General features: G+C 47.9%; 1 protein-coding gene and 1 pseudogene across 1 annotated transcript; both read right to left on the bottom strand.

Annotated features, from left to right (window-relative positions):
• Window positions 1–641: 641 nt before the first annotated feature.
• Window positions 642–55500, bottom strand: LOC137535433 (zinc finger protein 850-like; annotated as a pseudogene).
• Window positions 5576–15145, bottom strand: LOC137535855 (golgin subfamily A member 6-like protein 24). The gene is made up of 4 exons (XM_068257738.1): window positions 15088–15145; window positions 10774–11418; window positions 5636–5723; window positions 5576–5594 (listed from the first exon to the last, which is right to left on the bottom strand). Exons 1-4 carry the CDS (start codon window positions 15143–15145, stop codon window positions 5576–5578), a joined length of 810 nt encoding a protein of 269 aa, XP_068113839.1.
• Window positions 55501–59291: the final 3791 nt, after the last annotated feature.

The raw sequence follows: 59291 nt of genomic DNA, 5'->3' as shown, positions 1-59291 counted from the left end.
CAGTGCTGCACAGTGTAAATAGACGGCGATCACGCCATCTAACAGTCTCCCGAGCCGCAATAGCCGCTCAGGGACTGAAGAGGGGGCGGAGCTCCGCCCTCTGAGCATGAGATGCACAGCCTGCGCGCGATCTCATGCAAATTACAGCCCCAGGACTTTATGCCAATTGGCGTTAGGCGGTCCTGGGGCTGCCGCCGCGGCCACGCCCATCGGCGTGACGCAGGCGGAAAGAGGTTAAGCAAGGTCCAGTTAGAAAGCGATTCAAAGTTTTTTTTTCCTTGAGTTCATTCATAAAGGTTGTATGGGGGAGTTATATTGCATAGACAAGTACAAAAATGTAAAAAGTTTAAACAAAACTAAACAGTTTTTCTTTATAATACGTATTATACAAATTAATACATTTACATAGGATGGGTCAAAAAACTGAAATTGGGGAAAAAGGTCTATTGCTAAGTCTATCTAAAGAATTGAATTACAGGCAGCAGAGATTACATGTAATTATCAGAAAGAAGGTAGAATTGTTAATATTTTAAGTTACATTTTTTAAACGATTAAAAAAAATGAATGAAAAGAATAGAAAAAAAAACTTTTATTACTGCAGCAAACAGGAAACATATTCTTGCATCCTGTAATTGTTTGGTATACAAAAACAGTATTTGCATCACAAATAAAATTGTTAAAACATTTAAAATTAAGAAATTCTCAGCAAGGTCGACTAAAGGGAGAAAGTGAATATCCTAAGCCTTGGAAATATGTGAGTGATTGGCAATGTGAGTGCTATATAAACATTGGTTTATAGAAGTGAAAATGATTATAATAAATTATAATGACTTCTATAACAGGGGATGTAATATGTGTTGAGACTTTTGAAGTAAACAAATATTTGACAGATGTGACTGTTGGCAAGGGCCCTGCCAGTTGTAGAATTACATTTTTGTCAATCTATTTGGTGTCAGTATCAAATCAATAACCAAACTATTGAGCAATCATATATAGTAACACATATAAAATGTTGAAAATATAATCAGAAATAAATATACAAAGTACTAGGTGGTATTGGGCAATACGCGTCTGTTGAGAATCAGAGGCATTGGAGTTTGCCCATCACCCCTATTCTTTAGATAAGTTCCACATTTTGAGGGTAAGGAGGAGTCACCCGAGCTGCTGCTATATCAAATTACAGAGTCCTAGATTGGTATATATGTGATATCTGGGAACAAGCGGTGCTGGCGGTCTGCAATACTACACAGAAGTGGCACGGGGGTCCCCTCCCTACCCTATACATAGGGGGACTGTAGGAGGCCTGGCTGGGGGGATATTCAGCATGAAATGTAATGAATGAGGGGTGCATCTCTCTGCACATGCCCAGATCTCTGGTGACCAGCAGCCATTCTCTCTCCTCCACTGCTAATTCTCCCTATACCTTCCCACCGGGCTGACAGAATAATACAAATACCCACAATGCCTCTGGCTAAGCTAGCTTCCTGCTACACGGCAACAGCACCCATAAGAGCTGGGGTACAAACGCCATCTATAGGGCCACAAGTAGGGATCTATTTATTTAGAAAAGAGGGCTACATTTCTTATTTGGACTTTGTAAAGGATTGCAGAGATGCCGCCGCGCGGTCTGGCGCCGGGGCGGCTGTCTTCGCGTTCAGACCGGCGGTTTCCGCACAGCAGCATGTGTCTGGTGTATCTGAGCCTTCTAGTGCACACAGATGAAGAGCTGCGCGCGCACGCGCGCGCTGGGAGGCAGGACCTTTATGCCAAGAGAAGAGGGATCAGCTGATCAGCTGATCCCAGCGCAGATTGTCATTGGCTGAATAGCGCTGGGGAGTGCTGCACTATATATGGATCTCGCTGGTCAGTCTCGGGTTGTCTGCCGTTGCGAATACATAGGTGTTAGCACTCAGACCATAGTCAGATCCCACAGTGTGTTAAAACCAGGTGGACCTGGGAATTCACACTTATCCAGATTACGCTTGTGTTACTTTAGACCAGTTCCAGGGTGTTGAGACCACGGACCTCACACCCAAGCTTAGGGATACTGTGTCATTACTGTGTTATACTTTAGACCAGTTCCAGGGTGTTGAGACCACGGACCTCACACTCTAGACTAGGCCTCTGTTTGATATCTGTTATGACCTATTACTCTCTTGACCTCTCTCCTGCTTTCTGATTCGCTACCTTTGCATATCTGACTACCTGTTGCCAACCCTGCCTGTACCTGGTTACCGAATCAGCCTTCTGTCTCTGTACCTTATCTGCTCGTGTGTTGCTGACCTGGCCTGGCCGACCCTGCTGGCTGTCACTCACTCCTTGGGTGTTCAGTCTGTCTGTACTACCTGTGACACCACCATGTTAGGTGCCAGGTAGCTGCAGAGACTCCCTGCTCTTTAGAGGAGCCTCTCTGCAGCCCAGTCAGTGACTCTAGCCCTCAGAGGTCCTTTGACTGTAGTATAGTCTGATTCCCAGCAATACAAGGAATCATTTACTCTAAGGGTATCTCTAGCCCCTCACTAGGAGATACTCCTCATACAGCCAAGGGCCACCTGCTCCTCAGGTGGTCCTTGCTCATCGGTTATTGTGTCTCTCGCTCCACGGGAGACAATCTACTGTTGCACCAAAACACTTACACTTTATCAGGGGTCCAGAGGTTAGTTATACTTGTATTATTGGTGATTCTGCAGATCATCAATAATCAGGTATATATCTGTATTGTTGGTGATACTGCAGATCACCAATAATCAGATTCTCTCTGTGTGCTGACACCAATCGTTACAGACTTCAATTGCATTGCCTTTATTCACAGTTCCAACCCTCTGTAGAAACTCAGCCAATGATACATACAAAAAATAAAAGGTTCACATATTTTTTATGAATGTAAAAAAATTACAGAGAGGGAAATCTCCTTTCCTCAGTTCATTCTGGATAAATGGGATCTTCTAATATTCCCACATCTGCTGCTCACATTAGGTACATAACAATTGTATACAGAGCTTTCTTGGAGTCTCACCTTCTTGTTTTTAATTTAAGGGGGTTAATTTCTGACTCTGAAATGTACAAAGCAGCCATATCAGTGTGACATAAAATCTGGCTCAGTCAGCTCCCAACAAAAACAAATAATTCACTTTTCAGCACTCTTGTTATCAGGGGTGTTTTATAAGACATATAACAAGTTTTTTGGCTTCTATTTACTCTTCAGGAGAGCTGTGGCTGCATGCAGCTGCAGAACCTGCTTCATTAGCATAGATATTAACCCTGGTTTATTAACCCTTCCAATAAGAAATATTAAAAGTGGATACATGCAAGTTCTAACTAGGCTTATTATATGTGCCCATATTTATCTCACTATGGGCTTGATTCACAAAGTGGTGCTAACTGTTTGCACCTAAAACCTTACGCGCGCACTGCACAGAGCGCAGGACGCTCCGCGCGAAGTGCCCATTAAAGCCTATGGGACTTAGCGCGCAATCTGATTGAGAAAACCGGTGCTAATCTACTTAGCACCCTGGTTAGCGAGCCTAAAGACTTTAGAGGTGCTAAGTAGGTTAGCACCGCTTTGTGACTCAAGCCGTATGTCACCTCAGTTCAGGGACTTTAAAGCTCTATAAACCAATACACTGAGTAGCATGTAAGAAGCCTCTGTGTATACTGTGTAATAATGCTTCTTTGTGCAAAAAAAAAAAAAAAAAAAAAAAAAGACAAAGTTTATCAGAACACTTTTGGCCAAGACATTTCCCACACTCAGCACCTGAAAATAGGGCTTTTCTCAGTGTGAGATCTCTCATGTGTGACGAGGTTTGATTTATGCTGAAAGCATTCCCCTTACTCAGCACATGAGTAGGGCTTCTCACCAGTGTGGGATTTTTCATGACTAACAAGCTGTTGTTTCTGTGCAAAGCATTTCCCACACTCAGCACATGTATAAGGCTTTTCACCAGTGTGAGATCTTTCATGTGAGATAAGATGTGATTTCTGTGCAAAACATTTCCCACACTCAGCACATGAAAAAGGTTTTTCACCAGTGTGAGATCGCTCATGTATGACAAGCTGTGATTTATTTAGAAAACATTTCCCACACTCAGCACATGAATAGGGATTCTCACCAGTGTGGGATTTTTCATGACTAACAAGCTGTTGTTTCTGTGCAAAACATTTCCCACACTCAGCACATGTATAAGGCTTTTCACCAGTGTGGAATCTGTCATGTGAGATAAGGCTTGATTTCCGTGCAAAACATTTCCCACACTCAGCACACATATAAGGCTTTTCACCAGTGTGAATTCTTTCATGTGAGATAAGATATGATTTCTGTGCAAAACATTTCCCACACTCAGCACATGAATAAGGTTTTTCACCAGTGTGAGATCGCTCATGTATGACAAGCAGTGATTTATTTAGAAAACATTTCCCACACTCAGCACATGAATAGGGATTCTCACCAGTGTGGGATCTTTCATGTAAGATAAGGCTTGATTTCTGTGCAAAACATTTCCCACACTCAGCACATGTATAAGGCTTTTCACCAGTGTGAGATCGCTCATGTGTGACAAGCTGTGATTTCTTTAGAAAACATTTCCCACACTCAGAACACGCATAGGGCTTTCCACCTGTGTGGGATCTTTCATGACTAACAAGCTGTGATTTCTGTACAAAACATTTCCCACACTCAGCACATGAGTAAGGCTTTTCACCAGTGTGGGATCTTTCATGTAAGATAAGGCGTGATTTCAGTGCAAAACATTTCCCACACTCAGCACATGTATAAGGCTTTTCACCAGTGTGAGATCTTTCATGTGAAATAAGATGTGATTTCTCTGCAAAACATTTCCCACACTCAGCACATAAATAAGGTTTTTCACCAGTGTGAGATCGTTCATGTCTTACAAGGATTGATTTATGCCCAAAACATTTCCCACACTCAGCACATGAGTAAGGCTTTGCACCACTGTGAGATCTCTCATGTTGGACAAGATTTGATTTACACCCAAAACATTTCCCACATTCAGCACATGAATAGGGCTTCTCACCAGTGTGAGATCTCTCATGTTTGACAAGGTTTGCGCTACTCGCAACACATTTCCCACACTCAGCACATCTATAGGGCTTCTCACCAGTGTGGGATCTTTTATGAGTGAGAAGATAAGATTTCTGTGCAAAACATTTTCCACATGCAACACATGAATAGGGCTTTTCACCAGTGTGGGATCTTTCATGAGTGATAAGGCTTGATTTCTGTGAAAAACATTTCCCACACTCAGCACATGTATAAGGTTTTTCACCAGTGTGAGATCGCTCATGTTTTACAAGGACTGATTTATACAGAAAACATTTCCCACACTCAGCACATGAATAGGGCTTCTCACCAGTGTGTGATCTCTGATGTATGACAAGATGTGATTTATGTACAAAACATTTCCCACATTCAGCACATGAATAAGGCTTCTCACCAGTGTGTGATCGGTCATGTATGACAAGATGTGATTTACAAACAAAACATTTCCCACATGTGGAACAGGAATAAGTTCCTCCAGCACGGGGAGAGCTGTGCTGGGTATGAGGCCCCTCAGGGTTAGACAGGTGAGGGGAGTCTGGGGGGATATCTGGCGTAACCAGGATATCTCTAGGAGACTCATGTCCAGTGACATCACCATCCGTTGTACAGTCTGTGGATACAGAGAGACGAGTCTCTGAGAGGTTCCTGATGCCGGGACTCCGCCCTGCAAATAGAGAAACATCATCACTTCCTGTTAGAGAATTTTCAGGGGAGGAGCAATTATCATTAGGGAGGGTCAGTGAGCTGCTGAGAATTCCAAGTTGATGCACAGTTTTTGGAAATGGACCGAATGCAGCAGCTGCATAACTTTGCATATATTTTTTTGTAACAGGTACATTTTTATTGTATTTTTGGTTTTTGCACACAAAATACAACATAACAAAACATTTCAACATACCATAACAAGAACACAATGGTAAGCCAATACATTCTTAGAAGAAAAAAAAGAGGAGAAAACAAGATAGTAGCTCCCCCATGTGAAGAGACACATGAAGGGGCGAAGAAAAAGAAGAAGAGAAGAAAGTATCATTATCACTGTTACATGTTATACACGTCAGAATATATCCATCTTACACACAGTCTCAGCACTATGGATCATATTTCATGGATTATTGTCTTATATAGAATAGAGAATCTTCATTCATCCATTGTCACTGGTTATATAACTGAAATTATCAACTTGTGCAATATCAAGAGTCTCTGTGAATACTGATTATTCTAGATACCTTCCGATAGATCCCATCCCCCTACTGGAGCTTATCGAGCATATATCTCTTTTCATTGAAGAGTAAATCATTCTGTCAGAGCTTATAATCACTCATTGAGCAGGCATGGGTGCTGTAAGTGTAGTAGTACACGGCAATCTGAGATTATGTATAGTTTTTTGTAAAAGATTTCCTCAGGCAACATGTAACAAAGTACCTCACCTGGTATAAATTTGTAAATGTCTGTCAATACAGTCCTACAATTCTTGTCGCACCATCCAGACCAAATACAGTCAAATTTATTGGGACAGCTCTAACCTTTATATATCATTTTACATAGTGGGAGGAAAGCGTAAATATCATTGCTTGTTTATGCTAACCTTACCTGCCTTTCGCAAATTTACCTAATCTTACCATTTTAGGTTCAAATTTGAAAGGAGCATAGAGACTCAGGCAGGCAGCACACTTGTCATGATTTGTCTGCAGCACAAGTGGCCGTGCGTCTTACAGAACACCCCCAGCTTACACCCTTCTAGAGACTCAGGCAGGGAGTGTACTTGTCATGATTAATCTGCAGCACAAGTGGCCGTGCGCCTTACAGAACACCCCCAGCTTACACCCTTCTAGAGACTCGGGCAGGGAGCACACTTGTCATGATTTGTCTGCAGCACAAGTGGCCGTGCGCCTTACAGAACACCCCCCAGCTTACACCCTTCTAGACACTCAGGCAGAGGGCACACTTGTCATGATTTGTCTGCAGCACAAGTGGCCATGCGTCTTACAGAACACCGCCCAGCTTACACCCTTCTAGAGACTCAGGCAGGGAGCACACTTGTCATGATTTGTCTGCAGCACAAGTGGCCGTGCGTCTTACAGAACACCCCCAAGCTTACACCCCTCTAGAGACTCAGGCAGGGAGCACACTTGTCATGATTAATCTGCAGCACAAGTGGCCGTGCGCCTTACAGAACACCCCCCAGCTTACACCCTTCTAGAGACTCAGGCAGAGGGCACACTTGTCATGATTTGTCTGCAGCACAAATAGCCGTGCGTCTTACAGAACACCCCCCAGCTTACACCCTTCTAGAGACTCAGGCAGGAAGCACACTTGTCATGATTTGTCTGCAGCACAAGTGGCCGTGCGTCTTACAGAACACCCCCCTGCTTACACCCTTCTAGAGACTCAGGCAGGAAGCACACTTGTCATGATTTGTCTGCAGCACAAGTGGCCGTGTGTCTTACAGAACACCCCCAGCTTACACCCCTCTAGAGACTCAGGCAGGGAGCACACTTGTCATGATTAGTCTGCAGCACAAGTGGCCGTGCATCTTACAGACCCCTCCCCCCCCCAGCTTACACCCTTCTAGAGACTCAGGCAGGGAGCACACTTGTCATGATTTGTCTGCAGCACAAGTGGCCGCGCATCTTACAGAACCCCCCCCCCCCCCCAGCTTACACCCTTCTAGAGACTCAGGCAGGGGGCACACTTGTCATGATTTGTCTGCAGCACAAGTAGCCGTGCATCTTACAGACCCCTCCCCAGCTTACACCCTTCTAGAGACTCAGGCAGGGAGCACACTTGTCATGATTTGTCTGCAGCACAAGTGGCCGTGCGTCTTACAGAACACCCCCCAGCTTACACCCTTCTAGAGACTCAGGCAGGGGGCACACTTGTCATGATTTGTCTGCAGCACAAGTGGCTGTGCGTCTTACAGAACATCCCCCAGCTTACACCCCTCTAGAGACTCAGGCAAGGAGCACACTTGTCATGATTAGTCTGCAGCACAAGTGGCCGTGCATCTTACAGACCCCTCCCCCCCCCCCCAGCTTACACCCTTCTAGAGACTCATGCAGGGAGCACACTTGTCATGATTTGTCTGCAGCACAAGTGGCCGTGCATCTTACAGAACACCCCCCAGCTTACACCCTTCTAGAGACTCAGGCAGGGAGCACACTTGTCATGATTTGTCTGCAGCACAGGTGGCCGTGCATCTTACAGAACATCCCCCAGCTTACACCCCTCTAGAGACTCAGGCAGGGAGCACACTTGTCATGATTTGTCTGCAGCACAAGTGGCCGTGCATCTTACAGAACACCCCCCAGCTTACACCCTTCTAGAGACTCAGGCAGGGAGCACACTTGTCATGATTTGTCTGCAGCACAAGTAGCCGTGCATCTTACAGAACACCCCCAGCTTACACCCCTCTAGAGACTCAGGCAGGGAGCACACTTGTCATGCTTTGTCTGCAGCACAAGTGGCCGTGCATCTTACAGAACACCCCCCCCCCCCCCCCCCCAGCTTACACCCTTCTAGAGACTCAGGCAGGGAGCACACTTGTCATGATTTGTCTGCAGCACAAGTGGCCGTGTGTCTTACAGAACTCCCCCCAGCTTACACCCTTCTAGAGACTCAGGCAGAGAGCACACTTGTCATGATTTGTCTGCAGCACAAGTGGCCGTGCATCTTACAGAACACCCCCAGCTTACACCCTTCTAGAGAATCAGGCAGGGAGCACACTTGTCATGATTTGTCTGCAGCATAAGTGGCCGTGCATCTTACAGAACATCCCCCCCCCCCGCCTTACACCCTTCTAGAGACTCAGGCAGGGAGCACACTTGTCATGATTTGTCTGCAGCACAAGTGGCCGTGCATCTTACAGAACACCCCCAGCTTACACCCTTCTAGAGAATCAGGCAGGGAGCAAACTTGTCATGATTTGTCTGCAGCACAAGTGGCCGTGCATCTTACAGAACACCCCCCAGCTTACACCCGTCTAGAGACTCAGGCAGGGAGCACACTTGTCATGATTTGTCTGCAGCACAAGTGGCCATGCATCTTACAGAACACCCCACAGCTTACAGCCTTCTAGAGACTCAGGCAGGGAGCACACTTGCCATGATTTGTCTGCAGCACAAGTGGCCATGCATCTTACAGAACACCCCCAGCTTACACCCTTCTAGAGACTCAGGCAGGGAGCACACTTATCATGATTTGTCTGCAGCACAAGTGGCCGTGCGTCTTACAGAACACACCCCCCCCCCCCCCCCCCAGCTTACACCCTTCTAGAGACTCAGGCAGGGAGCACACTTGTCATGATTTGTCTGCAGCACAAGTGGCCGTGCATCTTACAGAACACCCCCAGCTTACACCCTTCTAGAGACTCAGGCAGGGAGCACACTTGTCATGATTTGTCTGCAGCACAAGTGGCCGTGCATCTTACAGAACACCCCACAGCTTACACCCTTCTAGAGAATCAGGCAGGGAGCACACTTGTCATGATTTGTCAGCAGCACAAGTGGCCGTGCGTCTTACAGAACTCCCCCCAGCTTACACCCTTCTAGAGACTCAGGCAGGGAGCACACTTGTCATGATTTCTCTGCAGCACAAGCGGCTGTGCATATTACAGAACACCCCCCAGCTTACACCCTTCTAGAGACTCAGGCAGGGAGCACACTTGTCATGATTTCTCTGCAGCACAAGCGGCCGTGCATATTACAGAACACCCCCCAGCTTACACCCTTCTAGAGACTCAGGCAGGGAGCACACTTGTCATGATTTTGTGGGGTTTGCGGAGTTCTGTCATCGCATTTCCTGTGTTCATTTGTAATTTTGGGATACATTGGAATCAGGAATGTGCGCATTGTGCATAAAAAAGCAGATCCATAATCATGGGAAATATGCGAATGACTTGCAATTCCGGAGTGGGCCATTGCATATAATGGATAGTGCGGAAGTGCGTGTTCTGCTATGTGCAGCACAAGGCACATGATTCAGATAAGCGTGCTCCCTGCCTCAAGCTGGCTATCCTGCCTAATAAAGTGCCAGGTTTCTGTGTCTGTCTGCGTCCGTGGTGGTCAGGCCTCAGAATCGCGCACACAGTCACTGCAAATTTGCCATGATTTTTGCTGCAATTTCTTAAAATCACCGACTCTGACACACTTACGATTCTGAGACTGCAGAGGAATAGAATAGAGATAAAGCCCCACCCACACATTAGATTAAAGTCAGCTGAGGTATCTGAAAATCTGGCGTGTGTACAGCTGCTCCAGACCAGCATTCATCACCCAACCAGCGATCTGCCAGACTGACCAACTCAGCCTAGAGACAGCTGATACCTTTGTTGTGATCCCGCCCACCATGTGATGTCACATTGGTGCCGCTTCCTCAGCCCTATGCCCCCTGTGTTGCAACAGAACACGCTGTCAGCCTCTAGGCTGTCTTAATGCTCCCCATTGAGTGGCATCATTCTACCTTGTGTCCAGGTCGTAGGAGGGCACCAAGCACTGGGAGGGGGGTGGGGCAGAGGTGATGAGCTGAGGGGGGATATGGGGAGGGGGGGACACAGGAGTGGATTCTAGCACCCATTATTGTAACAGGTCTAATATAGGGGAAAAGGGGCCAGAGGACACCGAGAGCTGAGGAGGGATGTACAGAGAGGGGACAGGGGAGTGGATTCTATATTTATTTAGCTTTATAAGCAATTTGTATATCTAATGTTTATCACTCACCAATGCTCATCCTTGTAAAACTGTCTTCCTCCTTAGATGTCACCATCAGGTTCCCCTCCTCCATAGACTGCGGATCACTCCTCACATTCGTCTCTTCTTCTTCCTCTTTCTTTATCCTCATCATGTCACCCTCCTCCACAGACTGCTGATCACTCCTCACATTCGTCTCTTCTTCTTCCTCTTTAATTGTCTGCATCATGTCACCCTCCTCCATAGACTGCTGATCACTCCTCACATTCGTCTCTTCTTCTTCCTCTTTAATTGTCCCCATCATGTCACCCTCCTCCATAGACTGCTGATCAATCCTCACATACGGCTCTTCTTCTTCCTCTTTACATGTCCTCATCATGTCTCCCTCCTCCATAGACTGCTGATCACTCCTCACATATGTCTCTTCTTCTTCCTCTTTAATTGTCCCCATCATGTCACCCTCCACCATAGACTGCTGATCACTCCTCACATTCGTCCCTTTTTCTTCCTCTTTACATGTCCTCATCATGTCTCCCTCCTCCATAGACTGCTGATCACTCCTCACATATGTCTCTTCTTCTTCCTCTTTAATTGTTCTCATCATGTCACCGCCCTCCATAGACTGCTGATCACTCCTCACGTAAGTCTCTTGTTTTTTGAGCTCACACATTAGTTCTGGAAAGAATAACAAATTATAGCAGTAATATATTAACAAGCTGGCTATCCTGCCTAATAAAGTGCACAGAAAAGCACATATTTTGCTAGGGGGTTATAATATCCCATAAGCTCTGGTGTCTGCACATTCAGTGCCACAGTCCTCTCTTCCAGTGTGCCTTGCTCTGCCCAATACATAACAAGTATGTGCACCCCGACCTCTGCTCTGCCCAATATATAACAAGTATGTCCACCCCGACCTCTGCTCTGCCCAATATATAACAAGTATGTCCACCCCTACCTCTGCTCTGCCCGATATATATAACAAGTATGCCCACCCCAACCTCTGCTCTGCCCAATATATAACAAGTATGTCCACCCCGACCTCTGCTGTGCCCAATATATAACAAGTATGTCCACCCCGACCTCTGCTCTGCCCAATATATAACAAGTATGTCCACCCCGACCTCTGCTCTGCCCGATATATAACAAGTATGCCCACCCCAACCTCTGCTCTGCCCAATATATAACAAGTATGCCCACCCCAACCTCTGCTCTGCCCAATATATAACAAGTATGTCCATGCTGACCTCTGCTCTGTCCAATATATAACAAGTATGTCCACCCTGACCTCTGCTCTGCCCAATATATAACAAGTATGTCCACCCCGACCTCTGCTCTGCCCAATATATAACAAGTATGTCTACCCCGACCTCTGCTCTGCCCAATATATAACAAGTATGTCAACCCCGACCTCTGCTCTGCCCAATATATAACAAGTATGTCCACCCTGACCTCTGCTCTGCCCAATATATAACAAGTATGTCAACCCCGACCTCTGCTCTGCCCAATATATAACAAGTATGTCTACCCCGACCTCTGCTCTGCCCAATATATAACAAGTATGTCAACCCCGACCTCTGCTCTGCCCAATATATAACAAGTATGTCAACCCCGACCTCTGCTCTGCCCAATATATAACAAGTATGTCCACCCCAACCTCTGCTCTGCCCAATATATAACAAGTATGTCAACCCCGACCTCTGCTCTGCCCAATATATAACAAGTATGTCAACCCCGACCTCTGCCCTGCCCAATATACAAGTATATCCACCCTGACCTCTGCTCTGCCCAATATATAACAAGAAGGTGCACCCCGACCTCTGCTCTGCCCAATATATAACAATTATGTCCACCCAGACCTCTGCTCTGCCCAATATATAACAAGTATGTCCAGCCCAACCTCTGCTCTGCTCAATATATAACAAGTATGTCCACCCTGACCTCTGCTCTGCCCAATATATAACAAGTATGTCCACCCCGACTTCTGCTCTGCCCAATATATAAGAAGTATGTCCACCCCGACCTCTGCTCTGCCCAATATATAACAAGTATGTCCACCCCGACCTCTGCTCTGCTCAATATATAACAAGTATGTCCACCCCGACCTCTGCTCTGCCCGATATATAACAAGTATGTTTGCCCCGACCTCTGCTCTGCCCAATATATAACAAGTATGTTCCCCCGACCTCTGCTCTGCCCAATATACAAGTATGTCTACCCCGACATCTGCTCTGCCCAATATATAACAAGAATGTGCACCCCGACCTCTGCTCTGCCCAATATATAACAAGTATGTCTACCCCGACCTCTGCTCTGCCCAATATATAACAAGTATGTCCACCCCGACCTCTGCTCTGTCCAATATATAACAAGAATGTGCACCCCGACCTCTGCTCTACCCAATATATAACAAGTATGTCCACTCTGACCTCTGCTCTGCCCAATATATAACAAGTATGTCCACCCGACCTCTGCCCTGCCCAATATATAACAAGTATGTCCACCCTGACCTCTGCTCTGTCCAATATATAACAAGAATGTGCACCCCGACCTCTGCTCTGTCCAATATATAACAAGTATGTCTACCCGACCTCTGCCCTGCCCAATATATAACAAGTATGTCCACCCTGACCTCTGCTCTGTCCAATATATAACAAGAATGTGCACCCCGACCTCTGCTCTGCCCAATATATAACAAGTATGTCCACTCCGACCTCTGCTCTGCCCAATATATAACAAGTATGTCCACCCGACCTCTGCCCTACCCAATATATAACAAGTATGTCCACCCTGACCTCTGCTCTGTCCAATATATAACAAGAATGTGCACCCCGACCCCTGCTCTGCCCAATATATAACATGTATGTCTACCCGGACCTCTGCTCTGCCCAATATATAACAAGTATGTCCACCCGACCTCTGCCCTGCCCAATATATAACAAGTATGTCCACCCCCACCTCTGCTGTGCCCAATATATAACAAGTATGTCTACCCCGACCTCTGTTCTGCCCAATATATAACAAGTATGTATGCCCCGACCTCTGCTCTGCCCAATATATAACAAGTATGACCACCCCGACCTCTGCTCTGCCCAATATATAACAAGTATGTCCACCCCGACCTCTGCTCTGCCCAATATATAACAAGTATGTCTACCCCGACCTCTGCTCTGCCCAATATATAACAAGTATGTCCACCCCGACCTCTGCTCTGCCCAATATATAACAAGTATGACCACCCCAACCTCTGCTCTGCCCAATATATAACAAGTATGTCCACCCCGACCTCTGCTCTGCCCAATATATAACAAGTATGTCCACCCCGACCTCTGCTCTGCCCAATATATAACAAGTATGTCCACCCCGACCTCTGCTCTGCCCAATATATAACAAGTATGTCCACCCCGACCTCTGCCCTGCCCAATAAATAACAAGTGTGTCCACCCACCTCTGCTCTGCCCAATATATAACAAGTATGTCCACCCCGACCTCTGCTCTGCCCAATACATAACAAGTATGTCCACCCCGACTTCTGCTCTGCCCAATATATAAGAAGTATGTCCACCCCGAACTCTGCTCTGCTCAATATATAACAATTATGTCCACCCCAACCTCTGCTCTGTCCAATATATAACAATTATGTCCACCCCGACCTCTGCTCTGCTCAATATATAACAAGTATGTCCACCCCGACCTCTGCTCTGCCCAATATATAACAAGAATATCCACCCCGACCTCTGCTCTGCCCAATATATAACAAGTATGTCCACCCCGACCTCTGCCCTGCCCAATATCTAACAAATATGTCCACCCTGACCTCTGCTCTGCCCAATATATAACAAGTATGTCCACCCCCAGCTCTGCTCTGCCCAATATATAACAAGTATGTCCACCCCGAGCTCTGCTCAGCCCAATATAAACAAGTATGTCCACCCCGACCTCTGCTCTGCCCAATATATAACAACTATGTCCACCCCAACCTCTGCACTGCCCAATATATAACAAGTATGTCCACCCCGACCTCTGCTCTGCCCAATATATAACAAGTATGTCCACCCCCAGCTCTGCTCTGCCCAATATATAACAAGTATGTCCACCCCGAGCTCTGCTCCGCCCAATATAAACAAGTATGTCCACCCCGACCTCTGCTCTGCCCAATATATAACAACTATGTCCACCCCGACCTCTGCTCTGCCCAATATATAACAAGTATGTCCTCCCCGACCTCTGCTCTGCCCAATATATGACAAGTATGTCCACCCCGACCTCTGCTCTGCCCAATATATAACAAGTATGTCCACCCTGACCTCTGCTCTGCCTAATATATAACAACAATCACACAATTACCTCTTCCAGCCGAGTGTTTTCTCCATTTCCTACAACTTCTCTTCCTGCTGTGGTACATCACTTCCTGTGTGTACGATCGCCATCTAGTGTTAAATAAACTAACTGCAGTTTCTGTTTATTTATTTATTGCATTTATAAAGCGCCAAAATATTACACAGCACTGGACATTAGTTAAGGTTTCAGACAATAATTAGGGTCGACATAAAGCAATAGGCATAGCCCCCAACCGTCCCGGATTGGTCGGAATTCTCCCGATTTGGGGGGGGCCCTCCCGCTGTCCCGGGCCCCCCCTCTTGAATCCCGGCCAGCTGGGCAGAAATGAGGTGTAAAACTGATCGAGGCTCCAGCCGCGGGAGCTTCACTACTTCCTCCCTCCCTCTCTCTGAATACCCCCCTATGTATGTCTGTGTCCCCCCTCCCTGTAGGCAGAGTGAGCGCAGCGGAGCGGGCAGTCGGGTCCCCTTACCGCTGATGCACGCGCACTGTCTCTGGCATCGGACCTCCATGTGCTTCCTGTTTACTATGACGTCACAGGAAGCACATGGAGGTCCGATGCCAGAGACAGTGCGCGTGCATCAGCGGTAAGAGGACCCGACTGCCCGCTCCGCTGCGCTCACTCTGCCTACAGGGAGGGGGGACACAGACATACATAGGGGGGTATTCAGAGAGAGGGAGGGAGGGAGGAAGCAGTGAAGCTCCCGCGGCATCCCTCATTACCGCGGCTGGAGCCTCGATCAGTTTTACACCTCATTTCTGTCCAGCCAACCTTCCCCCCCCCCCCCAACCTAAAGTGGCACCCTCCTCCGCACCCACGGGCATTCCCCCCTACCACCCTCCTCCCCAGGTGTCAGTGCACCTTGGCCCCTGCCCCCTTCCCAGGCACCGTGTCCCAGGCACCCAGTCCCTGTCCCCTGTCCCTGCACCCAGGCACCTGCACCTGGCACCCTGTACCCTTACCCAGGCACCCAGTCCCTGTCCCTTCACCAGGCACCCTGCACCCATCCCCAGGCACCCTGTACCCTTTCCCAGGCACCCTGCACCCATCCCCAGGCACCCTGCCCCCTGCACCCTTTCCCAGGCACCCTGCACCCTTCCCCACGAACCCTGCACCCTTACCCAGGCACCCTGGCCTCTACACCCTTCCCCAGGCACCCAGTCCCTGCCCCAGGCACCCAGTCCCTGCCCCAGGCACCCAGTCCCTGCCCCAGGCACCCAGTCCCTGCAACCTGCTCCAGGCACCCTACCCCTGGCCCCTGCAACCTTCCCCAGGCACCCTACCCCTGGCCCCTGCCCTAGGCACCCTGCACCCTTCCCCAGACACCCTGCCCCCTGTCCCAGTCACCCTGCTCCAGGCACCCTGCACCCTTCCCCAGGCACCCAGTCCCTGTCCCAGGCACCCAGTCCCTGCCCCCTGAGCGTCACCCTCCCTGCCTCTGAGTGTCACCCTCCTCTCTGCCCACTGGCACTCTCCTCTCTGCCCACTCGCACCCGCCTCCTCTCCATTCACACCCTCCTCCTTCCCACTGGCACTTTCCACCCCCACCCACTGGCACCCTCCTTTCCACCCAGTGTCACCCTCTCCCACCCACTGGCACCCTCCCCCGCAAACTCTCTTGCAAAAGCAGGGGTGTGGCTTAAGGCCGCACAAGGGGCGTGGCTTAAGTGTCCCTCTTTCACATCTTCAAATGTTGGGAGGTATGCAATAGGACAATACAGGATGCAAGCAAACCAGATCACGTAGCACAGTATGAGTGCAAGGTAATGCTTAGGCTGTCATTCATAAAGCATTACTGCATGCGGTAATGCTGAAAACAGCAGACTTTCCCGAGCACTTAGCAAAATGTCTATTCATAAAAGCTGTTTCCGCATGAAAAGCTACAATTACCGAGCAGGGAGATGAATTACCGCCTTGTGAGGTGAACACCTCCAGCACATGTCGTAAAAGGTAATTAAATGTCAATTCATAAAGATTAGAGCGGGCTGGTATTGACACTGCGAATACCACCTGCTGTGAGTAGGTGATAACACTGATAACAGTGTGATAAGAGAGGTGGACTGTGTAAAAAGCCAGCAGCAGAGTGATCTGAACAAACAAGGCTTCCCCTGAAGTTTTTAACCTCTTGGGTACCTGTTTCAGATGTAATTTCACATTAGAAAGCCTGCATGTGTAAACTTGTTCTAAGCTGTAGTAGTTATATTGTTTATAAAGACTAATAGACAGATACAAAGCAGATTCAGGGCAAGGAGAGGCAGTTTAACCATACATGCACATCTAAAGGGAAATTGGGTTGGGGATGCCCCTTTTATTGCTGTCTCTGCGGTACAGAAATGTAACAAATCAGCCAGCCGCTTTAACGCTGACAGCTTACATTCCTCATACCGACAGCTCAGTTTGGGAAAATACCACATTTCTACTGCAGCTGTGAAAATGTTTATGCATTAGCACACACAAGTCTAAAATACCGAATGCGGAATTTTCCATCCCAGATTTTTTTTATCGCACTGCTTTTATGAATGATAGCCATAGTCACTGGATGGGAGCATGGAGATTAAGCAAGTCGAGTTCACTGAGATCCAAAGGATGTGTGTACAGTAATGGAGGTGTGCGATCAGGTAGGAGACATAAGGAGGACGACCCTGCCCATAGGCTTACAATCTAGAGGGAGAGGTAGGGACACGAAAGGTAGGGGACCAGAGTTCAGCTGTGGGGCTTAGAGCTCCAATGAGGGGGAAGGGGGAGTGAAAAGGTGAGTTTTGAGGGCCTTCTTGAAGATGTTGCAAGAGGGGGAAACCCTACTGGTGGGAGGTATGGAGTTCCATAGTGTTGGAGCAGCTCTTGAGAAGTCTTGCAGGCATGCATGGTATTGAGTGATGCATGGAGCAGTCAGGCGAAGTTCATTGGAGGAGCCAATAATTGTTGTTTTAACTATTATTATTATTATTCCCCAAGCTGGAGACGGAGAGCTGCCATTTGGATGCCATACACACACACACATACATACATACATACAAACAATTGCATACATACAAAAGCGCACTTATATCCCAGTCCCAGTAAATAGGTATGAACAAGCAGAAGGAAAGTGAAGACGAGAGCTGCCATTTAAATGCTATACACACGCATGCATACACAAGCATACATACACATGCATACACACACATGCACACGTATATCCCAGTCATGAATCTGTGAATAGGTATGAACAAGCAGAAGGAATGAGAAGACAAGAACAATGTTACATAAAGCTAAGAATGTGATGCTGGAAATGTAAATTTGTCACCAGATCACAACAAAACCATCTTAGGCAATCTCTGCTTATCTGGGAAGGATGCACATAAAGCTGTATTCCTCATTAAGTCCCAATGGACTCCTACTTTGTACCCCATGGATCCCTTTCCCTTCAGCTGTGAGTAGTTTGCTGGTAATGTCTCCTCCTCCAATATCCTGCCTGATGTGGTGTAAACCACCTTTCAGGGAACTCTTATGTGTAAACAATGCATGTGCTGCTATTGTTGTGACTGACTTTCCTTGTTCCAAGTCCCTTTTCTGCTAGATTCACTGTCGATACACGTTTTTATAAGCAAGCCATTCACTGATTTCTCGTTTGCCCAACATATTGTTTCCCGCATGGGCTATTCCAACATGATAATTACAGATGTCTTACAATTGATCTAGTCTCTGATTTTGAATATTCTTTGATTGACAGTTGTCAGGCTTGGTAACTTATCTGTCCACAGCTCAGCTGCTATGCCCCAATCTAACTCCACCTTCTTCACTCTATGTGGTGCGTCCCCGCTTGAACGGGAGGTGAGGAATAACATCTGTCCAACTTTGTTTACACCCAGGCATGGTAGGTGCAAAGTATAAGAAATGAACTTAGACAAATAACTCCCCAAAGCTAAACAGGAGATGGAAAGGAAGTCCAGTAACAGCCCAGGTCATGCACAGGCAATCAGATTAAACGAGGCACAAGGGGTAAGGCACAGTCAGGTCACTAGGCAATCCAAAGGTCAATTCAGGTGGCAGACAAGGGAGGTCAGAAGCAAGAATGGTCGATAACAGGCCTAGGTCAAATCCAGAGTATCAATAATTATATCAGAGAGCACCCAGCAACTAGCCACAGCTAACACTATCACAGGCAATGACAGAGCACACTCAGCAGGTTTAAATACACTAAGCATCCAATCACTGGCCGGCCACATGCATTCAGAACCAATCACAGACCAGCAACATTCCTGTCTGTCAGCTGACAGGAGAGATCAGCTGACACACACATACAGTGCTGCAAGCCTGTCAGCTGACTGGAGTGTCAGCTGACACAACAACAACAAAGACAGAGCCAGCTACGCTATCTCTGCCGCCGTCTAAGGTGGTAATGCAGGCAAGAGGAGCACAACAGCCATCCAGCAATATGCGTGTGTCGATTCACAGCAGGCGCATCAACAACAGGGAACGACTGGTGAGACCCGGAAGTAGAGGCCTCGGCTTGATCTCCAGCAGAACAGTGCGCAACAGGGAGGTTCCTAACAACAGTACTCCTGACCTCACTGGTAGTTTGCATATATGTACATATGTATAAGATGAACAAGTCCTCGATGTTCCGGTACCACCCTACAATTTGGTGGTCTCTTGGCACCAAACATCGTCCTGCTCCCACCACCCAAGGTACAGATTTACCACTGAGGGGGCACAACTTTGGTGGTGAATCTGTCCCTTGGGTGGTGGGAGCGCGAGGTTGTTTAATGCTAGTTGTTGGCATGGAAAAGAAGAAATGATTTTAATGTTTTAATTGGTTTTACGTTTTGGAATATGTTCCCTCAATAAATTTGGAATATAATAGGCTACCTATCAGGTGTTATTAGTATTTTGTGAGCTGAACATGGAAGCTTTGTTTTCTTCTTTTTGTTATCATTCCTGTTTCTCCATGGGAGCCATTATTGTTTTGGTTTCTTTGCTCTGATCTTTTGTATTATTGTGGTGGCAGCCAGTGTCTGGGGTAACTGAAGCAGCATGAATTGGCATATTTCTGGAATCAGTCTGTGAAATCAGAGGTGGCAGGCTGGTAGTTACTAACCCACCTCTCATTCAGTTTTGAAAAGAAAGTGAGGTGATTGCCATTATCTGGTGACAGACGTGGTTGATTCCCTGTGACCACACCAGCAGCAGCACTGAAGGGTCTGCAGACAGATCACTGGATGCCGGGCAAGAAAGAACTTGAATGGCATTCTGGGCCAATTGTGGGCAGATGCCAAGCCCATTCCCCCAAAACTGTATGGGGTCACCACTGCCCGGACATGCCTCACCATTACCACCGCCCACAACAAAGGAACCCAGATAATCATGTGCCATTCATTTAAGCCATTGTCAGTTGATATGGCCCAGTGATTCAGGTGTCTCAGATGATCACAGTAGATTTATCCAGGCAACCATAAGATCCCCCTGCCTGGGGCAATAGCAGGAGATGTATGGCCTGGTGCTAGTAGAGCTGGTAGTAGAGGAGGAGGTGGTGGGTGTGGCCTGGTGCTGGTAGTAGAGGAGGTGGTGGGTGTGTCCTGGTGCTGGTAGTAGAGGAGGAGGTGGTGGGTGTGGCCTGGTGCTGGTAAAACTGGTGGTACAGGGCGTGGTGGGTGTGGCCTGGTACTAGTAGAGCTGGTCGTAGAGGAGGAGGTGGTGGGTATTGCCTGGTGCTGGTAGTAGAGGAGGAGGTGTTGGTGGGTGTGGCCTGGTGCTAGTAGAGCTGGTAGTAGAGGAGGAGGTGGTGGGTTTGGCCTGGTGCTGGTAAGCTGGTAATAGAGGAGGAGGTGATGGGTGTGGGCTGGTGCTGGTAGAAAAGGAGGGGTTGGTGGGTATGATCTGGTGCTGGTAATAGAGGGGGTGGTAGGTGTGGCCTGGTGGTGGTAGAGCTGGTAGTAGAGGAAGAGGTGGTGGGTGTGGGCTGGTGCTGGAGGTAGAAGGTTGGTGGGTGTGATCTAGTACTGGTACAGCTGGTAGAAGAGAAGGAGATGGTGGGTGTGGCCTGGTGCTGGTAGAAGAGGAGGAGGTGGTGCGTGTGGCCTGGTGTTGGTAGAGCTGGAAGTAGAGGAGGAGGTGGTGGGTGTGGCCTGGGGCTGGTAGAGCTGGTAGTAGAAGAAGGGGTGGTGGGTGTGGCCTGGTGCTGGTAGAGCTGGTAGTAGAGGAGAACGTGGTGGGTGTGGCCTGGTGCTGGTGGAGCTGGTAGTAGAGGAGGAGGTGGTGGGTGTGGCCTGGTGCTGGTAGTAGAGGAGGGGGTGGTAGGTGTGGCCTGATACTAGTAGTAGAGGAGGAGGTGGTGGGTGTAGCTTGGTGCTGGTAGAAGAGGAGGAGGTGGTGAGTGTGGCGTGCTGCTGGAAGAGCTAGTAGTAGAGGAGGTAATGGGTGTGGCCTGGTGTTGGTAGTACAGGAGGTGGTGGGTGTGGCCTGGCGCTGGTAGTAAAGGAGGTGGTGGGTGGGCTTGTGCTGGTAGAGCTAGTAGTAGTGGAGGAGGTGGTGGGTGTGGCCTGGTGCTGGTAAAGCTGGTATTAGAGGAGGAGGTGTGTGGCCTGGTGCTGGTAGTAGAGGAGGGGCGGTTGTGGCCTGGTGCTGGTAGTAAAGGAGAAGGTGGTGGGTGTGGTCTGGTGCTGGTAGAGTTGGTAGTAGAGTAGGAGGTGGTGGCTGTGGCCTGGTGCTGGTAGTAGAGCTGCAGGGGCCCCAACCGTCCCGTTTTCGCCGGGACGGTCACGGGTTGGGGGAGGGGTCCCGCTGTCCCGGGATACCCCCCCCCCCCTTGTGTCCCGGCAGGCAGCGGAGGGAAAAAAGGATCGCTGCGCCAGCCGAGGCTTCTGTGTGCGGGATGCGGGTCTGGGATAAGCTTCTCCCTCCCTCCCTTCGAATGTGCCCCCCAGTGTCCCCCTGTATACAGAGATAACAGCGCAGAGGAGCGGGCAGTCTTACCATCTTCCTCGCGTACCGGGCATCTCCATCTCTTGCTTCCATCTACTTCCTGTGACGTCACAGGAAGCAGGAAGCGGAGAAGACAAGAGATGCCCAATACGCAAGGAAGAACTAGGGGTGTGTCAGGGGGTGTGGTTGGGGGTGTGTCAGGGGTGTGGCTTAAGTGTCCCGCTTTCTCATTTCAAAAAGTTGGGAGGTATGGAGCTGGTAGTAGCTGAGGGGTTGGTGGTTGTGATCTGGTGCTGGTAGAGCTGGTAGTAGAGGAGGAGTTTGTGGGTGTAGCCTGGTGCTGGTAAAGCTGGTAGTAGAGGAGGTGGTGATGGGTGTGGCCTGCTGCTAGTAGAACTGGAAGTAGAGGAGGTGGTGGGTGTGGCCTGGTGCTGGTAGAGCTGGTATTAGAGGAGGAGGTGTGTGGCCTGGTGCTGGTAGTAGAGGAGGGGGCGGTTGTGGCCTGGTGCTGGTAGAGGTGGTAGTACAGGAGGTGGTGGGTGTGGCCTGTGCTGGTAGTAAAGGAGAAGGTGGTGGTTGTGATCTGGTGCTGGTAGAGCTGGTAGTAGAGGAGGAGGTGGTGGGTGTGGCCTGGTGCTGGTAGCAGAGGAGGGGTTGGTGATTGTGGTTTGGTGCTGGTAGTAGAGGAGTTTGCGGGTGTGGCCTGGTGCTGGTAAAGCTGGTAGTAGAGGAGGAGGTGATGGGTGTGGCCTGCTGCTAGTAGAGCTGGAAGTAGAGGAGGGGTTGGTGGGTTTGAAGTGGTGCTGATAGAGCTGGTAGTAAAGGAGGAGATGGTGGGTGTGGCCTGGTGCTGGTAATAGAGGAGGTGATGGGTGTGGCCTGGTGCTGGTAGCAGAGGAGGGGTTGGTGGGTGTGGTTTAGTGCTGGTAGAGCTGGTAGTAAAGGAGGAGTTTGTGGGTGTGGCCTGGTGCTGGCAAAGCTGGTAGTAGAGGAAGGGTTGGTGGGTGTGACGTGGTGTTGATAGAGCTGGTAGTAGAAGAGGAGGTAGTGGGTGTGGCCTGGTGCTGCTAGCGATGGTAGCACAGTTGGTGTTGGGTGTGGCCTGGTGCTGGTAGAGCTGGTAGTAGAGGAGAATGTGATGGGTGTGGCCTGTTGCTGGTGGAGCTGGTAGTAGAGGATGGAGTGGTTGTGCTCTGGTGCTGGTAGTAGAGAAGGAGGTGGTGGGTGTGGCCTGGTGCTGGTAGAGCTGGTAGTAAAGGAGGAGATGGTGGGTGTGGCCTGGCCTGGTGCTGATAGAGCTAGTAGTAGAGGAGAAGATGGTGGGTGCGGCCTTGTGCTGGTCGGTGGAGGTGGTGGTGTGGCCTGGTGCTGGTAGAGCTGGTAGTAGAGCAGGAGGTAATGGGTGTGACCTGGTGCTGGTAAAGTGGTAGTAGAGGAGGAGGTGGTGGGAGTGGCCTGGTGCTGGTTAAGATAGTAGTAGTGGTGGGTGTGGCATGGTGCTGGTACTAGAAAAGGAGGTGGCAGATTTGGCCTAGTGCTGGTAGAGCTGGAATCAGAAGAGGAGGAGGTTGGTGTGGCCTGGTGCTGGTAGTAGAGGTGGAGGAGGTTGGTGTGGCCTGGTGCTGGTAGAGATGGTAGAAGAGGAGGAGGTGGTGGGTGTGGCCTGGTGCTGGTAGAGCTGGTAGTAGAGGAGGGGGTGGTAGGTGTGGCCTGATACTAGTAGTAGAGGAGGATGTGGTGGGTGTGGCTTGGTGCTGGTAGAAGAGGAGGAGGTGGTGGGTGTGCTGCTGGAAGAGCTAGTAGTAGAGGAGTTAATGGGTGTGGCCTGGTGTTGGTAGTACAGGAGGTGGTGGGTGTGGCCTGGTGCTGGTAGTAAAGGGGAAGGTGGTGGGTGTGGCCTTGTGCTGGTAGTAGAGGAGGAGGTGGTGGGTGTGGGCTTGTGCTGGTAGAGCTAGTAGTAGTAGAGGAGGAGGTGTGTGGCCTGGTGCTGGTAGTAGAGGAGGGGGCAGCTGTGGCCTCGTGCTGGTAGTAAAGGAGAAGGTGGTGGGTGTGGTCTGGTGCTGGTAGAGTTGGTAGTAGAGTAGGAGGTGGTGGCTGTGGCCTGGTGCTGGTAGTAGAGCTGGTAGTAGCTGAGGGGTTGGTGGTTGTGATCTGGTGCTGGTAGAGCTGGTAGTAGAGGAGGAGTTTGTGGGTGTGGCCTGGTGCTGGTAGTAGAGGAGGAGGTGGTGGGTGTGGCCTTGTGCTGGTAAAGCTGGTAGTAGAGGAGGAGGTGGTAGGTGTGGCCTGGTGCTGGTAGAGCTGGTATTAGAGGAGGAGGTGTGTGGCCTGGTGCTGGTAGTAGAGGAGGGGGCGGTTGTGGCCTGGTGCTGGTAGAGCTGGTAGTACAGGAGGTGGTGGGTGTGGCCTGTGCTGGTAGTAAAGGAGAAGGTGGTTGTTGTGATCTGGTGCTAGTAGAGCTGGTAGTAGAGGAGGAGGTGGTGGGTGTGGTCTGGTGCTGGTAGCAGAGGAGGGGTTGGTGATTGTGGTTTGGTGCTGGTAGTAGAGGAGTTTGTGGGTGTGGCCTGGTGCTGGTAAAGCTGGTAGTAGAGGAGGAGGTGATGGGTGTGGCCTGCTGCTAGTACAGCTGGAAGTAGAGGAGGGGTTGGTGGGTTTGAAGTGGTGCTGATAGAGCTGGTAGTAGAGGAGGTGATGGGTGTGGCCTGGTGCTGGTAGCAGAGGAGGGGTTGGTGGGTGTAGTTTGGTGCTGGTAGAGCTGGTAGTAAAGGAGGAGTTTGTGGGTGTGGCCTGGTGCTGGCAAAGCTGGTAGTAGAGGAGGGGTTGGTGGGTGTGATGTGGTGTTGATAGAGCTGGTAGTAGAGGAGGTAGTGGGTGTGGCCTGGTGCTGCAAGCGATGGTAGCACAGTTGGTGTTGGGTGTGGCCTGGTGCTGGTAGAGCTGGTAGTAGAGGAGAATGTGATGGGTGTGGCTTGTTGCTGGTGGAGCTGGTAGTAGAGGATGGAGTGGTTGTGCTCTGGTGCTGGTAGAGCTGGTAGTAGAGAAGGAGGTGGTGGGTGTGGCCTGGTGCTGGAAGAGTTGGTAGTAAAGGAGGAGATGGTGGGTGTGGCCTGGCCTGGTGCTGATAGAGCTAGTAGTAGAGGAGAAGATGGTGGGTGCGGCCTTGTGCTGGTAGGTGGAGGTGTGGCCTGGTGTTGGTAGAGCTGGTAGTAGAGCAGGAGGTAATGGGTGTGGCCTGGTGCTGGTAAAGTGGTAGTAGAGGAGGAGGTGGTGGGAGTGGCCTGGTGCTGGTTAAGATAGTAGTAGTGGTGGGTGTGGCATGGTGCTGGTACTAGAAAAGGAGGTGGCAGATTTGGCCTAGTGCTGGTAGAGCTGGAATCAGAGGAGGAGGAGGTTGGTGTGGCCTGGTGCTGGTAGAGCTGGTAGTAGAGGAGGAAGTAATCGGTTTGGCCTGGTAGTGGTGGTAGAGGAGGAGGTGGTGGGTGTGGCCTGGTGCTGGTAGAGCTGGTAGTAGAGGAGGAGGTGGTGGGTGTGGCCTGGTGCTGGTAGTAGAGGAGGAGGTGGTGGGTGTGGCCTGGAGCTGGTAGTAGAGGAGAATGTGATGGGTGTGGCCTGTTGCTGGTAGAGCTGGTAGTAGAGGACGGGGTGGTTGTGCTCTGGTGCTGGTAGTAGAGAAGGAAGTGATGGGTGTGGCCTGGTGCTGGTAGAGCTGGTAGTAGAGGAGGGGGTGGTGGGTGTGGCCTGGTGCTGGTAGAGCTGGTAGTAGAGGAGGGGGTGGTGGGTGTGGCCTGGTGCTGGTAGAGCTGGTAGTAGAGAAGGGGGTGGTGGGTGTGGCCTGGTGCTGGTAGTAGAGGAGGAGAAGGTGGGTGAGGCCTGGTGCTGGTAGCAGAGGAGGGGTTGGTGGGTGTAGTTTGGTGCTGGTAGAGCTGGTAGTAGAGGAGGAGGTGGTGGCTGTGGCCTAGTGCTGGTAGAGCTAGTAGTAGAGGAGGAGGTGGTGGGTGTGGCCTGGTGCTGGTAGTAGAGGAGGAGGAGGTGGGTGAGGCCTGGTGCTGGTAGCAGAGGAGGGGTTGGTGAGTGTAGTTTGGTGCTGATAGAGCTGGTAGTAGAGGAGGAGGTGGTGGCTGTGGCCTAGTGCTGGTAGAGCTGGTAGTACAGGAGGTGTTGGGTGTGGCCTGGTGCTAGTAGAGCTGGTGGTAGAGGAGGAGGTGGTTGGTGTGGCCTGGTGCTGGTAGAGCTGGTAGTAGAGGAGGAGGTGGTGGGTGTGGCCTGGTGCTGGTAGAGCCCGTAGTAGAGGAGGAGGTGGTGGGTGTGGCCTGGTGCTGGTAGAGCTGGTGGTGGGTGTGGCCTGGTGCTGGTAGCAGAGGAGGGGTTAGCGGGTGTGGTTTGGTGCTGGTAGACCTGGTAGTAGAGGAGGAGGTGGTGGCTGTGGCCTAGTGCTGGTAGAGCTGGTAGTACAGGAGGTGTTGGGTGTGGCTTGGTGCTAGTAGAGCTGGGTTTGGTAGGTGTGATCTGGTGCTGATAGAGCTGGTAGTAGAGAAGGAGGTGGTGGGTGTGGCTTGGTGCTGGTAGCAGAGGAGGGGTTGGTGGGTGTGGTTTGGTGCTGGTAGAGCTGGTAGTAGAGGAGGAGGTGGTGGCTGCGGCCTAGTGCTGGTAGAGCTGGTAGTACAGGAGGTGTTGGGTGTGGCCTGGTGCTAGTAGAGCTGGGTTTGGTAGGTGTGATCTGGTGCTGATAGAGCTGGTAGTAGAGAAGGAGGTGGTGGGTGTGGCTTGGTGCTGGTAGCAGAGGAGGGGTTGGTGGGTGTGGTTTGGTGCTGGTAGACCTGGTAGTAGAGGAGGAGGTGGTGGCTGTGGCCTAGTGCTGGTAGAGCTGGTAGTACAGGAGGTGTTGGGTGTGGCTTGGTGCTAGTAGAGCTGGGTTTGGTAGGTGTGATCTGGTGCTGATAGAGCTGGTAGTAGAGAAGGAGGTGGTGGGTGTGGCTTGGTGCTGGTAGCAGAGGAGGGGTTGGTGGGTGTGGTTTGGTGCTGGTAGAGCTGGTAGTAGAGGAGGAGGAGGTGGTGGCTGCGGCCTAGTGCTGGTAGAGCTGGTAGTACAGGAGGTGTTGGGTGTGGCCTGGTGCTAGTAGAGCTGAGTTTGGTAGGTGTGATCTGGTGCTGATAGAGCTGGTAGTAGAGAAGGAGGTGGTGGGTGTGGCTTGGTGCTGGTAGCAGAGGAGGGGTTGGTGGGTGTGGTTTGGTGCTGGTAGAGCTGGTAGTAGAGGAGGAGGTGGTGGCTGCGGCCTAGTGCTGGTAGAGCTGGTAGTACAGGAGGTGTTGGGTGTGGCCTGGTGCTAGTAGAGCTGGGTTTGGTAGGTGTGATCTGGTGCTGATAGAGCTGGTAGTAGAGAAGGAGGTGGTGGGTGTGGCTTGGTGCTGGTAGCAGAGGAGGGGTTGGTGGGTGTGGTTTGGTGCTGGTAGAGCTGGTAGTAGAGGAGGAGGTGGTGGCTGTGGCCTAGTGCTGGTAGAGCTGGTAGTACAGGAGGTGTTGGGTGTGGCCTGGTGCTAGTAGAGCTGGGTTTGTTAGGTGTGATCTGGTGCTGATAGAGCTGGTAGCAGAGAACACTAGCGTTGTGACGGGGGTGCGGGGGGTGCGACCCGCACCAGGTGGGGTGACCCCAGCCGCCCTAGAGGGGGTGTGCTGGCCCGTGCCCCGGTTCTCTTTGTGGGGTGCCCGGGACTTGAACTTTGGGGCGCCCATGCTCAGTGCCCCGAACAAACATGGCCGCCGAGTGCTCTACACGCCAGTCGCCAGCTTCTGGGTGGCACTCGCTGCATGTTATAATGAAAGTGCAGGCTGAGCTGTCAGCTGTCAGCTCAGCAACACCGCCCCCTGCCCAATCACGAGCGCCTGGAACTGGCGTGTAATTGTATTGAAAAGGCAGGGGGCTGGAGTGAGCTTGAGTAGCTCCGCCCCCTGCAAACGTGGATGTGGAAGCCGTTCACCCGCCCACCATCCGCAGCATGGCTCCCTGCATCCAGGAAAGGAGCGAGCCACACTGAAGTGAGTGATGTGTGAGTGATGTGTGTCAGTGGTCGGTCTGTGTGTGTTTGTATGTGCATGCGAGTGATATTTCTGCAGCATGGCTCCCTGCATCCAGGAAAGGAGCGAGCCACACTGAAGTGTGTGTGTGTGATGTAACCTATACTGGGGGCACCTACCTAATCTAACCTATACTGGGGGGCAGTTACCTATCTAACCTATCCTGGGGGGCAGCTACCTATCTAACCTATACTGGGGGGCAGCTACCTATCTAACCTATACTGGGGGGCAGCTACCTAATCTAACCTATACTGGGGGGCAACTACCTATCTAACCTATACTGGGGGGCAGTTACCTATCTAACCTATACTGGGGGGCAGCTACCTATCTAACCTATACTGGGGGCACCTACCTAATCTAACCTATACTGGGGGGCAACTACCTATCTAACCTATACTGGGGGCACCTACCTATCTAACCTATACTGGGGGGCAGTTACCTATCTAACCTATCCTGGGGGGCAGCTACCTATGTAATCTATACTGGGGCACCTACCTATCTAACCTGTATTGGGGGCATCTACCTAGCTAGCCTATACTGGTGGCAACTACCTAACTAACATGTGTGTGTGTGTGTGTGATGTCGGTGGTGTGTGTGTGATGTCGGTGGTCTGTCTGTCTGTGTGATGTAACCTATACTGGGGGGCAGCTACCTATCTAACCTATACTGGGGGGCACCTAGCTAATCTAACCTATACTGGGGGGCACCTACCTAATCTAACCTATACTGGGAGGCACCTACCTAATTTAACCTATACTGGGGGACACCTAGCTAATCTAACCTATACTGGGGGGCACCTAGCTAATCTAACCTATACAGGGGGGCAGTTACCTATCTAACCTATACTGGGGGGCAGCTACCTATCTAACCTATACTGGGGGGCTGCTACCTAATCTAACCTATACTGGGAGCACCTACCTAATCTAACCTATACTGGGGGCACCTAGCTAATCTAACCTATACTGGGGGGCACCTAGCTAATCTGACCTATACAGGGGGGCAGTTACCTATCTAACCTATACTGGGGGGCAGCTACCTATCTAACCTATACTGGGGGGCTGCTACCTAATCTAACCTATACTTGGGGGCAGCTACCTATCTAACCTATACTGGGGAGCAGCTACCTATCTAACCTATACTGGGGGAACCTACCTATGTAACCTATACTGGTGGCAGCCACCTATGTAATCTATTCTGGGGCACCTACCTATCTAACCTGTATTGGGGCCATCTACATAGCTAGCCTATACTGGTGGAAACTACCTAACTAACCTATACTACTGGGGGCACCTACCTATCTAACCTATGCTGGGGGCAACTATTCTGGCTACCTATATTAGCCCACTGCCTTACTGTTACAGTTACATTACAGTTACCCCCACCCTTGTGATGTCATGTCCACATCCATTTTTTTGCCGCTGCACGCTTCGCTTTTTTTGTGGGGGGGGGGGGGGCGGTGTCGTTAAACTATCTGCACCGGGTATCAAACACCCTAGCTACGCCACTGGTAGAGGAGGTGGTGGGTGTGGCTTGGTGCTGGTAGAAGAGGAGGCAGTGGTGGGTGTGGCGTGCTGCTGGTAGTACAGGAGGTGGTGGGTGTGGCCTTGCGATGGTAGTAAAGGAAGTGGTGGGTGTGGCCTTGTGCTGGCAGTAAAGGAGGAGGTGGTGGGTGTGGCCTGGTGCTGGTAGAGCTGGTATTAGAGGAGGTGTGTGGCCTGGTGCTGGTAGTAGAGGAGGGGGTGGTTGTGGCCTGGTGCTGGTAGAGCTGGTAGTACAGGAGGTGGTGGGTGTGGCCTGTGCTGGTAGTAAAGAAGAACTGACAGCACTACATGCTGTCAGCTGACACTCCTATTGGTTGTTCTGGGTTGGGCCGGTCCTGGGCGGGGATTGCAGGATATAAACCCCTGGCTCACTTTCACTCACTGCCCGTGATAGCAATCAGTACACTGGTGCTGGGCATTCTGACACTTTGATTAATTTGCATGTTTATTGGTCTAGTTGCTCTGATATACATGCAGTGTTTGCAATATCTATCTATCCTTTAGACAAGCCTTTCCAATGCACCAGATACTGTACTGAGTTCTGTACAATGCGTGAGTCTAAAATTTTCTCTACTTCGTACTCAGGTTGGTTATCTACCATCACAGGAGGAGTAGGACCCACATGAACTGCAGGCTTAAGCAGGGACACGTGAAAAGATCTTACGCCCCGCATGCTGGCCGGAAGATCTATGGCATAAGTGACGTTGTTGATTTTCTTAGTCACAGAAAACGGACCTACAAACCTGGGGCCCAGTTTGGCTGATGGCTGCTTCAGGGTCAAGTGACGTGTGGACACCCAGACTAAGTCCCCTGGCTGAAACTTCCACTCCAAGGAACGTTTCTTGTCAGCTTGACCTTTTTGACTTTGAAACGCCTTCTCCAAATTATTCTTAACAATTCCCCAATTGTCCCTAAGTGACCTCTGCCAGATCTCCAATGCAGGAAACGGAGTGGAGGCCACTGGTAAAGGAGGCAACCTTCCTGTCACTACCTGAAACGGAGAGAATCCCGAGGAGGAACTTTTCAAGTTATTGTGCGCAAATTCTGCGAATGGTAAAAACTTGACCCAATCGTTCTGCGCCTCAGCAACATAGCACCTTAAAAACTGTTCCAATGACTGATTGACCCTCTCCGTTTGACCATTGGTCTGTGGGTGGTAGCCCGACAAAAACGACAGCTCCATGCCCATTTGATGACAAAATGCCCTCCAAAACCCAGACACAAATTGGACTCCCCGATCTGACACGATGTTTTCCGGAATGCCATGCAACCGGAAAATGTGGATGATGAACAAATCGGCCAGTTCCTGAGCCGAGGGGAGTCCTTTTAGGGGCACAAAATGGGCCATTTTGCTAAAGCGGTCGACCACCACCCATATGACCGACATGCCTTCCAACTTGGGAAGTTCCCCCACAAAATCCATGGACAGGTGGGTCCACGGTTCACTCGGGGTGGGCAAAGGCTGTAACCTTCCCACAGGTGCCAGCCGGGAGGGCTTACTTTTAGCACATACCGCACATTCCTTGACATACTCCCTACAGTCTGATGCCAAGGAAGGCCACCAAGCACACCTGGCAACCAGATCCTGTGTTCTGGAAACTCCAGGGTGACCAGCATTCTTATGGGCGTGGAACATCTGCAGGATCTGCAGACGGAATGGCAGCGGAATAAACAGAACCCCCTCAGGTTTTCCCTCAGGAACATCCTGCTGAAAGGGACTTAAGACCTCTGTCCAATCCTCCCAGGTTTCTGTTGCTGCCAACACTAACCTCTGCGGGACGATGGACTCAGGAGCAGGGGCTTGTGCTGTCTCCGGCTCAAAACATCTGGACAGGGCGTCCGCCGTAATGTTTTTGCTACCAGGAGTGTACGTGATTATAAACCTGAACCTCGTAAAGAATAAGGACCATCGAGCCTGACGGGGGCTTAGTCTCTTAGCCCCCTCGATGTATTCCAATTTTTTGTGATCAGTGTAAACCGTAATGGTATGTTCTGCTCCTTCCAACCAATGACGCCATTCTTCAAAGGCCAATTTGATGGCCAGGAGCTCTCTGTTGCCTATGTCGTAGTTTCTCTCTGCCGGAGAGAACCTACGAGAAAAATAGGCACATGGGTGCAATCTGCCCTGTAACCCTGAACGTTGAGACAACACAGCCCCTACCCCAACCTCTGAGGCGTCAACCTCTACAATAAAGGGGTAAGACGTATCCACGTGTCTCAAAATGGGTGCTGAACAAAACAACTTTTTCAGATTGGAGGTGATAGGTATCTGCTCCCTTTTTTGTAGACTGGTAAGGGGTGCAATGATTTTAGAGTACCCCTTTATGAACCTTCTATAGTAATTCGCAAAACCCAAAAATCTCTGGAGGGCTTTCAGCCCCACTGGCTGCGGCCACTCCAGGACAGCCGTGACTTTAGCAGGATCCATTGACAGACCTGAGGTGGAAATCACATACCCCAAAAACGTGACGGATGTCACCTCAAAAATACACTTCTCCAACTTGGCATAAAGCATATTCTGTCTCAGTTTGTTCAGCACAAATTTAACATGGATCCTGTGTTCAGAGAGGTTGTTAGAGTAGATTAGTATATCATCGAGGTATACCAGAACAAATCTCCCCAACACCTCTCTGAATACCTCATTGATAAATTCTTGGAAGACGGCCGGCACATTACACAACCCGAAGGGCATCACTAAGTACTCGTAATGCCCGTCGGGTGTGTTAAAGGCCATCTTCCACTCATCGCCCTTTCTAATGCGGACCAGGTTGTATGCACCCCTCAGATCCAACTTCGAGAAGATCTTAGCGCTTGTGACCTGCGTGAATAAATCGTCTATCAAGGGTAACGGATAGCGATTCTTCACAGTGATTTTGTTCAGACCACGGTAATCGATGCAAGGTCGAAGACCTCCGTCTTTTTTCTTAACAAAAAAGAAACCGGTCCCCGCAGGCGACCGAGAAGGGCGAATGAACCCCTTGGCTAAATTGTCACGGATGTACTCCTGCATAGCCACTTTTTCTGGACCAGACAAATTGTATAGATGACCTCTAGGGGGCATACAACCAGAACGGAGATCAATGGGGCAATCGAAAGGGCGATGAGGAGGTAACTTATCAGCAGCCTTGGGACAAAATACATCAGCATATTCAGAGTATTGCTCGGGAGCTCCTGCCACATGAATCTTGGTCTGACCCAATGTCACTTTCCCTAAACATTGCCGAGAACAGAAATCTGACCAACTAGTTAATTGCCCCGCAGCCCAATCGATCTGTGGTGAGTGGAGATGTAACCAGGGCATGCCTAAGACAATTGTGGAGGTGGCCATGTGCAACACAAAAAACCTCAGTCTTTCTCCATGCAGTAACCCAATAGTGACCTCCACCTCTGGTGTCTGAGACAGAGGACGATCCCTTTGCAGCGGGGAGTCGTCCACTGCCGTAACCTGGATAGGTGGTTTTACTGGTGTAAGTGGAATACCCAATCTCTCTGCAAACTCGTGATTCATGAAGTTAGCCGCTGAGCCTGAATCAACAAAGGCCTCAGTGGTTTCAGATTGGTCCCCCCATGTAATCGTACAGGGAAGAAGCAACCGATTCTCTTTTAGGGGTATGAGTTGAGCGCCTAGGGTGTTACCCCTTACAACTCCTAGGCGGTAGCGTTTCCCGGCTTATTAGAACAGTTTTGTACTCTATGCCCTCCCTCCGCACAGTACAGACACAGTTTCTCAGTCATTCTCCGTCTTCGCTCCACCTGGGTCAGTCTTGACCGACCAATCTGCATTGGCTCAGGTGGAGGCAAGACCGGAGAGGATGAGACTGGAGGCGAGGGAGACACTGGAGGTGCAGCGGGAGGTGCGGTGTAAGATGTTACCCTGACACGATGGCTGCCCCTGGTCTGTCTCTGATAACGCAACCTGCGATCGATGCGAATGGCCGATGAAATGGCCTCATCGATTGTTCTGGGCTCGGGCTGACTCAGCATCAGATCGGAGACCTCATCAGATAGGCCTGACAGAAAGCAATCCAACAGGGCATAAGTGTCCCACCTAGCTGTAACTGACCACCTTCTAAATTCAGCCGCATAATCTTCGACCGGACCTTTGCCCTGACGCAAAAGCTTGAGCTTCCGCTTAGAAGTCGAGGCAAGGTCTGGGTCGTCGTAAATTACTGCCATGGCTTTAAAGAATTCCTCCACAGAGGTAAAGGCTAAGTCACCGGCAGGCAAATTGTACGCCCAAGTCTGGGAGTCACCAGATAGCAAGGTTTTAATAAATATGACCCGTTGGGTCTCAGTCCCCGAGGATCGGGGTCTCAACTTGAAATATGATAACACTCTACTCTTAAAATTCCGGATGTCAGACTTGTGGCAGGAAAATTTTTCAGGTACGGGCATACGTATGTCATCACTAGGAGGGGATCGCACCTCATCAACTAACGTCTGAAGGGTTCGCACAGAGCCTGATAGGGCATCAATTAATGCTTTGTGCTGGCCCAGTGCTTGATGGATGTTATCCACCGAAGTGGCAAGCACACCCAGAGGGTCAGCGCGTGCGTCCATCTGTCTTTTTTGGTCTGGCGTTCTGTAACGATCGGTGTAACACAGAGAGGATCTGATTACCGGTGATCTGCAGTATCACTGGGAATACAGATATATACCCGATTATTGATGATCTGCAGTATCACCGATAATCAGATATACAAGCTAACCTCTGGACACCTGAGTAGAGTAGGCGTGTTTGGTGCAACAGTGATACTAGAGGACTAAGCCTCAGTACAGTTATGAGTACTGCACTACTTCCTTCCGTGGACCAGAACTCTCCCGGGAGGAGGAGTCAGGCTGAAAGTAGGAAGGACAATCCGAGAGTGACACTCAGAAGGAAGTGTTACTACCAGAACTGGGAACCGCCTCTAACAATAAGGTCGGTTCTCGAGGTCGGACAATCCAGGTCGTACACACACGGACAGACAAGGTACAGATTCAGAAGGCAGAGGCGGAGTCTAAAGTACAGGCAGAGTTCGGCAACAGGGTATCAGATATATCGAGGTACAAAATCAGGAGGCAGATGCAGAGTCTAAAGGCGAGCCGGGGTTCGGCAACAGAGTATCAGAAATATCGAGGTACAGGATCAGAGTTCACAAGAATAGTCAGGCAAGGCAGAAAGTCATAACAGATAATCACAATCAAACTAGTACTTTAAGCTATCAACAGAATCTAGCTAAGTGTAGGATTACAGCTCCAGCTGGTCCCGGCACACTTTCGGATCTGACTCAGGTCTGCGTGCTACCACGTAGTGATCGCAACGCCAGACAACCAGCAACTGAACAGCCAGACAACCAGCAACCCAGACAACCAGCAACTGAACAGCCAGACAACCAGCAACCCAGACAACCAGCAACCAGAACACTCTTCAGGCCCCTCCCTAAGTGCTGGACCAATGAGAGGTGTTGAAAATGTCAGCTGACCAGCCTGGTCAGCTGACTCACTTCTGGCTGTCATATAAGCTCTGACTCTGCGCGCGCGTCACTCTGAATCTTGGTGGACTATCAGTTCCAGCCACACCAGTACTGTAGTGCAATGTGCCCGCTGGGTTGTGCGCGGGGTTGGTCGCACCGCCCTCAGTACCGGCGGCGGCCTCCCCGCGCTGGGTCAGTGTGTCTGTGGCAGATCCATGCGCGCTAACCGCCGCATCCAACGCGGCGGTTTTTCCGCGTTCCGCCACGCCATGCGCGGAAAGAGCCGCCTCCCGCTGACTTCTAGCGGCGGCTCTTCCGTGTTTCTTTACAGCAGCCATCTGATCTCACGTGTATGACCCTAGCTTACGTTTTTGACTACGAGTTATCTGAGCCTCAGTATATACGTCTCATACCTAGCATAATAATATATTTAAAAAATACAGGTATACATTAAATCATCGGTAGGAGGTAGAGCCGCTGCAACCACCACTGCAAATCAAGCTGACAGCCAGGGATCCAAAACATCTCAAAGCCAGATTTCCAAAAAGGATGTCCCGCTACACCAGTTGGCAGGGTAAAAAACTCCAAGTCTTTATTTAGAACATCAATTAACTCACAGGAAACAGCTCACGTGTCAGAGCTCTGCTTAGCTCCTTAACCACTTGCCGACCGCGCACTCATAATGCGCATCGGCAAAGTGGCAGCTGCAGGACCAGGGACGCACATCTGCGTCGCCGGCTGCAGGCTAATTAATCAGGAAACAGCCGCTCGCGCGAGCGGCTGCATCCTGTCAATTCACGGCGGAGGGCTCTGTGACTAGCCTGCGGGCCGCCGATCGCGGCTCGCAGGCTAAATGTAAACACAAGCGGAAATAATCCGCTTTGTTTACATTTGTACAACGCTGCTAACAGTAGCAGCGTTGTACCAGATCAGCGATCCCCGGCCAATCAGCGGCCGGGGATCGCTGTCACATGACAGGCAGGAGCCTGTTAGAAGGCTGCACAGGACAGATCCGTTCCTGTGCAGCCTCCGATCTCCAGGGAAGGGAGGGAGGAGAGGGGGAATCCTGCGGCGGAGGGGGCTTTGAGGTCCCCCCCGCCAGCCACACGCAGGCAGGAGCGATCAGACCCCCCCAGCACATCATCCCCCTAGTGGGGAAAAAAGGAGGGCGATCTGGTCGCTCTGCCTGGTGTTTGATCTGTGCTGGGGGCTGTAGAGCCCACCCAGCACAGATCAGCGAAATCAGCGCTGGTCCTTAAGGGGGGGTAAAGGCTGGGTCATCAAGTGGTTAATAATACATAGCTTTATTAATCATAGCTAAGGTTAAGGAGCCAAGCAGAGCTCCGATACATGTGAGCTTTTTCCTGTGTGCCAATTGATGTTCTAAATGAAGACTTGGAGTTTTGTACCTGCCAACTGGTGTAGCGGGACATCCTTTTTGGAAATCATACATTAAATCATACTGATCTGAGGGCAAATAAATGACATGAATACCATCAAGATGAATGTATTTACACCACAATTATAGCAATAGCTGGAAGGGAGAACATTTCAATACCTGTAACAATGTTAGGAATTCCAATTAGTGATGTGCATTGTTATTATTTCAGCTAATATTTATAATAATTTTACTATGGATGAAAAAGTAATGACATTGAAAGGTCAGATTTATCATCACGTTTACATTTTCAGCCCAAGGTTATTGGTTTGCTTATTTAAGAAGAGACTGTCAGTTTTGTCGTCATATTTAAAGGTTTGTTTATTGTAAGAAATGAAAGAGTTAACTTACACAGTGATATAATTACACATAAGGAACAAAGAAGGTTTGCTGTTACAGCGGACCTGAACTCAGAACTTCATCTCTGCGCTAAAATACATGCAACAGCATAATAACCTTGAAAGGAAAACATTTCTTTGTTACAGCGGTTACAAATCCGAACATAAATCTGCGCTGTTTCTCCTTCCTGCTTTCATGGAAGCAGACATATTACCATCCTGTGCTTTCAAATGAGCTTATCTGCCTTACCTAAAAATGGCAGTCAGGTGACATGGGGAGAGATCAAATTACAACTTGTGATTAGACACAAATAAGGGGGCATTAGACAGGCTAAACTCTCTAAATACATACAGGGCGCATTTTTCTATGTTTTCCTTAAGTCTTGTGCAAGAGTTCAGGTCCACCTTAAGTAAGGTCCAGTTAGGAAGTGATTCAAAGTTTTTTTTTTTCCTTGAGTTCATTCATAAAGGTTGTATGGAGGAGTTACAGTATATTGAAGAGACAAATACATAAATGCAATAAGTTCAAACAAAAGTTAACAGTTTCTCTTTACAATATGTATTATACAAATTAATACATTTTCATAAAATGGGTAAAAAAACGGAAATATTTAGCAGCTAAGGTCTATTGTTAAGTCTATCTTAAAGAGAATCCGAGGTGGGTTTCAGACAACGAAATCTGCATACAGAGGCTGGGTCTGCCTATAGAGCCCAGCCTCTGTTGTTATCCAGATCCCCCCTAAGCCCCCCCTGTGCTCTGCGAGAGCCCATAAATCACAGCTGCGCTGTGCGGGCTGTGTTTACCTAGTACTGTCAGTGTCGGCGCTCCCCCCCGCCTCCTGCATAGCTCCGGTCCTCGCCCGTGTCCCTTCCCTCCAAACAGTGGGGAGGGAAGGGACATGGGCGGGGACCGGAGCTATGCAGGAGGCGGGGGAGCGGCAAGACTGGCATTACAGAAGAAAACACAGCCCGATGTGACACGCTGCATGTCGGCAGCGCGGCTGTGATTTATGGGGTCTCGCAGAGCGCAGGGGGGGCTTAGGGGGCATCTGGATAGCAACAGAGGCTGGGATGTATAGGCAGACCCAGCCTCTCTATGGGGATTTCGTTGTCAGAACCCCACCTCGGGATCTCTTTAATAGTTGAATTACAGGCAGAAGAGATTACATGTCATTATCAGAAAGAAGGTAGAATATGATTGTTAATATTTTAAGTTACATTTTTGAAATAATTCAAGAAAACCAATGAAGAGAATAGGGGAAAAACACTTGTTACTACAGCAGCAGGAAACATACTATTGCATCCTGTAAGGGAGGGGGAGAGAACAGGGGAAACACACTTGTTACTACAGCAGCAGGAAACATACTCTTGCATCCTGTAAGGGAGGGGGAGAGAACAGGGGAAACTCACTTGTTACTACAGCAGCAGGAAACATACTCTTGCATCCTGTAAGGGAGGGGGAGAGAACAGGGGAAACACACTTGTTACTACAGCAGCAGGAAACATACTCTTGCATCCTGTAAGGGAGGGGGAGAGAACAGGGGAAACACACTTGTTACTACAGCAGCAGGAAACATACTCTTGCATCCTGTAAGGGAGAGGGAGAGAACAGGGGAAACACACTTGTTACTACAGCAGCAGGAAACATACTCTTGCATCCTGTAAGGGAGGGGGAGAGAACAGGGGAAACACACTTGTTACTACAGCAGCAGGAAACATACTCTTGCATCCTGTAAGGGAGGGGGAGAGAACAGGGGAAACCACTTGTTACTACAGCAGCAGGAAACATACTCTTGCATCCTGTAAGGGAGGGGGAGAGAACAGGGGAAACACACTTGTTACTACAGCAGCAGGAAACATACTCTTGCATCCTGTAAGGGAGGGGGAGAGAACAGGGGAAACACACTTGTTACTACAGCAGCAGGAAACATACTCTTGCATCCTGTAAGGGAGGGGGAGAGAACAGGGGAAACCACTTGTTACTACAGCAGCAGGAAACATACTCTTGCATCCTGTAAGGGAGGGGGAGAGAACAGGGAAAACCACTTGTTACTACAGCAGCAGGAAACATACTCTTGCATCCTGTAAGGGAGGGGGAGAGAACAGGGGAAACACACTCTTGCATCCTGTAAGGGAGGGGGAGAGAACAGGGGAAACCACTTGTTACTACAGCAGCAGGAAACATACTCTGGCATCCTGTAAGGGAGGGGGAGAGAACAGGGGAAAACCACTTGTTACTACAGCAGCAGGAAACATACTCTTGCATCCTGTAAGGGAGGGGGAGAGAACAGGGGAAACACACTTGTTACTACAGCAGCAGGAAACATACTCTTGCATCCTGTAAGGGAGGGGGAGAGAACAGGGGAAACACACTTGTTACTACAGCAGCAGGAAACATACTCTTGCATCCTGTAAGGGAGGGGGAGAGAACAGGGGAAACCACTTGTTACTACAGCAGCAGGATACATACTCTTGCATCCTGTAAGGGAGGGGGAGAGAATGGGGGAAACCACTTGTTACTACAGCAGCAGGAAACATGCTCTTGCATCCTGTAAGGGAGGGGAAGAGAACAGGGGAAACACACTTGTTACTACAGCAGCAGGAAACATACTCTTGCATCCTGTAAGGGAGGGGGAGAGAACAGGGGAAACCACTTGTTACTACAGCAGCAGGATACATACTCTTGCATCCTGTAAGGGAGGGGGAGAGAACAGGGGAAACACACTTGTTACTACAGCAGCAGGAAACATACTCTTGCATCCTGTAAGGCTCTGTTCACATCCAAAATCAAAATCACTGACTCCTGAGATTTTCGATTTTTTGCACATTTCCCCCTCCCGGCACTCCACTGCGCGCTACGATTTTGTACAAAGCGCTTTTGTAGAGCAATTCCGTTTTTTCACCTCCTGACGTCAGTCAGGAAGTGAACTCTTTCACCCGGAAGTACAATGTATTTATTCATAAAAGCGCGACCGCAATCGCCGGATAAAGCAATTTGTGAGCATTTTGTGCTTTTCCTAAACCTTCCATTGTAGCAAAATTGCCTTGAAAATGGTACATGCAGCGCTTTGCTGAGCGGAAAGCGGCGAAACACACCAATATGAACTGTCCCATAAGGAATCGGTGCACTAGCGATTTCAGGGCATTTTTAAAAATCGACAGAGCTAAAAAAACAAACAAAAGCAAAATGCCCTCGGTGTACACAAGCCCTTATTATTTGGTATACAAAAACAGTACTTGCATCACATACCAAATTGTTAGAACATTTAAAATTAAGAAATTCTCAGCAAGGTCGAGTAAAGGGAGAAAGTGAATATCCTAAGCCTTGGAAATATGCGAGTGATTGGCAATGTGAGTGCTATATAAACATTGGTTTATAGAAGTGAGAATGATTATAATAAATTATAATGACTTCTATAGCAGGGGATGTAATATGTGTTGAGACGTTTGAAGTAAACAAACATTTGACAGATGTGACAGTTGGCAAGGGCCCCGCCAGTTGTAGAATTACATTTGTCAATCTATTTGGTGTCAGTATCAAATCAATAACCAAACTACTGAGCAATCATATATAGTATTACATATATAATGTTGAAAATATAATCAGAAATAAATATACAAAGTACTAGGTGGTATTGGGCTATACGCTTCTGTTGAGAATCAGAGGCATTGGAGTTTGCCCATCACCCCTATACTTCAAAAGTTCCACATTTTGAGGGTAAGGAGGAGACTCCCAAGCTGCTGCTATATCAAATTACAGACCCTTAGATTGGTATATATGTGATATCTGGGAACAAGCGGTGCTGGAGGTCTGCATTGCTACACAGAAGTGGTACGAGGGTCCCCTCCCTACCCTACACATAGGGGGATTGTAGGAGGCCTGGCTGGGGGGATATTCAGCATGAAATGTAATGACTGAGGGGTGCATCTCTCTGCACATGCCCAGATCTCCGGTGACAAGCAGCGATTCTCTCTCCTCCACTGCTAATTCTCCCCATACTTTCCCTCTAGGCTGACAGAATAATACAAATACCCACAATGCCTCTGGCTGAGCTAGCTTCCTGCTACACGGCAACAGCACCCATAAGAGCTGGGGTACAAACGCCATCTATAGGGCCACAAGTAGGGATCTATTTATTTAGAAAAGAGGGTTATATTTCTTATTTGGACTTTATTTTCATTGCGTTTATTCAGTTTCAACCCTCTGTAGAAGTTCAGCCAATGATACACACAAAACAAAAGGTTCACATATTTGTTATGACTGAAAAAAATTACAGAGAGGGAAATCTCCTTTCCTCAGTTCATTCTGGATAAATGGGATCTTCTAATATTCCCACATCTGCTGCTCACATTAGGTACATAACAATTGTATACAGAGCTTTCTTGGAGTCTCGCCTTCTTGTTTTTAATTTAACCACTTCAGCCTTCAGTCGTTTTCACTTTATGCATCCGAGCAATGTTCACCTCCCATTGATTAGCCTATAACTTTATCACTACTTATCAGAATGAACTGATCTATATATTGTTTTTTCCGCCACCAATTAGGCTTTCTTTGGGTGGTACATTTTGCTAAGAGCCACTTTACTGTAAATGCATTTTAACAGGAAGAATAAGAGAAAAACGGAAAAAATTCATTATTTCTCAGTTTTCAGCCATTATAGTTTTAAAATAATACATGCCTCCATAATTAAAACTCACGTATTGTATTTGCCCATATATCCCGGTTATTACACCGTTAAAATGATGTCCCTATCACAATGTATGGCGACAATATTTTATTTGGAAATAAAGGTGCATTTTTTCCATTTTGCATCGATCACTATTTACAAGTTTAAAATAAAAAAAGTGTAGAAATATTTCATCTTTACATTGATATTTAAAAAGTTTAGACCCTTAGGTAAATATTTACATGTTTTTTTTTTTATTATTGTAATGTTTTTTTTTTTTATATTAAACATTTTATTTGGGTATTTTTTGGGAGGGTGGGATGTAAACAGAACTTTTATAATGTAAATGTGTGTTAAGGTTTTTTTTTCACTTTTAGTTGTAGTTTTACTTTTTTGCCACAAGATGGCAGCCATGAGTTTGTTTACATGACGTCACTCTAAGCGTAACACACGCTTAGAGGGACGTACGGGGGACGCAACAGCCAGAAAAAGTGGAGCTTCTGAGAGAAGCTGTCGCTTTTTCTGCGGGGGAGAGGAATCAGTGATCGGGCACCATAGCCCGATTCACTGATTCGTGGGCTAACGATCCGCGGCCAGGAGCGCGCGGACGCGCACATGGCCTCCTGGGCGTAGCTAGTACGTCCAGGAGGCCAAAGTAGTTAAGGGAGTTAATTTCTGACTCTGAATTGCACAAAGCAGCCATATCAGTGTGACATAAAATCTGGCTCAGTCAGCTCCCAACAAAAACAAATCATTCACTTTTCAGCACTCTTGTTATCAGGAGTGTTTGATAAGCCATATAAAAAGTGTTTTGGCTTCTATTTACTCTTCAGGAGAGCCATGGCTGCATGCAACTGCAGAACCTGCCTCATTTGCATCGATATTAACCCTGGTTTATTAACCCTTCCAATGAGAAATATAAAAAGTGATCACAGGCAAGTTCTAACTAGGCTTTGCACTATATGTGCCCATATTTATCTCACTATATCACCTCACTTCAGGGACTTTAAAGCTTTACAAACCAATACACTAGTATCATGTAAGAAGCCTCTGGGTATACTGTGCAATTATGCTTCTTTGTGCAAATAGACAAAGTGTATCAGAACACTTTTAGCCAAGACATTTCCCACACTCAGCATCTGAAAATAGGGATTTCGTAGTCTGAGATTTCTTATGTGTGACAAGGTGTGATTTATGCCTAAAACATTCCCCACACTCAGCACATGTATAGGGTTTTTTACCAGTGTGAGATCTCTCATGTGTGACAAGATGTGATTTACGCCCAAAACATTTCCCACACTCAGCACATGTATAAGGTTTTTCACCAGTGTGAGATCTCTCATGTGAGATAAGGCTTGATTTCTGTGCAAAATATTTCCCACACTCAGCACATGTATACATTTTTTCACCAGTGTGAGATCGCTTGTGTTTTACAAGGACTGATTTACTCCCAAAACATTTCCCACACTCAGCACAAGAATAGGGCTTCACACCTGTGTGAGATCTCTCATGTCTGACAAGGTTTCTTTTTAGACCAAAACATTTCCCGCACTCAGTACATGAATAGGGCTTCTCACCAGTGTGAGATCTCTCATGTTGGACAAGATTTGTTTTACACCCAAAACATTTCCCACATTCAGCACATATATAGGGCTCTTCGCCAGTATGGGATCTTTTATGCGTAAGAAGATGTGATTTCTGTGCAAAACATTTCCCACACTCAGCACATGTGTAAGGCTTTTCCCCAGTGTGGGATCTTTCATGTGAGATAAGGCTTGATTTCTGTGCAAAACATTTCCCACACTCAGCACATGTATAAGGCTTTTCACCAGTGTGGGATCGCTCATGTTTTAAGAGGATTGATTTATGCCCAAAACATTTCCCACATGCAGCACATGAATAGGGCTTCACACCAGTGTGAGATCTCTCATGTATGACAAGGTTTGAGTTACTCCCAAAACATTTCCCACACTCAGCACATGTATAGGGCTTTTCACCAGTGTGGGATAATTTATGAGTGAGAAGATAAGATTTCTGTGCAAAACATTTTCCACATGCAACACATGAAAAGGGCTTTTCGCCAGTGTGGGATCTTTCATGTGAGATAAGGCTTGATTTCTGTGCAAAACAATTCCCACACTCAGCACATGTATAGGGTTTTTCACCAGTGTGAGATCTCTCATGTATGACAAGCTGTGATTTCTTTATAAAACATTTCCCACACTCAGAACAAGAATAGGGCTTCTCACCAGTGTGAGATTTCTCATGTATCACAAGGGTTGATTTATACCCAAAACATTTCCCACACTCAGCACATGTATAAGGCTTTTCACCAGTGTGAGATCTTTCATGTGTGATAAGATGTGATTTCTGTGCAAAACATTTCCCACACTCAGCACAAGAATAGAGCTTCTCACCCGTGTGAGATCTCTCATGTCTTACAAGCTCTGATTTCCATACAAAACATTTCCCACACATGGAACAGGAATGAGACCCTCCAGCAGGGGGAGAGCTGTGCTGGGTATGAGGCCCCTCAGGGTTAGACAGGTTAGGGGAGTCTGCGGGGATATCTGGCGTAACCAGGATATCTTGTGGAGACTCTTGTCCAGTGACATCATCATCCGTTGTGCAGTCTGTGGATACAGAGAGACGGGTCTCTGAGAGGTTCCTGATGCCGGGACTCCGCCCTGCAAATAGAGAAACATCATCACTTCCTGTTAGAGAATTCTGAGGGGAGGAGCAATTATCATCAGGGAGGGTCAGTGAGCTGCTGAGAATTCCAAGTTGAGGCAGTTTTTGCAGTTTGGAAATTGACCAAATGCAGCAGCTGCAAATTTTGGATATTTTTTTTTTAACAGGTACGTTTTAATTGTATTTTTGTTTTTTGCATACAAAATACAACATAACAAAACATTTGAACATACCATAACAAGAACATAATGGTAAGTCAATACATTCTTAGAAAAAACAAAAGAGGAGAAAGAAAGATAGTAGCTCCCTGATGTGAAGAGACACATGAAGGGGCGAAGAAAAAGAAGAGAAGAAAGTATCATTATCACTGTTACATGTTATATAAGCAAACTTTTGTTTTTCTTAACATCTTAGTAAGGGGGCTTTTAGGACCATTGTAGTCCCTTACACACTCCAATGAGTTCTGGGTCACCATGAGCTTGCTGGCTAGTCTGTACCTCTCGGTGTTACAAGCCCTACTGCATAGAGCCAAATTAATCCATGCCATGCACTGATGAGGATCAAACAATCCGAAACAGTCTGTAAGCATCTTGGATTATTATGGCTCTGTACATATTAACAAGCTGACACATCATTGCATTCCAGCGGTTCTGGAGGTGTGTTTAGCTTCTAAGGGTAGAATGGTTAATTTGCATATATTCAGCAGTGATGCCTCGTAAGACATCTCAAGCTCACTCCAACCTGAATTATCGCAAATTCTTTCTGTTTTAAGAAAGCAAACTTTTGTTTTTCTTAACATGTTATACACGTCAGAATATATCCATCTTACACACAGTCTCAGCATGTATGTATCATATTTCATGGATTATTGTCGGATATCGAATAAAGAATCTTCATTCATCCATTGAACCGGAGTCACTGGTTATATAACTGAAATTATCAACTTGTGCAATATCAAGAGTCTCTGTGAATATTGATTATTCTAGATACCTTCCGATAGATCCCATCCCCCCACTGGAGCTTATCGAGCATATATCTCTTTTCATTGAAGAGTAAATCATTCTGTCAGAGCTTATAATCACTCATTGAGCAGGCATGCGTGCTGTAAGTGTAGTAGTACACGGCAATCTGAGATTATGTATAGTTTTTTGTAAAAGTTTTCCTCAGACAACATGTAACAAAGTACCTCACCTGGTATATATATGTAAATGTCTGTCAATACATTCCTACAGTACTTATCGCACCATCCAGACCAAATATAGTCACATTTATTGGGACAGTTCCGACTTTTATATGTCATTTTACATAGTGGGGGGGCTCCCGCCACCTGCCGTTAGCCCCCGATCAGTGAATGGGAATATAGTTCCCATTCACCGATCTAAGTCCCCCGCAGACTCTTTTATCGGAGACCGCGGTCTTTCCGCAAAAAACAAGCTTCCCGTCCTCATTCTACTTCCTGGAAGCGTGATCATTCGCTTCCAGGACTTTTTGACTGTGGCCATCTTGTGGCCAAATAGTAAACTACACCCACATACATTTTTTTATTAAATAATTACATTATATTACATTCAAAATTAGCTGTTTACCTCCCACACCAAAAATTACCCAAATACATTTTTTATAAAAAAAAAAATTACAATTAAAAAAACAAAAAAAAAAACAAATAGTTACCTAGGGGCTGAACTTTTTAAATATGCATGTCAAGAGAGTATATTATTAGTATATTATTATATTTTTTTTTAAATTATAAGCTTGTAAATAGTGGTGGACGCAAATTGAAAAAATGCACCTTTATTTCTAAATAAAATACCAGCACCATAAATTGTGATAGGGAGATCATTTAAATGGTGTAATAACCGGGACAAATGGCCAAACAAAACACATGAGTTTTAATTACGGTAGCATGTATTCATTTCAAACTATAATGGCCAAAAACTGAGGCCATTTCTTTCTCAATCTTACTGTTAAAACGGATTTAGAAAAAAAATAATTCTTAGCAAAGTGTACCACCCAAAGAAAGCCTAATTAGTGGCGGAAAAAAACAAGATATAGATCAATTCATTGTGATAAGTAGTTATAAAGTTATTGGGGAGTGAATGGAAGGCCAGAGTTGCTCGGATACATAAGGTGAACAACACTGTAGGCTGAAGTGGTTAAAAGAGCTTCATACGAGCCCATAATGGCTGCTTCAACCACCACAGCTGGGTTGTTTTCATCACGAGAAAACCGCCATCTGATGGTAACTAGTATTGACGCCAGAAAATGATAGAAGAAATTAGGTGTAGATAAGCCCTCCTCTGCTACCGGTAATTCCAAGCTTTTTAGCGATAAGCGTGTGAGTTTATTGGACCAGATAAAGGGGAATCAGGATTTTATTTATTTCTGTAAAGTATTTTTTAGGTATCCAGACTGGTGAATTACGGAAAACATACGTAAATTTAGGTAGTAACATCATTTTTATCGCATTAACTCTCCCTACCAAGGTTAGGGGAATTTCCTGCCGGGCGCTACATTTATCTTTTACTTTTTATGATGGGAATAAAGTTATTGGCTAGAAACATTTGAAGGTCCTTCTGTATCACCAGGCCGAAATATGTGAATTTGTTTGAGCATTGTAACATTAGGCCAGGGTTATCATTGGATGGGAAGTTATCATCCAGTGGGAGGAGAATAGATTTTGTTTTATTTTCAATCCTGACCATCGGCCACAATAGTCTACAGTTTCCAGAGCTGCAGTAAGAGAGGGACCCGAATCTGCTAGATATAGGAGGACGTCATCTGCATAGAGTGAGATCCCACAATGCTATTAGAGTGTCTAATCATGATTGCTAGCGGTTCGATGGCCAAGGCAAATAGACTCGGTGAAAGGGGACACCCCTGTCTAGTACCTCTAGTCAGTTGGAAGACTTGTGTGGTCTTGTTAGTGACAGCAGCATCTTCCAATGGCTCCGAGATCCAGAATCTGGATAACCGCCATGACCTAGCCCCGAGGACACCTTCCAAGTTTAATGTGAGAAGTACAGGAGCGTGATCTGATATAGCACTAGGGAATATGTCCACCTTTTGAATCATTGGCAATACATCATCTGTTGTATAAATGAGATCTATTTGTGATAAAGTTTTATGTGCAGTAGAAGAGCAGGTGTATCTAGTTTCACTCAGATGTTTCCATCTCCACATATCTATTAACCTCCTTAGCGGTAACCCTGTGCTGGACACGGGGTAAGCCGCCGGAGGGTGCCGCTCAGGCCCTGCTGGGCCGATTTACATAATTTTTTTTTGCTACACAAAGCTAGCACTTTGCTATCTGCATGTGCATAACGATCGCCGCCGATACCCGCCGATTCGTCGCTATCCGCGCCGCCCCCAGACTCCTTTCGCTGCCTGGCCAATCAGTGCCAGGCAGCGCTGAGGGGTGGATCGGAATACCCACTGACGTCACGACGTCGGTGACGTCATCGCAATCGTCGCCAAGGCGACGGGAAAGCCCATACAGGGAATCCCATTCAGAACGAGAATCCCTGCAGGGTAAAAGCGCCGGCGGTGATCGGAGGGTTGGGAGGGATAGCGAAGGTAGGGGGGAAGCATGTAGCTAGCGCTAGGCTAGCTACATGCTTTAAAAAAAATTTTTTTTAAAGTGCTGCGCTGCCCCCTGGCGGATTTATTGTACCGCCAGGGAGGTTAAGGAATGTGTTTCTGCCCATGCAGCTAGGTTGGATCTTTCTGATCCAGTATGGGTCAGTCTATCAATGGTTGGGTTGGGAGCTACATTGAAGTCTCCAGCCCATAGGATTTTGGCCGGTGGTAATTGAGTTATTATGGTAATGAGGTAATTTAAAAGCTCAATGCTTCCAGTGGGTGGCAGGTATAAACCAATTATAATGAAGGGGGCCCCAAAAAGAATTGCTTGTATTAATACAGATCTGCCGGAGGTATCCAGCTTGACTAGCTGTATTGTCATGTGTAAGGATTTATGTAATAGGATACGAACCCCTCTAGAATGAGTAGAATATGTAGAGTGAAAGTAATGCCCACCCATGGTTTTTTTAAGGCCATTATAGTTCTACCGATTAAGTGAGTCTCCTGCAAAATGCAGATAGGAGGATGATATTTTTTTAAGAAATTAAAAACTAAAGCTCTCCTAAATTTGGAGTTGAGACCCGGAACATTCCATGAAACGCAGGTCAAGCTGGATGGTAGATCTACCTGTCGTGCAGTTGCCATGGCATCAGAAGTTGTAAAATATTTATACATGTAACAATTGGTAAGCAGTTGTGCCCAAGAGAGGGCAAAGGTAGAGAGAAAAGTTGGAAAGAAGAGCAAAATATTAGAAATAATCATTATTATCTTAAGCGGTTATGAACCGTGACCTACCGAACTCCCATATCCCTCAACTCCCACCCTTCTACGTCTAACGACTCGCAGAGTAGCTTATTCCCAAAACCCCGCCTACTCTTCACTATCTGCTAAGAGAAAGGCTACTAACTAACTTACTGATGTGTAATTATATACACGGACGAACAGCTGAGGTCCACTGCCCAGCAACACCCAGTCAGTACTGGGAGGAGGAAACTTATCTTAGGCAGTTAAACTAATTACTAACGTGTAACAGTAAAATATAACTTCAGAGCCCAGAAGGGGGAAGGGAAACCCAGAGGCATATAGTCTTCATGAAGAATAATGTTCTGGACTATAGACTCACACCATCACCCAGTGTTGAAGGGTGGGCACAACATTCTCTTATATTATATATAGTCATAGTGGCACTCATGACTTAAGCATTACATACAGTGGGATGTGAAAGTTTGGGCAACCTTGTTAATCGTCATGATTTTCCTGTATAAATCGTTGGTTGTTACGACAAAAAATGTCAGTTAAATATATCATATAGGAGACACACGCAGTGATATTTGAGACGTAAAATTAAGTGTGCAATAATTGTTTAAATAAAATTAGGCAAATGCATAAATGTGGGTACTGTTGTAATTGTATTGATTCCAAAACCTTTAGAACTAATTATTGGAACTCAAATTGGCTTGGTAAGCTCAGTGACCGCCGACCTACATACACAAGTGAATCCAGTTATGAGAAAGAGTATTTAAGGGGGTCAATTGTAAGTTTTTCTCCTCTTTTCATTTTCTCTGAAGAGTAGCAACATGGGGGTCTCAAAACAACTCTCAAATGAGCTGAAGACAAAGATTGTTCACTATCATGGTTTAGGGGAAGGATACAGAAAGTTGTCTCAGAGATTTCTTACATAACACCCCTCCCCCCCCCCCCAGCTTACACCCTTCTAGAGACTCCTTCAGGGAGCACACTTGTCATGATTTCTCTGCAGCACAAGTGGTTGTGCATCTTAAAAAACACCCTCCAGCTTACACCCTTCTAGAGACTCAGGCAGGGAGCGCACTTGTCATGATTTGTCTGCAGCACAAGTGGCCGTGCGTCTTAAAAAACACCCTCCAGCTTACACCCTTCTAGAGACTCAGGCAGGGAGCGCACTTGTCATGATTTGTCTGCAGCACAAGTGGCGGTGTGTCTTACAGAACACCCCCCAGCTTACACCCTTCTAGAGACTCAGGCAGGGAGCGCACTTGTCATGGTTTGTCTGCAGCACAAGTGGCCGTGTGTCTTACAGAACACCCCCCAGCTTACATCCTTCTAGAGACTCAGGCAGGGAGCACACTTGTCATGATTTGTCTGCAGCACAAGTGGCCGTGCATCTTACAGAACACCCCCCAGCTTACACCCTTCTAGAGACTCAGGCAGGGAGCACACTTGTCATGATTTGTCTGCAGCACAGGTGGCCGTGCGACTTACAGAACACCCCCCAGCTTACACCCTTCTAGAGACTCAAGCAGGGAGCACACTTGTCATGATTTGTCTGCAGCACAAGTGGCCGTGCATCTTACAGAACTCCCCCAGCTTACACCCTTCTAGAGACTCAGGCAGGGAGCACACTTGTCATGATTTGTCTGCAGCACAAGTGGCCGTGCATCTTACAGAACACCCCCAGCTTACACCCTTCTAGAGACTCATGCAGGAAGCACACTTGTCATGATTTGTCTGCAGCACAAGTGGCTGTGCATCTTACAGAACACCCCCAGCTTACACCCTTCTAGAGACTCAAGCAGGGAGCACACTTGTCATGATTTGTCTGCAGCACAAGTGGCCATGCATCTTACAGAACACCCCCCAGCTTACACCCTTCTAGAGACTCAGGCAGGGAGCACACTTGTCATGATTTGTCTGCAGCACAAGTGGCCGTGCGTCTTACAGAACTCCCCCCAGCTTACACCCTTCTAGAGACTCAGGCAGGGAGCACACTTGTCATGATTTGTCTGCAGCACAAGTGGCCGTGCATCTTACAGAACACCCCCCCCCCCCCCCAGCTTACACCCTTTCTAGAGACTCAGGCAGGGGGCACACTTGTCATGATTTGTCTGCAGCACAAGTGGCCGTGCATCTTACAGAACACCTCCAGCTTACACCCTTCTAGAGACTCAGGCAGGGAGCACACTTGTCATGATTTGTCTGCAGCACAAGTGGCCGTGCATCTTACAGAACTCCCCCCAGCTTACACCCTTCTAGAGACTCAGGCAGGGAGCACACTTGTCATGATTTGTCTGCAGCACAAGTGGCCGTGCATCTTACAGAACACCCCCCCCCCCCCCCCCCCCAGCTTACACCCTTTCTAGAGACTCAGGCAGGGGGCACACTTGTCATGATTTGTCTGCAGCACAAGTGGCCGTGCATCTTACAGAACACCCCCCAGCTTACACCCTTCTAGAGACTCAGGCAGGGAGCACACTTGTCATGATTTGTCTGCAGCACAAGTGGCCGTGCATCTTACAGAACACCCCCCAGCTTACACCCTTCTAGAGACTCAGGCAGGGGGCACACTTGTCATGATTTGTCTGCAGCACAAGTGGCCGTGCATCTTACAGAACACCCCCAGCTTACACCCTTCTAGAGGCTCAGGCAGGGGGCACACTTGTCATGATTTGTCTGCAGCACAAGTGGCCGTGCATCTTACAGAACACCCCCCAGCTTACACCCTTCTAGAGGCTCAGGCAGGGGGCACACTTGTCATGATTTGTCTGCAGCACAAGTGGCCGTGCATCTTACAGAACACCCCCAGCTTACATCCTTCTAGAGACTCAGGCAGGGAGCCCACTTGTCATGATCTGTCTGCAGCACAAGTGGCCGTGCATCTTACAGAACACCCCCAGCTTACACCCGTCTAGAGACTCAGGCAGGGAGCACACTTGTCATGATTTGTCTGCAGCACAAGTGGCCATGCATCTTACAGAACACCCCCCAGCTTACACCCTTCTAGAGACTCAGGCAGGGGGCACACTTGTCATGATTTGTCTGCAGCACAAGTGGCCATGCATCTTACAGAACACCCCCCCCCCCCCCCCCAGCTTACACCCATCTAGAGACTCAGGCAGGGAGCACACTTGTCATGATTTGTCTGCAGCACAAGTGGCCGTGCATCTTACAGAACACCCCCCCAGCTTACACCCTTCTAGAGACTCAGGCAGGGAGAACAGTTGTCATGATTTGTCTGCAGCACAAGCAGCCGTGCGTCTTACAGAACCCCCCCAGCCTACACCCTTCTAGAGACTCAGGCAGGGAGCACACTTGTTCTCATGATTTTGCGGGCTTTGTTGTGCACCGTCATCACGTTTTCTGTGTTCACCTGTAATTTTTGGATGCAGTGAAGAGTCAGAGGTGATGAGTTGAGCGGGGATATGGAGAGGGGGGGGGGGGACAGGAGTACATTATTTATTATTATAGGGGAAAAGAGGCCAGAGGACACCAAGAGCTGAGGGGGGGATGTGCAGAAAGGTGGCACGGGAGTGGGTTCTATATATATTTAGCTTAAGTATTTTGTATATCTAATGTTTATCACTCACCGACACGCATCCTTGTAATAACGTCTTCCTCCTTAGATGTCCTCATCATGTCTCCCTCCTCCATAGACTGATGATCACTCCTCACATATGTCTCTTCTTCTTCCTTCTTGATTGTCCCCATCATGTCACCCTTCTCTATAGACTGCTGATCACTCCTCACATACATCTCGTCTTCTTCCTTCTTAATTGTCCTCATCATGTCACCCTCCTCCATAGACTGCTGATCACTCCTCACATACATCTCCTCTTCTTCCTTCTTAATTGTCCCCATCATGTCACCCTTCTCTATAGACTGCTGATCACTCCTCACATACATCTCCTCTTCTTCCTTCTTAATTGTCCTCATCATGTCACCCTCCTCCATAGACTGCTGATCACTCCTCACATACATCTCCTCTTCTTCCTTCTTAATTGTCCTCATCATGTCACCCTCCTCCATAGACTGCTGATCACTCCTCACATACATCTCCTCTTTTTCCTTCTTAATTGTCCCCATCATGTCACCCTTCTCTATAGACTGCTGATCACTCCTCACATACATCTCCTCTTCTTCCTTCTTAATTGTCCCCATCATGTCACTCTCCTCCATAGACTGCTGGTCACTCCTCACATACGTCTCCTCTTCTTCCTTCTTAATTGTCCTCATCATGTCACCCTCCTCCATAGACTGCTGATCACTCCTCACATACGTCTCCTCTTCTTCCTTCTTAATTGTCCCCATCATGTCACTCTCCTCCATAGACTGCTGGTCACTCCTCACATATGTCTCTTCTTCCTTCTTAATTGTCCTCATCATGTCACCCTCCTCTATAGACTGCTGATCACTCCTCACATACGTCTCCTCTTCCTCTTTAATTGTCCTCATCATGTCACCCTCCTCCATAGGCTGCTGATCACACCTCTCCTGTTCTTTGAGCTCAGATATCAAAACTGAAAAGAAAAACAAATTTTATCTGTAAGATATTAGCAGTAAAAATCAGAGCATAGAAAAGAAGGGTTGATAATATCCCATAAGCTGTGGGCTCCTGCACATTCAGTACCACAGTCCTCTCCTCCAGTGTGCCTTGCTCATCATCTGGTGCTTCTCTCCTCCTCTCCATGCACACATTCCTGGGAGGTTACAGCAGTGCTGGCAGCGGTAGATGGATGAGGATGTGAGGAGAGAACAGCTGGAGACAGAGGAAGATAGGAGCAGAGGCCTGCAGCTAATTAGCTATAAACTATCATTACTTATGGCTCTGGCACCTGATGAACTAGGCAGATGGGACTGAACACTGACAATCCAGCGCAGTAGATTTGGTCGCAGCAGTGAGTAACTTCAGCGCCTTCAGAAGACGGAGCTGAACTTACTTATAAAACACTATAATTCCTCCTCCAGCAATTGCTGGAAGCCGAATTATTTCATTCCCCACTATCCATGTGGACCTAGAGAGGGAATAATATCTTACGTCGCCGGGACAGCAGGATACGCAATACCGGCTGTATCCTGAGCCCAAGTCTACGACGGCAAATCCTCTCGTACGCAGATGGGACTGCAGCTCCATATCCTGACCATACCTGAGCCCACCTGTCCATCACCTAATAACCCCAAACCCTCCAAGAGCCGTAGCAACAAACCTCCCAGCTGGGACAGTGCCAATACCAGGACCAAAGCAGCAGAGGCCACCCAACCCCTCTCCAGCTGCAGCCTCCATCTCCTCTGCCTGTCCTACCTGGCACACCCCTTGTTACATGGCTCCACCCCCTAGCTGTGACCCACCAGCCATCATCTTTGTGCAGACTCCAACCTTTCCCACTGCAGGACATAAAACTCCTGTGGCTGCAGTAATAACCACAGATGATAACAGGTGTATTTAGATGCATGATTTATAGCATAAGAAGTAATAGAAATCCAGATAAGGTAATACAGAGAGTGTGCATATGTGTGATGCACCAGGTGGAGGAGGTAGCTGCTCCACAAGGATCTTATGGGCTCAGTATTCCATGGCATACAGGATCGGCCAGTCACAGCTCCGCACTGACCTCCTCTGTAACAAAGTATGTCCACCCCAACCTCTGCTCTGCCCAATATATAACAAGTATGCCCACCCGACCTCTGCTCTGCCCAATACATAACAAGTATGTCCACCCCGACCTCTGCTCTGCTCAATATATAACAAGTATGTCCACCCCGACCTCTGCCCTGCCCAATATATAACAAGTATGTCCACCCGACCTCTGCTCAATATATAACAAGTATGTCCACCCCGACCTCTGCTCTGCCCAATATATAACAAGTATGTCCACCCCGACCTCTGCTCTGCCCAATATACAACAAGTATGTCCACCCCGACCTCTGCTCTGCCCGATATATAACAAGTATGTGCACCCAGACCTCTGCTTTGCCCAATATACAACAAGTATGTCCACCCCGACCTCTGCTCTGCCCAATATATAACAAGTATGTCCACCCCGACCTCTGCTCTGCCCGATATATAACAAGTATGTCCACCCCGACCTCTGCTCTGCCCAATATACAAGTATGTCCACCCCGACCTCTGCTCTGCCCGATATATAACAAGTATGTCCACCCCGACCTCTGCATTGCCCAATATATAACAAGTATGTCCACCCCGACCTCTGCCCAATATATAACAAGTATGTCCACTCCGACCACTGCTCTGCACAATATATAACAAGTATGCCCGCCCCGACCTCTGCTCTGCCCAATATATAACAAGTATGTCCACCCCGACCTCTGCTCTGCCCAATATATAACAAGTATGTCCACCCCGACCTCTGCTCTGCCCAATATATAACAAGTATGTCCACCCCGACCTCTACTCTGCCCAATATATAACAAGTATGTCCACCACTACCTCTGCTCTGCCCAATATATAACAAGTATGTCCACCCTGACTTCTGCTCTGCCCAATATATAACAAGTATGTCCACCCCGACCTCTGCTCTGCCCAATATATAACAAGTATGTCCACCCTGACCTCTGCTCTGCCCAATATATAACAAGTATGTCCACCCCGACCTCTGCTCTGCCCAATATATAACAAGTATGTCCACCCCGACCTCTGCTCTGCCCAATATATAACAAGTATGTCCACCCCGACCTCTGCTCTGCCCAATATATAACAAGTATGTCCACCCCGACCTCTGCTCTGCCCAATATATAACAAGTATGTCCACCCTGACTTCTGCTCTGCCCAATATATAACAAGTATGTCCACCCTGACTTCTGCTCTGCCCAATATATAACAAGTATGTCCACTCCGACCTCTGCACTGCCCAATATATACCAAGTATGTCCACCCTGACCTCTGCTTTGCATAATATATAACAACAATCACACAATTACCTCTTCCAGCTGCGTGTTTTCTCCATTTTCTACAACTTCTCTTCCTGCTGTGGTACATCACTTCCTGTGTGTACGATCGCCATCTAGTGTTGACTAAACTAACTGCAGTTTCTGTTTATTTATTTATTGCATTTATAAAGCGCCAAAATATTACACAGCACTGGACATTAGTTAAGGTTACAGACAATAATTAGGGTCGACATAAAGCAATAGGACAATACAGGAATACAAGCAAACCAGATCACGTAGCACAGTATGAGTGCAAGGTAATACTTAGGCTGTCATTCATAAAGCATTACTGCATGCAGTAATGCTGAAAATAGCAGACTTTCCCGAGCACTTAGCAAAATGTCTATTCATAAAAGCTGTTTCCGCATGAAAAGCTACAATTACCAAGCAGGGAGATGAATTACCGCCTTGTGAGGGGAACACCTCCAGCACATGTTGTAAAATGTAATTAAATGTCAATTCATAAAGATTAGAGCAGGCAGTATTGACATGGAGAATACCGCCTGCTGTGAGTAGGTGATAACACTGATAACAGTGTGATAAGAGAGGTGGACTGTGTAAAAAGCCTGAATACCCCATGCTGAGTTTTTAACCTCTTGGGTACCTGTTTCAGATGTAATTTCACATTAGAAAGCCTGCATGTGTAAAGTTGTTCTAAGCTGTAGTAATTAAATATATTGTTTAGAAAGACTAATAGACAGATACAAAGCAGATTCAGGGCAAGGAGAGGGAAAGGGAAATTGGGGATGCCCCTTTTATTGCTGTCTCTGCGGTGCAGGAATGTAACAAATCAGCCAGCCGCTTTAACTCTGACAGCTTACATTCCTCATACCGACAGCTCAGTTTGGGAAAATACCACATTTCTACCGCAGCTGTGAAAAGGTTTATGAATTAGCAAACACAAGTCTAAAATACCGAATGCGGAATTTTCCCTCCAAGATTTTTTTTATCGCACAACTTTAGAATGATAGCCACAGTCACTGGATGGGAGCATGGAGATTAAGCAAGTCCAGTTCACTTAAGAGTTCATTGAGATCCATAGGATGTGTGTACAGTAATGGAGGTGTGTGATCAGGTAGGAGACATAAGGAGGATGACTCTGCCCGTAGGCTTACAATCTAGAGGGAGAGGTAGGGACACGAAAGGTAGGGGACCAGAGTTCAGCTGCGGGGTTTAGAGCTCCAATGAGGGGGAAGGGGGAGTGAAAAGGTGAGTTTTGAGGGCCTTCTTGAATATGTTGCAAGAGGGTGAAACCCTATTGGTGGGAGGTATGGAGTTCCATAGTGTCGGGGCAGTTCTTGAGAATTCTTGCAGGCATGCATGGTATTGGGTGATGCATGGAGCAGTCAGGCGAAGTTCATTGGAGGAGCCAATAATTGTTGTTTTAACTATTATTATTATTCCCCAAACTGGAGACGGAGAGCTGCCATTTGGATGCCATACACACATACATATGCATACATACAAATGCGCACGTATATATCCCAGTCCCAGTAAATAGGTATGAAGAAGCAGAAGGAAAGTGAAGACGAGAGCTGCCATTAAAATGCTATAAACACATGCATACACAAGTATACATACACAAGCATACACACACAAGAATGCATACACATGCACACGTATATCCCAGTCATGCATCTGTAAATCAGTATGAACAAGCAGAAGGAAAGAGAAGACAAGAACAATGTTACATAAAGCTAAGAATATGATGCTGGAAATGTAAATTTGTCACCAGATCACATCAGAACCATCTTAGGCAATCTCTGCTTATCTGGGAAGGAAGCACTCAAAGCTGTATTCCTCATTAAGTCCCAATGGACTCCTACTTTGTACCCCATGGATCCCTTTCCCTTTAGCTTTTAGTAATTTGCTGGTAATGTCTCCTCCTCCAATATCCTGCCTGATGCGGTTAAAACCACCTTTCAAGGAACTCTTATGTGTACAAAAAAGGCATGTGCTGCTATTGTTGTGAATGTCTTTCCTTGTTCCTGCTAGCTTCACTGTTGATACATGTTTTTATAAGCAGGCCATTCACTGATTTCTCGTTTGCCCAACCTATTGTTTCCCACATTGGCATTGCAACATGAAAATTACAGATGTCTTACAATTGATCTAGTCTCTGATTTTGAATATTGATAGTTGTCAGGCTTGGTATCTTATCTGTCCACAGCTCAGCTCCTATACCCCAATCTAACTTCACCTTCTTCAAGCAGGGACGTGCCACATAGAGTGAACGGTAGGTGAGGAATAACATCTATACGACTTCGGTTACACCCAGGCCTTGTAGGTGCAAAGTATAAGAAATGAACATAGACAAATAACTCCCCAAAGCCAAACAGGAGATGGAAAGGAAGTCCAGTAACAGTCCAGGTCATACACAGGCAATCAGATTAAACGAGGCACGAGGGGTAAGGCACAGTCAGGTCACTAGGCAATCCAAAGGTCAATTCAGGTGGCAGACAAGGGAGGTCAAAAGCAAGCAGTGGTCAGTCCAGGCAGCAGGCAAGAATGGTCGATAACAGGCAGAGGTCAAATCCAGAGTATCAATGATAATAGCAGAGAGCACCCAGCAACTAGCCACAGCTAACACTATCACAGGCAATGACAGAGCGCACTCAGCAGGTTTAAATATACTAAGCATCCAATCAGTGGCCGGCCACATGCATTCAGAACCAATCACAGACCAGAAACATTCCTGTCTGTCAGCTGACAGGAGAGATCAGCTGACACACACATACAGTGCTGCAAGAGTGTCCGCTGACACAACACAACAAAGACACAGCCAGTTATGCAATCTCTGCTGCCATCTAAGGAGGTAATGCAGGCAAGAGGAGCACAACAGCCATCCAGCAATATGCGCGTGTCGATTCACAGCAGGCGCATCAACAACAGGGAATGACTGGTGAGACCCGGAAGTAGAGGCCTCGGCTTGATCTCCAAGCAGAACAGTGCGCAACAGGGAGGTTCCTAACAACAGTACTCCTGACCTCACTGGTAGGTTGCATATATGTACATATGTATAAGATGAACAAGTCCTCGATGAACCGGTACCACCCCAAAATGTGGTGGTCTCTGGGCACCAAACATCATCATGCTCCCACCACCCAAGGTACAGATTTGCCACTGAGGGGGCACAACGTCAATGGTGAATCTGTCCCTTGGGTGGTGGGAGCGCGAGGTTGTTTAATGCTAGTTGATGGACTGGAAAAGAAGTGATTTTAAAGTTTTAATTGATTCTATGTTTTGGAATATGTTCCCTCAATACATATAATAGGTGACCTATGAGGTGTTATTAGTATTCTGTGAGCTGTACATGGAAGCTTTGTTTTCTTCTTTTTGTTACTATTCATGTTTCTCCATGGAAGCCATTATTGTGTTGGTTTCTTTGCTGTGATCTTTTGTATTATTGTGGTGGCAGCCAGTGTCTGGGGTAGCAGAAGCAGCATGAATTGGCATATTTCTGGCATCAGTCTGTGACATCACTAGTGGCAGGCTGGTAGTTACTAACCCACCTCTCATTCAGTTTTGAAAACAAAGTGAGGTAATGGCCATTATCTGGTGACAGACATGGTGGATTGCCTGTGACCACACCAGCAGCAGCACTGAAGGGTCTGCAGACAGATCACTGGATGCCGAGCAAGAAAAAACTTGAATGGCATTCTGGGCCAATTGTGGGCAGATGCCAAGCCCATTCCCCCAAAACTGTATGGGGTCACCACTGCCCAGACATGCCTCACCATCACCACCGGCCACAACAAAGGAACCCAGATAATCATGTGCCATTCATTTAAGCCATTGTCAGTTGATATGGCCCAGTGATTCAGG

The sequence above is a fragment of the Hyperolius riggenbachi genome, chromosome 10 (genome assembly GCF_040937935.1).
Source record: "Hyperolius riggenbachi isolate aHypRig1 chromosome 10, aHypRig1.pri, whole genome shotgun sequence".
Taxonomy (NCBI): domain Eukaryota; kingdom Metazoa; phylum Chordata; class Amphibia; order Anura; family Hyperoliidae; genus Hyperolius; species Hyperolius riggenbachi.
Note: the sequence above shows the minus strand (reverse complement) of the source record. Positions and strands in the feature narration are given on the sequence as shown.

Bases quoted from the DNA above. Each gene is read 5' to 3' on its own strand.
- LOC137535855 (XM_068257738.1), bottom strand. From the start codon at position 15,145: ATGTACCACAGCAGGAAGAGAAGTTGTAGGAAATGGAGAAAACACTCG. The intron at 11,419-15,087 runs GTAATTGTGTGA...TATTCTTTCCAG, and splicing joins AAAACACTCGGCTGGAAGAG to AACTAATGTGTGAGCTCAAA. The intron at 5,724-10,773 runs GTGAGTGATAAA...CTCTATTTGCAG, and splicing joins TTTTACAAGGATGAGCATTG to GGCGGAGTCCCGGCATCAGG.